This window comes from Cebidichthys violaceus, unplaced genomic scaffold (genome assembly GCF_023349555.1).
Source record: "Cebidichthys violaceus isolate CVI_PGR_0920_01 unplaced genomic scaffold, fCebVio1.0.p SCAF_85, whole genome shotgun sequence".
NCBI lineage: Eukaryota > Metazoa > Chordata > Actinopteri > Perciformes > Stichaeidae > Cebidichthys > Cebidichthys violaceus.
Window position 1 is genome coordinate 319,485 of NW_027176970.1, and position 65,516 is coordinate 385,000.

Consider the following 65,516-nt stretch of genomic DNA (forward strand, 5'->3'; position numbering starts at 1 on the left):
AAAGTCTGTAATTAACTCACTATATAGTAGTTTTCATTGTTTGTGGCGGAGATTGTCATTGCTACTCTGGATTTAAATTGTCTTTACATGCATGAGGGATTCACCGGAAGCAATGCAGCATGTAATCCAGTGTTACTGTTTTTAGTTTTTTCACTCTAACAAAGCCATATCAGAGTTTGCAAACCCAACATTTGCTGTTTCACATTAAAAGCATTCAACTAGCAAAACAGGTGTGGCTTTTATTGTGAAGCAGTCACAGAAAACCCAATGTATTTATCACCGCAGTTAGCGCTAAAGCTAATAACACTACTAACTATTAATACAATATGAGTTTGTTTGGCTGCACTGCAAACAGATACACCAGCTGCTCTTCTCTTGTATTTTTTGACACGTTTGCTCAGGCAGTGGTTGCTTTAGTAACAAACTGCACTTTCTGCTACCACAGTAACTATGGCTGCTAAAAAAAATCAACCAGGAATGAAATTATTACAACATTAAGGACAGACAGTAACAGATTTTTGTGTCAATACAACAGTGACGTGCGGTGAGGTTCGTGGCTGGTGAGGCACTGACACTACAAGCTTCAATCACCATTCAATTGGCAGCTTGCACATTGACTACTGGTTGTTTTTCATATCAGCATTATTTACACACACATAGGTAAGGTACATATTTGATTCCACCGGGAACGTTTCAGAAGCGGAGCGCTCGCGGGCACCACCCGCGAAAATCGTGAGATTCCGCGATAATCTGCGTAACAACCCCGGATGTATAAAGAGAACAACAAACACATAAAAGGTTACTTTACCTGTCCGACGTTGAATTGCTGTTGATTTGTTCATATTTCCTTGTTTTTTGAGACATTTTTAAGCTTGGAGATATAAACTTACATTTTTGTGGTCAAAGCAAAATATAAGAAGGAGAAGAGAAGTGTAGAAGAAGAGCAACGACAGAACAAGCATAAACCCGACCCGTGGGCTCTCGCTCGCCCTCTTCTTTGAGGCAGAGTAGTGTTTGCCCATCTGTGCTTTTTCACTGCGTTTTCTTTTTCACTGCGGTTTCTGGTAATGTATTTCACACACGTGAAATACATTACCTATTCTATGTAAAGAAAGGACATATAATAAAAGTGTCTACAAATATTACAGTGGTGACAAAATAATGAGAAAGCAAAAGACACGCGCTCAACCCAGTTAGTAAGGGATTGCGCAATCTGAGGTGAGGCACAGCTCGTCGCTGCCTCACCTCACTGTCTCCTCTGTTTGAACAGGACATGCGCTAATTCAGCGATTTTGATTATGAAAATGCTTGAAATGATTAGAATGATACAGAATTTACATTTATACCACAGATCAGTAGAGAAATATTAATATTTATTTTATATTAGCATTATTTGTTTTTTACTTGTCATGATGACAGGTGAAGCTCTGCCTCACCTGTCTCCCTTGACTGCACGTCCCTGGCTATTCCAGAGATTTAGTTGTGAGCTTCCATAAATTGGGGGATTGCAAGTAACACATTTAAAGAAGAATGGACAATATTGATACAGTAGATGCCGAAATATAATTCAGCCTTGAGTATGGACTCCAGCTCCAAAATCACCGCGGATCCTACATTTCCCATAAAGCAACTCAACAGCATATTTTATAAGACTCTCTGTACCTGATGGCTTTGTCAGCATTACTTTCTCAGAAGAAAGCTCCCCTCAGAGCCACGGGAGACATTATACAACTGTTTTCACTGGCTGAGTAGGACTCCCCATGACGAGTAAACTGACTTTGATGTGTCAAATCTCTGGAGAGCCCCTTCAATTCTCAAAGTCAGTAAGGTTACCTCAGGTTATTCCAGGACAGATTTGACATCATGCATCTATTAGTGGAGGAGGAGCAGACTTGCACTAATTGTGCCATTAAACAAACAAGTCTCTCTGCAGTGAAATCCCCAAAGGTGTGCTCTGCAAAGAGGGAAAGTGTTCCTAATGTCAGAGCATTCTTCAAGCTCTGTTATCAGTGATTTCATGTGGGCCACCTGTGTATTATGGAAGCCCCGCCCTCCACCTCCACAAGCACGCTTAAACGCACACACATCAAGGATAATGCCAGCCTTCACATACAGGGCAGGGTAACTACCGGTTACCTTGCCAGCCAGCCCAGCAAAGCCCATAATGAGAGTCTGCGTCGGTGGACGCAGTCGATCTCTCTTCAGCGATCCAGATGGGAGTTTACCGTTTATCGCTGCGTCATCATCTATTACCTAGTCATTATACGCCAGCAAGCTATTTTCATGATGCATGTTTTCACTGTGCACCTGTGAAAGTACATCCATCCCTCTACAAACATATAGGCATACTGCTGTTTTTAAGATCCCAAAAAAGCCCCAGAGCCAGATCTTAAAAAGACTTTAATGCTGTTGTCGGCTTTGGTGTAAGCATGTGTTTGCTCTCTGGAAACATGTAACGTTAATGAGTGACATTACGTGTAACTGGTGGAACGTAATAATTCACAGTCCTGAGCAGATAATGTCATGTAGAGTCAGGTTAACTGATTTAACAAGTTATATTATATAAGTTACATCATCAGTTAGTTTACAAATAATAAACAAATAATATTTTACTCATTGATCTCAGTACAAGTAAAGATGTGACACAAAGACACTAAAGTATTTCACCAGCTGGGCCCTGACTAGCTGATGATGATGTATCACTTCAGGAAAAGTAAATCCAAGCAACTGTTGCATAATAAATGAAACATATTTTTCCACTTGCTGGTGTTTGAAATCTTTCAGCTCCTGCTGGCAGTCCAGGCAGGTCTTTTGCTTTATTACTTTCTGAGAAACAACCCACAACGGAACCGTGAAAATGAATTGCTGGTAGTTCTTAACTGTAACCATGATTATCTAAGGTTGCTGGCTAGAATATATAGATCCTGTCATGGATGCAGACTTTCTGTAGAGGAAAGCTCAATGTCACACATATTGGTGTGTTTGATGTGAGACAGAACAGGTTGAAATTCAGACTGTGATCTCGACCATGCAGCTGGCAACACAGAAAGGTTCTTTCTATGTGAAATAAATGTCCTATTTTAGAGTTTGAAGGCACAACTCTTAATATAAAGCATATTTCCTGTTTTCTTTACAGTGACATAATTTTTCGAATATGAGTATCAAGGCCCCCTCTTACAAAATAAATAAAACCCGTCCTTGTTCAATTTAACACCCAAGGCTTTTGCTGCTACAGCCTTACCTGGTCTGGTAGGAACAGCTGGTAGCAGCTAATGTTAGCAAATGTTAACAAACTTTAGATTAGCACCTTCTGCAATCCTGTTATTGTCTCTTGTGACCAAAGTAGCTTTTGTTTAGCAAAAGCTTTAACTATCCTTTGAGTTGACCTTATAGTTGGTGTCTGAATATCTGAATATCAAATAATCAGTTATCTTTCACAACATAGATACGATTTTTTAATACAGCTGTAATGAAAATGTATTTGACCAAAATGTGAACTATTTTGTATGGAGGCTCATAATGCATCTTTAATGTGCAAGAAAAAACAACGATTTTAAGTTAAAAAGAAGAGTGGCCTTGTGAAAGTGCAATGATGTTATTCTCTGCATGACCTTTGACTTTCAACTCTGAAGCAAACACTTTAGAAAACTTCAAATGACCAAAAATTGCATAGTTGTACATTTAATCTATTCACCTAAAACTGAAGTTCAACAGATTTTTATAGTTTATTATTATTATAAGTAGTAGTAGTAATAGTAGTAGTAGTAGTAGTTTCATTGTTATTATTTTTAAGATTTAATGAATGATGATGAGCATATTCCATTTCTGTACTCCTGTGAGGGAGCTTCCCAGTGTTCATTCCACTAATGTAACCACCTCTGAATATGTGTAACGTGATTCCTGTCATTTCCCTCGTTCCTGACATTCCTGTCTGATGTTTTTAACTTTGGAATTCACCTTGTCATCTGTGTTTGGTATCCAGCCTGAATTGACCACTGCTCACTCAACTTCCTTCATCAAAGTCAAGGATAATTCACTCAAGTACTTTATTTAGTCTCCAAGATGATAAATCAAGAACAAATTCAAACTTTGATCCCAGTGTGTAATTTGCCATCAAAGGTCAAAGGATCGAGACTGGGGCTATCTGGAATAATTGCTGACAGCTTTGTAGTCTTCTTATTTATACATTTCTATAAAGATGGAGCAAGACACAAAAGGACGCCCTGTCATACAGTCTCACTTTCAACTGGTCCCTGCAGATTTGAAGTTGCGATTATTTAAACCAGACGGACATTTAAAGTGCGCTTTTTTGCTGTAGCGGGTTCTCCAGTGATGTGCTCAACTCTAAATCTCGTTTATGGCTTGACTTCACTTTGAGAAAATCCGTTCAGCCACGATGGCTCCAAGATTCCCTTTAACCATTTGAATTTCTCAACAGATGGAGCAGATAAGGCATCCTGGACTCTCACACACATTATATTTTTTTTTCTCTTCTACTTTTCCTCGTGATACTGATGGTGCACGTTATTCTTCCAGCCTTTCAAATTTTGATATTTCAAACCATCAACTTGATCGTATCAGAATGAAGGTAAATACCTGCAAAAGTGCCAATGAGTGATTCCATGAATGCTGAGGGGATTAGTTGCTGAAGAAATAGATCTGGCATTAAAGCCTAAGAATGCCTCAAATCATTTAGCCCTGTCAGTCATTTGGATATGCACAGGATCCAGAGGGATTGTGGCAAACAGCTGCTGAAAAGCCTCAGCAGAGACCTGATCTCTGTGCTGTGTACCCATCTGCATATCAGATAGCATCTTGTGCTTATTCTTGGCTGCAAATGGAAGCTTTTCAAAATGACACATCCTGAGGCAGGGCCTTTAGAGATAGCAGGTCAACCAGGGTAAACACCCTAAGACAAGGCATTCCTACAGTGTGCTGGGCTCATGCAATCAAGAAATGCCAGAACCTCAACAAATCAGCCATTTTTAACCAAGACATATTCGAAAACAGTCATATGATTGTATTTTTGAAAAAGTCAATGTCTCCACAAAGGAACTGTGTTTGGTTTGAATTACAGCCAAAGCCATACTGAGCTGAAACGTACACGCCTCACTGGGCTGGTTATTGTTGACCCACACACAGACGCACTAAAAGACAGCTTAAGTTTAAAGTCATGCTCTTTAGAGCAGTTGGGATCCCGCAGCATCCTAAGTCCCTCGCTTTGTCTACATGTCACCTCTCGCCTGCCAATGCTAAACAAAGCAGCACAAAAGCTCGATCCAGTCACAGTGTGTTAGAGGCTCAACAAGAAGCTCCACTAAATTGTGAGTTGTGAGCCACAACCTTTGCACAAGTGTGTGTTCAAAGCACATAATATTCATACATACATAGGCACTGGCATCCCTTCTGACATTATCACACACACACACACACACACACACACACACACACACACACACACACACACACACACACACACACACACACACACACACACACACACACTGTATTAATGTATAATGCTTGGCTGGCACAGTACCAGCATGTGCAATACACTCACATGAGGCATGCCTGAGCCTGAGCCTGGACTTAAATCACAGACAAGGCTGATGTGAGGTGAGGAATTTCAGCTCAAGTTACCTCGACACCAAAGCTGTATTCACACAGATGTTGATGTTTTGATATCATGAAAACCAGAGAACCACTGACATATTCTTTAATTCCTTAATTCTTGGATTAAACTCCATCCTGTTGGCAAACCATGTATCTAGCTTGTATAAGTCCTTTGTCGGCTGGTGTTAGTTTCTGAATTCTTTATTCTCTTTGTTAGGTTTCATGATCACAAAAAAATGACCAAAGTTTCATACCAAATTCTACCTCAGTGATAATGTGTGGACAAATGTCCTAAAATTGTGATCCAAGCCAAACCAGCCAGAACTAGAACAATAAAGGTTGCATCCTTGAACTTTTTATTTCCGTTTTGTCAGACTAACACTGTCCTGATTGATCTGTTGTTGGCTAGGTGTGTAGCTGCAGACAGAAGATATATAAAAGCAGGTCTTTGAAAGGAAAAGGAAATGTCAGACAAAAATGTTTCACCAAAGCAATGAATCCTGCCTCGCTGGGTCAGCCAGTGGAAATCAGCTGCTAGGAGAGAATAATGATAGACATTATAGCCTATTACACAGAGTCGACAGCATTGTAATAAAGTAAAGTAAAAGTTGTTTTTGGCAGGGTCGTGACTTACTAAATATTTGCAGGACGTGTCAGAATTTTCCACTTAACAACAAACACAGTCATGAATGGAAACGGTGGAGAATCATCTACAGTTGTGCAATATGTCAAAGGACGAATGCATCAATTATATATATGTATTCTCCTAACCTTACTCATATAAAAGATGCTGAGAGCCTTTCATGTAATAAATCAACTGTTTAAATAGCTGACTGAGTGGCATCATTTTAAGCTTATCTTTGTTTGTCCTGTTAGCCTGTGCCAACAATTTTATGGGTACATATATTTATTTTATGGGTATCTTTATCTTTAATTAATACAGTACTAGATGGTAAACTGTGTTAACAAATATCTACAGCAAGCTGCATGAGGAATCGCTCACTATTAGACGGCTTTAAGTTCATGTAGGTTTCTCATATCTGTGAAGCCCAGCAGATGTTTTCCTCAGTCCATGAGTCTCAGACCACAGCTATATAAAGACAGTATAATTACTGGACTGGTCTGAGCACAGTCTGCCATGCCCTTTCTCTGTCAGTCACACACACACACACACACACACACACACACACACACACACACACACACACACACAAACAAGCCACTCATATTTTAAGCACGTAGGCCTACATATGGCTCACAGAGTTCAATCAAGTTTGAGATTTTGGGAAACATGCAACAACACTTTCTTGCTGAGAGTTAGATAAGAAGGTTGCAATGCTCATGTCTGTACTGTATAGCTGAACGTACTGTCTGGACATGTCGGTGAAGAAACTAGCCTGGCTCTGTTCGAGGTAACAAAAGGCCTTGTTTGCCACCAGGGCAACTCTCTTCTAACTGTCAGCAAGAATATGAATAAGTGCATTTCCCAAAATTACAAACTATTCCTACTTATAATGTCTTTATTACAATTACATTTTTCAGTTTTTTTTGTTTTAGTTATTCTTGCTAATTTGGGAAATATTCAAATCATTTCAACGCATTGCATTAAATCAACTTTCAAACTTCCATTTACCGGTAAATATAATCAGTATGTTTTTGTAGCAAGACTGATTGTTCTAATCTTGAACTATTTCAAGCTGAGAAAACTCACTCTGCTGTTTTAAAAATTTAACAGTCTAATTTGAGGCCACTAGCTGCAGAGGAAAAGCTGCAGAGAGTTTTCCCACACTAGTGGTGTGCTGCGAAGGAACTTTTTTTATGTGTCACCTCAGCAGTTTTTGGTCGCCTCAAGGTGTTGTAAATTCATTCTCCCATTCTAAGGAGGATTACCGACCACACTTGACTTTGAAGCTCGAAAGATTTCCAAAACAAGGTTTGACTTCAAGGCTTCTCTGTGAGTTGAGGGGATTTTAATGAGGGGATTTTGACTGCAGTCATAGATGATCAGCTCCTGTAATCAGGCCATCTATCACACTTTTGTGCCTATAGTGCTTTACCGGCTCCTTTACCCTCACAGATATACTGCACAGAGCCTCAGGGGGGTTAATTCTACCTCACATACAGGAATGTGATGCATCCAAAGAGTCTAGCGGTGCACATACTAACATAGGGTGACACAGTGTTTCAATGATTATTGCTGTTGATCTCAGGTTCGATTCCATTTGATTATGGAGATTGCATGTTTCTACCCAGACAGTTTAGGCAAATCAAGTGGAGACTTTCAGCTCACCATTGACAAGAATGAATGAGTGACAGAAACATGTCTACAGTGTTTGCAGCTCTCCACCCAATAAATGCAGGGATATCCTAAAGGCCTAAAGAGGATGAAAAGAATAGAGTGCTGCAGGAATGAGTCCTAAAACCCGGAAATGAGTTAGCATTTTTGCACATCCGGTTCCCTCATCTTAAAGTCAATGGGCCTTTTGAATGTGTTTTTGGTTCAATGCCCTAAATCATGTCTGTGGTTTACACAAGCTTAAGAGATTTAAGTTTTGTTCTACAATATAAAATACGTCAGTAAATACAAGTCATAAAAAGGCAGTTGCTAACAAGTGGCTAAATGAGACACAGCCTCGTTGTGTATTCTCGCACTTATACGACTGTGGTGTAGTTTGTTTAGCAAAATGTTAGCTTTTTACCGCTGCCGATTGCATTCACGCTTCAAAAATCATGAAAATTCTGTTTATTTGGAAGGATTATCTTGCTGAACAAAACATATAAGTATAATAAACTTGTATTTTCCACAGAGCTTCTTTTCTGCAATATTCAAAAATCCAATGGCTTTTTGTCAAGGGAACCAGTGCGATGCTAACTTCCGGGGTTGGCCTACAGAAATAGGTTACGTCATTCCTGCAGCACTGTATAGTTCGACAGTTCTGATAATACAGTTATTTGATTTCTTGTCGAGAGTAAGATGATCAAAAGGCAACCCTAAATATGAAGCTACAACCAGCAGCCTGTGAGCTTAGCTTAGCTTAGCATAAAGACTGGTTCTTAGGGAAAACAGCTAGTACGACATATCATGTTAATTGCAGTACTATAGCTAGTTTCGTGACCTTTCGACCAAGCCAGGCTAGCTATTTCCCCTTTCCAGTCTTTATGCTAAGCTAAGCTAATCACCTGCTAGGTTTAGCTTCATATTTTGCAGACAGACAAGAGTGGTATCAGTCTTTTCATTTTACTTTTGGTAAAAAAGCAAATAAATGTTTTTCCCAAAATGTCCAACTCTTGCTTTAAGACAATAAATGAGCTCTTTGTTTCTACTCTCACTCCCTGTTAAACCTTTCCCTTAAACAACCTTCACCTTTAAACTTCGACTGAATCATTAAAGACTTGGAATTCATGTCAGCTGACAAACTGAGCTCTATATCCATTTCATGTGAGAACAAAGCAGTAGTCGCCTCAGGCCTGGCTTTCATTATGACATATTTTTGCCAAATGCACCACAACAGAGACATGAATAACACAGACAAGTTGGCACGCAGTGGTGCTTTGATTGACGTCACCTAATGATGCATATAGGTCCACGTGAAGCCCCGCAGTTAACACTAACTACTATCGTATCAGACCAGAAAATGGAGGACAGATGCTGACATGAGTGTGAATAATACCACCTGTGGTTTGAACATTTTCTTTCCTGTCTCTGTATTGTTTCAGTGGAGGATGACAATTTCCTTTAGTGTGTGACAGACAGTTTGAAACAGACAAGTAGAGAGATGTTATAGGATTAAAGAAAGATGGAAAGAGATTTTTGATTGCACTTGTAAACAACAAATTTTACTAATTTTAGCTATTTTTTATGTTTATGGAAAGGGAAATCACATAGGGTTAATTCATTCCTTAGACAACACAGAATAGGATAAAATGTGAAAACTGGTGGCGTCTCAAGAAGACTTCAGACTTCTACATTTAGTCCGAGAGGGTTTAGTGTGCATGAACAGGAAATTATTAAAAACATTACAATGCTGTAGGAATAATAATAATAATAATTAAAAAAGAGAATCAGAATCAGAATCAGAATCAGAACCATTTATTGCCAAGAAAGTTTTCACCTACAAGGAATTTGTCATGGCTGAATCACTCTCTATAAAATCAAATACAGAGAATGGTACTAAAAATGTTACAAATATACCAGCAAACTGAACTGAACTGGTGGATGGAAATGGATTGAAGTGGGAGAAAGATAGAGAGCAATAGACAGAGATGGAAAAATAAGAGAGAAGAGAGAAATTGAGCGTGAGAGAACGAGAGCACCAGAGACAGAGAGAGTGGGTACATTGTGCTGTGTAGTCGGATCAGGTCGTCTCGGTCAGAGCAGAGAGAGAAGCGCTGCTCAGATCAGCTCAGAGGCTGACAGCTCCCTGACAAGGGATTTAGAGGACTGTCTGTAAATAATAGGGGTTCAGACCTGGGGCACCTTGCTCCTTGACAAAGTGCTAATTTGTCATCTCTCTCTCTCTCTCTCTCTCTCTCTCTCTCTCTCTCTCTCTCTCTCTCTCTCGCCAACGATGCCTAAAATTCTCACAGGGTTTAGATAATTTTCGGTGTCATTTGCATCAGCAGACCACTGACTCGTGACTCAAGAGGTTCAGCATTACTGAAATAAAAGACATTTTCCATATGTTTTAACAGCAGGGTAAAGTGGAATTCTTATGACAATCATCTGCGTCATGTCAAAGAGAAACATTCAAATTTCCAGGAAAAAGAAAGGAAAGCAAAGTAGCAGACTTTGAGATAGATGACATCATGGATTCAAACTGAACATCTGCAGACCAGATGCAGACCCAGCCTTAAAATAGGTACTGTTGGTAGGAAGTAGGCCACCTGCGGGGTGTATTTATTTGCTTTGTGTAAATAATTTGTGTGCAGTTCACATAATTCATGTTATGGCTACAGCTGAGTGGCCTTAAGATACATATGGATGAGCTCAGATGAGATGAGATGCTAATGAAACGTTAGTGACACTTTGGGGCTTGATTTGAGTGAGACATTTACTAATCATCAATATGTAGATTGCAATCCAGTGCAATAAATACAATAAAGTACACAAAGATTTTAAAAAGTGGCATCTTTGGCTCAGATTTTACAGGTGTATCATGCATGGGGGGGGGCATCTAAACCAAATACATACATGTGCAAGACAATCAAGCCCACTGTGACAATGTGAGCTAAATGTTGAGATGTGCAGTCCAGTGTACACATTGAATTTGTTTGTCATTCCCATATATTCTGCACATTTTAAGACTTTTTGTGGAGGGAAATATGTAATTAAGCACTATAAAGTTTTTTAAATAATTTTTAATGTGTTTTTGCACTGAATGAAGAACTGTGGATTTTGGCACCCATCATTTTGCTTAATCGGGATCTCTCACGGCCAACATGGGGAGAAGAAATTAAAGCAATTTATAACTCTGCCATGTGAGTAACACGTGGGGACCTCTGCCTAGCCCTGAGTGTCATTAGGTTTCCAGACACGCCTTTTAACCACCGGGGCTGCCAGTGCTGAGGAGGAGGATCGGGTGAAGGTGGAGCGGAGGGAAAAGGAAGAAACCGTCCCCCTGTCAGAAGTATGCGGGGCTCGTCCTCTCAGACCTTACGTCAGCCCGGACGGTTTAACAAAGCTGTCAGCCCCGGTGCGAACGCAGACGGAGGTGCACGGAGCTGACAGCAACGGGACGAGGAGGATGTAGCTCACCTGCGGAGAGCGGCGTGTCGTGCGTTTAAGACGGGACTAATTCAGGAGTCAATGCATTTTCAGTTCATCACCAGTGATGAGTTGGCTCCTGGTGTGGATTCTAACTGCTGCCGGGATTCAACAGGTGGGATGGAGGATATATTTTTTTTGTTGTTGTACATTTTTAACGAGAAATCTGCATACTGAGCTCTCATCCGGGATGCGGAGGAGTTGTGAGGTTAACATTATTCTGAAAATGTGCATCTCTGTATTGTCCATTTATAGCCCAGAGTCAGTGTTCTGATTCAGGCTACACCATAAGAAGCTTTAAACTTCCCATACTGACATATAGTGTGTTTGTAGTACTTCACAGTAAGTTGTATTTGACTTTTAACAGTTTAATTTGAAAGCTTTTGCTACAAAGAATTTAAAGTATTTGTTTAATCCATATAAGGACTTTTGTGGTGGCATACTCAGTGGTAAGTTTATGGGAACCGTGTTGTTTGAGAAAAGTAAGTAAGCTTGATTGAATTTGCTAACCAAACTGAACCCATAATTCTCTTTACATGTTTCTGAAGAGACGTCGTTTTGTCATCTTCATCCCGGAGTTAAACTTGAGAAGCTGGCAGTGGCCACGGCTTCACTTCCCCTCGTTTGTTTTATTTTAGCGCCACCTCGTGGTTATATTGGAAACAACTTTTTTTTAACGGTTTAATTTATTTTTTTCCACAGTCCGCTATTATCTTTATCTATCAGTCTGTGGTTCAGATTTTAAATACTGTATACTGGAAAAAAAAAAAATAAAAACTGTGATTTATTACAAAAAATGCCGTTTTCCCTGTTTTGCCAGTTTTAAAGCCATTTAGCAAATGAAAGTAATTTATTTAGTAGTTTGTTTTACTTTATTTAAAAATTAGGCCATCATAATACATTATTTCATATGGGATATTATTGTTATCCTTTCAGCTGATAATGAAACGTAATTTATTAACCTAATAATGCATTGTTTTCCACATTTTTCTTACCAGCATTGTTTAACATGTTTGAAACAGTTTAAAGTTTCCTCCTTTAAATGTCACAAAATTTGTTGAGGGGGATTTTATGAAAACAATACCCCAGTGATAGTTTTTCTGTTTCCCCCTGGCCTTTTTGGAAAAAAAGTCTCCTTTTTCAAATGTTTTCCCACTTCACTGAGAAAGGGTTCGTCCATGCCTGGTGCACAGGTCAATGGTCATCTGGTCTGACAGGAGGAAACAGATCAAATCAGCTGAGGAAGGAGGATCATCAGTCCTTTTCACTTTTCAGAAAAGAAAAGACCTCTATCATTAACTGGCCATCACCAAAATATGGCAGCTATTGTAGAAAAACATTCAAAGAGATGATGATATTGAAGGGTTGTGTTACACCCAATTATTTACACCCTTTCCCCGACAGAGATTAAACACTTTAAAAATAAAATCATGCAGAATTTAGTCAGAAAAGATAACGATTTCATGTTGATGATTACATTAGGCTTACCCTATGTTTTCATAATTATCTTATGAAACTTCCACTCCATCTTTGTTAGCGTGATGGACAGCTTTTGAGCTGACTTTGTACCCCCCCCCCCTTCTCTGATAATTAGCCTGATAACTGTGGGCTGAATTAACTCTTCTGAAGAATGACTTAGTGGCCCGGCCCTGATTATAACTCATTCATCTGCATTAGCTTTCAGCACTGTGCACAGCAGTTATTGATATGACCATTATTCCATTGAAATGAAGATTAAGCTTGTTTCCTCACAAGGGGGTTCAATGTTTCTTAATAATTAAAGCTGTCATTTTATTATTACTTCATGTGAGTTAAGTGACAATTGACATACTCTGAATTTTTGCCAAAAAAGTTCCATATTAGTGTTAAGGATGTATAGTTTGGTCAACTTTTCTTTGTGTCTCTCTCAGTGAACGATGACCCAGAGACAATCTTCTGACATTCTTTTCAAGCACTCTGTGTTCTCAAAACAAGCAGAATTGAATTTGACCTCTCAAAAGGGACATGTTCTCATAAAAACAGATTTTGAATTTAAAAAAAGACTTGTGCATCCACTGTCCAAAACTAACTTCCAATTGTCAGGCTGTTAATGTGGCTCATGTGGCCTGTTTCAGTGAGAACATCTGCTTTTAAGAACCGCAGAGCTGTTTACTGTGTGATCTTGGCTTCACAGAGCAGCTTGTAAGAGTCAAAACTGGGGGGGGGGTGATTAAGTTTCATTGGCAGGATTTTTAACAGCTCAGCACAGTTGCAAATTTTAAATATGATTATGAAACACTTCCAGAGTGTTAAGTACAAACAATACTTTACTATGTCACTGCTTTAATGAGATTATCTCCACTGGGTTTTTCATTAATTTTTGTAGGCTTAATTGATTTATTGCTCAGCATGTTAGCAGGCCGCCATGTGATTCACCCGTGTAGGCAGTGAAACAGAAGTGTTAGTTAGGGCAGGATATGAAATAATTCAGGATTAAGGATATTAAGAATATTGCCTCACCACATGAACTTTTTTTGTAATAAAAGATGACATTTTGATTTTGCACAGACAGAGAAAGAGTAGCTGCTGTTTTACTTTGTGTGACCAAAGATAATACTGTATTTGAGGGTTCATTCATGATGTTGCATTCATTTGTTATGAGAAGCCAATGGTCATATTGTGAACAAAAACATAATATTTTTGTGAAATTGACTGGTTAAACTGCATTCATTTTAAGAAAGTTGCTATCTTTTAGGCTTAATTTAACCACTTTCCTCTCTCCAGGCCTACTCCCAGAACTCCACTGCCATGCCGCCTGCGACAGCCTTCACATCCCCAGCTGCGGACCTGTACAACCGCACACAGTACTGCAAGTGGCCCTGCGATTGCCCCAAGGTCCCCCCTACCTGTCCGCCGGGCGTGAGCCTCCTCATGGACGGCTGTGACTGCTGCAAGACCTGCGCCCGTCAGGTTGGCGAGGTGTGCAACGAGGCAGACACATGCGACTACCACAAGGGACTGTACTGTGACTACAGCTCGGACAAGCCTAGGTACGAAAAAGGAGTGTGTGCATGTAAGTGTCATTCACCGAAACCGACAAAACAAACAACAGATTTTACACAGCAGGTTTTAGTTTATTTATCTGATGTATTTTAGGCTCACTGTGTACACCATAGCATAGATTGCTAGTAACAAGATTGAAGGATATTTGTTGTAGAGCAGGTGTTTGCTGCCATATCAATGCCGGTTGTCCTAGCAACAACACAGATGTCACTTGACCAGAATACTGATGCAGTTTAAGGTTGTCTGCTGCATACAGGCTGCAGCATACAAGCCATTTGTTCACCTTTTCTGGTTTTGGTTTTCAGTTTCAGTAGTTCATATATTCATATTTCTCTGCAGAGCTCTGTTTGCTGCTGTCGATGGGATATCCTGCTGAGTGAAATCACTTCAATACAATGACAGTTGCATGTCCACAAATGTGAAGTGGTTTGTATTACAAACCGCAGTGGAAGTGACTTGTTGACATCATAATCCTGCATTCTATATGTTTGGGAATGTTTACACATGGGAAATGATATCCAACTCACTGACATGCAAAACATTATTAGTATCATATTATTCTTAATAAGTATTACTTGCACCAGAGTTAGTGCTAAATGTAATTTAGCCATTTGATTTTTCACACTAAAATAGAGAATGTTGAGTGCATTACAATATAGTCACTTTGAAAATTAATTTTACAATTTACCATTTGATTATTTACAGCATTGCTATTGTGTGATATCAGTCTGCAACAGAAAGTGTAAAACCACAAAGTAATTTATCTTATAAATTAATTTGGATCGTGAATGCTATGACATTAATATAGCTTCCAAGGCTTTGTAACATGCATTGCATCTCCGTATAATATGTGACTGCTTGTCATTTCTCACTGCCAGATATGGTGGGAACAGGCTGCGAGCATGATGGCGTGATCTACCGTAACGGGCAGAGCTTCAAGCCCAGCTGTAAATACCAGTGTGTGTGTGTGAACGGTGCCATCGGCTGTGTGGCGCTGTGCACAGAGTCCCAGCCTCCGAGGGTGTGGTGCCAAACCCCACGTCGGGTCAAAGTCAGGGGACAATGCTGTGAGCAATGGATCTGTGATGAACCCAAAAGAGGGCGCAAGACGGCGCCACGACATGCAGTAGAGGGTAGGACACCTCGGATATATGTACACACAAAGGGGGGTACCCTTTTACTTGGTGAAGTTAAGCTTTATCTTGCAAACTCAATTTTATTTTAAATTCCCATTAGCTCTGCCAAATCCCCTAATTCTTTCCAGCCCACTGAAATGCATCACAGTTCACAGTTGAGCTAAATCAAAGGGACTGCTTCAAGTATAGTAAGATAACACAAAAACTAGGTAATGCTAGTGGGGAATAAACTAGTGGGTTGTTGAAAATAAGCATTGTCATTGCTTTAAAAGCATGGTTATGTAAACTAATTCTTAGGTTCCGAAGGCTTTTTAAAGGACTGGAATCTGGAGAATATGATTGTAGATGCAGTTCTCTGAATAACTTCATATCTAGAGTTGAATATATTGTACATGTAAAAAGTTGTAAGAGGCCAGGGAACGCAAAGTATTCAAAATTGACTTTATATAGCTTCAATTCTTTGGCTATTTCTCATAATATATTGTTAATTTACATTTTGTAGAAGAAAGAATTAATATTGTTTTTCAATAACAGATGGATACGATTGGATTTGATTTGTAGCTGCAGCTGTGTTTATAATTGGCAGTACAAACATCTGTAGTTATGTGAGGACAGTTTGTAGTCCAGGAGGATCATGAGGTTTGGGTGTGTGTGTGTGTGCAGGGACAGACCAACCCTTTCCTGTGGAAGCCCTCACCCAGTTTCTGGATTATGTCAAGTTTAGTGTCTTTATTATTGTAGCAGTGCTGTGGAGGACCAATGTGAAAGAAGATATTTTTGTGTTGCATAAGGATAGGGATCATTACGAGGTAATTTAAATTAAAAACAGAGACAACAGTAGGTTCCTATGCTTCTCTTGGTAAACTATTACAAATATAGAAACTGTCCTTAACTGGTCCTCAAACTGACGCTCTGTGTTAAACTTTTTAAACTGTTTTCTGGGCTTTTGACTTTTCTTTGTTGTCAGTTTAAACATTTATGTTGATATCTTTATCCTTCAACATTATTGTATTCATTAGTTCTTTATCTAAATAGAACTAAGAGGTATCTGTGTAAAACACTAAGTGTAGCAGTTTGTAGACATGATCTATTCAACTCACTTCCAGCTTCCCCAGCTGAGACCAGGAGCTGGCACAAGAACTGCATTACCCAGACTACCTCATGGAGCCCCTGCTCAAAGAGCTGTGGTCGCGGCCTGTCCCTGAGGATCTCTAACGCCAACGAGGAGTGTGAGCTGGTCAAAGAGTCTCGCCTGTGCAACCTGCGGCCCTGTGAGGTCGACATCACCAAACACATCAAGGTAGTAATTCTGTGTAATATCTCAAGCAGTCAAACAATAATGTGCATGATTAAAAACTGGATATTCAAAATGTTCCTAAACTTTACACCTTTCTACTCCCCTCCTCCATCAGCCGGGAAAGAAGTGTCTGAACATCTACAGGGAAGAACTGCCCTCAAACTTCACCATCTCTGGCTGCACCAGCAGGAAGCAGTATAGGCCCAAATTCTGCGGCGTCTGCACAGACGAGCGCTGCTGCATCCCCTACAAGTCCAAAACCATTGACATAGAGTTTGAGTGTCCTAACGGGACAGGATTCACGTGGAAGATGCTGTGGGTCCAGGCTTGCTTCTGCAACCTCAGCTGCAGAAACCCCAACGACATCTTCGCCGAGCTGGAGAGTTACTATGATCACCCAGAAGTCATGAACTAACAGATGGCAATCCCGGTCTCTGACTGTGGGAGAATCCTGACTTACGCCTGGCTTCTTTTTCTTACGCAATGTTTTATATTTGTGATGCGTATGATTATGTGCAAGGTATTTTCTTACGGTCTTTTTTTCCTATTGGAAAAATCTGTAAATATGAAACACATATGTGTCTCCAGATTGGATTCATAAAGCATAATGTGCTTTTGAAGAATATTTGAAGCACTGCTTTGCAAATTAAAAAATATTCAGCCAGTGAGTGTGTTTAATAGTGAAGGCTTAATTTATTTATGTAGCTTTTTGCATATGAAATAACATATGTAATGTTCTTGACGTGCTTTCAAGAACAGTCGACATTGTCTGTCTTTAAACTCACAAGTCAACCTAGATGATTAGGCTTTACTCTAGAGGTTTTCCTTTATATTTCTTGAAATTTACTATAAGAAATGTTAAAAAGACAGAAATGGACTTGGAGGTGCCAAAGACAAAGCCTTATTTTAGGACTGCATGTCCAAATATTCAATGACAATCAGGTAAGATCAGTTACAAGTTTTTTTTTAATGTCATTTTTTTAATAAATACAAACTGTTATGTCACTTTAATGCTTTCCTAAAGCATTGGACGGTTGTATGTCACATCTTTACAAAGCTGTGTATGTGTTCTACAAAGCTAAATGTTGCTGTAGTGCAAGTAAAATAAGGGAGAAGAAGGTGTCGGGTAAGTTCTATGGCTATCCTCATGTTAAAATGTGAACCTATCACTTCACTCACCCAAAAATCCACAACCACATAGGAGCATCACGTCTAAAAAAAAAAAAAAAAAAAAAAAAAAAGAACTTTTCCATGGCACATCTTTGTTCCATTGTGCTCGATTGCATAGAAATCATTAAAAAAAAAATTCATGTCAGAAGCCATGATCCATTAATAAAACCATACAATGTTTTGATTCATGACAAAGCATACAGCCTCATTGGAATGTACTAAAAATGATCGTGTAATTCGCGTTAAGAGTGTGAACAGATGTATAATTGTTAAAAAAAAAAAAACATGTTTGTGAAAAAACTCAAAGGTAATAGATATTGGCATGGTGAAACATTATTTGCTGTATAAACATGATATACTTGAAGTCTGTCGATTCATTTTCAAAGTTACATTGCAATTTGTGAGAAAAACTATAATTTTTATTAATCCAAGTGCCATATTCCCTCTCCACATCTACAAATGTGCTCCCACGTACAAACAACATTTCAAACATGGAAAATAAATGATCAAACAATTACAATGAGAACAGAATACAGTCATTTACAGTCAGGTATATTTGAGAAAGCTGTGTCAATATGGTAAAAATGGGAAGCAGGAATGGAAATTAAAACGTTTTTTAATATGCATGAGATTATGAGAGATACATGTACAAACTGGTGTACTCTTCGCCACAGCGTTCTCCAACATTCTCTGCTTCGGTGTCCCAAGATGCTGCGGTGCCCCTAACTACACACTCACCCGACCGAGGAGCTCAGGAGCATTTTCTGTTCAGATGTGTGCGAGTCCCTCAGAATGACAAAACAGGCATACAGTTGACCCTGACCTCGTACTCAAAAGCATCGTATTTTCAAATTTGGGGCATCTCGCCTGCACTGAATAGTCTACAGGCGAGTGTCCATTGTGCGTTTTTACAATACCAGGTATGCCATCTTAGTGTCCTTCTCCACATCGGTGTGTATGTGCAGAGGAATGCGTGTGTCTGTGTGTCAGTTAGAGGCAGCGCAGCACAAGCCGAAGGGACCATGAGAGGTTTGGGTGCCTGGAGAGTGACGGGTCACTTAACAGGACACTTCGGTGGACTTGGGCACAGCTTGGTCCACATTGCTGTTGGCCGTGCCATCCATGGAGCCGCCTGTGTGTGAGCGGCCGCGCTGGTTTTCGGCCGTGCGGCTGCGGCTGCCCTCGTTGGTGTGCGAGCGAGAGCGGTTTCCCTCACTGGTGTGGGAGCGGGAGCGATTGCCCTCGAAGGAGGTGACGCTGGAGCCGGAGGCTGTGCGGGAGCGGACCAGGCGGGTCATGCTGGCAGAGGGCACTGAGGGGAGAGGATGATTTAGTAAATGCACTGTTTGATTTAAGATTATTCTAGTGCTACTGTGAAGAAACCAAGTACATTTAATTAATTAATTTCTGAGGTACTTGTACTTTACTTAAGTGTTTTGATTTTATGTTTTAAGAGGGAAATTATGTACGTTTTACTCCACTACATACTTCTGAACACAATAGTTACTGTGTAGTACTATTGAGCCTACAAAATGCAAACCACCCAACAGTATAAAAAATAATGAGAATCACTTCCACTTTTTGAGCAAAGCAACTTTTTTACTTGAGCAGTGCTACTTTTAATCTGCTACTTCTTCCACTGCTGTTCATTGCACACTCTGCAGTACAACAAACATTTGGAGTTGACCTTAGGTTGAAGTGATAACGTGAGTACATAGGTCATTTATTAACCCAACACAGGGGTGAAGAGGAGAATGTGGGTGAACTCTGCACACTCATGGCACCAGGAATTTTGAGTAGAGAAACATTGTAAATTTAACCTCAACATTCCTGTGAAATGCATGTCAATTAAGTAAAAATACTGCATGTATTGAATACGTACTGTATCCCATGCCCTGAATGAAGTACTTGAAAGCTTCTGTCAGTTTGGCAGGCTGCAGAGAGAAAAAAAAAAAACCAAAACAAAAAAAACACACAAGAAGGGAGATAATTAGTCCTCTTGTCATCAATTATCACACTTGGTTTACATAACATTGACAAACTCAATCTCTCATCCAGCAGCTCACTGCTCAGGGTCTGAGATATGACAGCTGCTATGAGCAGGTGCAGTGCAGGGTGGAGGATTACAACCAGACAACTGTGGTTCATTTCAGCCACTTGCTAATGCTCTTAAGTGCAACCTTCTTATGTCATCCACACGTCCACCTGACCCTTTCTACGGCGATTATCCAGCCCTGCACAGCCTGCTCTACAACATTAACAGTGTCTCGCAAAGCTTTTCTGTCACACAAACACAAACATACACACCTGTTCAACCTGAGGCATGCCTCCACAGTCAGACATCTGGAGAAAGGAGGGAAAACACAAAAGATTCCATTAGCATTTAGCATGTTGTTAATTCGCACAGCAGTGGACACACGCCATTACCCCCCATTGCACTCGACACGTCCCATTTCAACACGTCGAACACCTTGTCCCTGCTACCTCCAATCAGTGATCCTCTAGACCCTGAACAGTTAACCCTGATAAATGGTACCCATTTGAGTTCTAGCAGCCATTTGGTTTCAGCTGTGGATCATAAAAAAGGTTGCCGTGGGCCAACACAAGTAGGTCAGTACAGCAGATTGTGTCCTCAGAGGCGATATGCCACGCACGTCGCCTCTGAGGACACATTCAGCTTTCCTACCCCTGGTTAATATGTCACCAGGTAAATGCTGAGCCACTGGAATCTAATCAGCCGATGCGTTTCCATCAAGGCTATTATAATCTGAATGAGAATATAGGACAGGAGGTGGTCGAGGCGAGGGGAAGGGGGGGGGGGCGGAGAAACAGGTCTGCTTACCTTAAGCAGGGTAGTCTTTGTTGGGTCCAGCTTGGTGTTGCACTCAACCTGTGGGTTCAAATAAAGCATCTATTCAGTCAAGCGTCCTACAAGATTAGCAATCATATTTTGCAGGTTAAATATATAAGCTGCTCTGGCAAAATAATGTGAGATAAAATGTTAAATGTATTTGAACTTAAAAATAAGGATTTAATGCATCACTTATAAATCGCTGGCCATGGTTCATAAATGCTAGGAAATCTAATGCTATTTGGGGGATTTGGGGCACCACCCTGAGCCACCACCCAAACAGTCTTTCACCTTTAACGGATTAAAATTACTCTGCGTCACTTGATTTCTGATCCCAACTTTGTTGTTTCCTACGTCGTGTTATACAGTTGTCCATAAGCATTTAATCTTACATCTTGGGCTTTAACAGGTGACTGAACGGAATAGAAAAACATGTCCAGCACAAGTTTGCTGGGTTAACGGTGGTGGGAAATCGAGTCATTAACAATTAGCATTGGAGCTTTGTTTTTAACGGCGTGTGAACGACAGACAGAACGACATTGTGCCTCAACTCACCACAGCCTCCACAGCAGGAGAGTTGTCGCCAACCACCAGCAGTGAAGGGCACCTGGATAAGGGAGACACATACATAACAAATCAGCATTGGTGAAATAAATAAATAAATAAATATATATATATATATATATATATATATATATATATATAATACAATACAACATTGTGATTTGAATGATGATGACTTACTTGAGGGTTCTGATGTTGCCTCCTGGGATCGGCCTCTCAATTTCCAGATCCCTCCGACTGTAGAGACAGACATACATTACAGAAAATCTTCATATTTCTGTTCATAAATTAAGATTCTGCAACCTGTTGCATCTTTGGTCAAACTTTACTCAGTGTTTTTCTAGTCTACTGACTTTGATGCGTTTTATTTACCTTTCGTAGGACTTGACAAAGAGATGCAGGTTGAACTGGTTCATGTCATTCGTGATGTGGTGGCGGTATGTTCCGATCAGGTCATGGTTGTGGTAGATCTCCTCCTGAGGCAACCAAACACAAAATCTGTTTAAATCACTGAGACCTAAAGACATCTTCACACTGCTCAGTAACAAAAAAAAATGAAAAATGTGAATCTGTACCTTTCCAAAGAGGTGGGTGATGAGCATGTCAGGCATGGCATGGGTCCAGCCGCTGATCTGAAATCAGACATGAAAACATTTAGCTTTAATGCAGCGCTAATATTTTTGTTGGCAGTCCAACATTCTGCCAATGTTTTAGTCTTTATATGTGTATGTTTGAGCTATTAATGCTTGTTACCTTGTGTGCAGCCCAGTCCATCCATCCCTCAGCACATGGGTTGATGTTGATGAGCAACAGTCCCTCCACCATGTTCGGGTAGTCCAGCTAAAACACACGCACAGCATGATATTAGTGATTTATTACTGTAAAACACAATGCTGCATTTAGCTAAATATATGTGCAAAAAAAGGGTGCTCCCTCTTCAGACTGCCAATGTTTTGAGCTATTTGAAAATGTTGTGTGCGTTAGTCTCATGTTTTGGATTACTTAATTGTGTGGACAGATCTTGCGCGCACACACACACACACACACACACACACACACACACACACACACACACACACACACACACACACACACACACACACACACACACACACACACACACACACACACACACACACACACACACACACACACACACACACACACACACAAGGCTGCAGCAAGGAGTTAAAAGTTGTATCTCTGTCAGCCTTGTGTCAGCAGAGTGAGACTTCCTACTGTGCACAATGTTGGTGTTGAGCTGGAACATTCCTGATGCTTTTATGGCTCAGCAGGCTCAAGCAATAGGCAGCGTTATATTGCCAAAATCAGCATAAAGATAAAACACATTAGCTGCTGGCTCTGTTAATCCTAAAATGATTAAAACTCATAATTATTAAGTGTGATTGAGAGGGGAAGGGGCAAACGTACAGCGAATCTGGTCAGAATGTAGGCCCCGGCTCCAATGCCAATTCCTAAAACAGTCTTCAGCCTGCGGTCAAACACACAAGGATACTGTTAGAACAACAGGTTAGAAAAAATCCTAAATTTAAGTGTGAAGAGTCCGTGTGAAAACTGAAGCTCAACTTACCCAAAGTGCTTCAACACCAGTGGAAGGGTCTCAGAGAGTTGGTCCATAGAAGGGTACTCATATCTGGAAAACAAAAAGCGTATCATTTCAAATTAATGGTTAACAATTTCATAATAACCACTATCTAATCCTTGGTCTATATTGCTCTGTATTGTTGATATCAGCCTGTAACAGCCATCTGTTTTCATATCATGTTCAGCTCAGGAAGTGTTAACATGAAGCAAAGTCCCACCATCAAAGCAGAGATTAGGCTGAACGAGATAAACACCCGTCGCTGCAACACATTTGTCAAATTAGGTCGTCTTAAGTTCATCCGCAGGGATCTAACCGTCGAGTCAAAGATCACAGCCTGCGTGACATACATTAAGTGCTTGTGTGTGTGCGTGTGTGTTTGTGACTGCATGTTTGTCTGGCTCACCCAGTGGAAAAGGTGTTCGCTCCCTCATGCTGCCCGGGGGCGTCAACATGTAAGACGGCAAAGTGCTGCATGATCTCCGACATGTCCTCATGGTTGAAGAGCGTGTTCCAGCAGGTTTTTTCTGAAAAAAACAGTCCAAGGAAAGGGAGGGGGAGGTGGATAAGTGATGCTTGACTGGTAAGTAGAAATGACCTCAAGTAACTGAAGAACAAGACTTGTCTTGTACAACATGCAGATGCTGTGCCTCATCGTCTTACAATATTTGACACCATCACAAAAATCTATCAGTAAGAGTTTAGATACTGTAATTTAACAAACTTAACAATATAAAGTTATCTTGGTGAACCTAATCTGGTCCCACGTGGTACAGTAATTCAAAACACCCAAGGCTTCAGGCACAACAACAGATGTTTCACGAAGATTGAGCTGAATGGGTCGCCAGGCTTACGGTTCAGTCCAATGTCATGGAAGGTGAGGATGACTGGTCTGTCACCCTTGGGAACCCCCTTCATTGTACAGTGGATTCTTCCATAAGGAGTCTCCACATCAGTCTCCTACAGATGCAGACAAAAAAATGAACAAACTTAGCATAAAGTGTGAATAAAAACAATTAAACAACATTCCAAGTAAACCTATCAAGAGATTCATCTTGAAGCTACAAAGATGAGAATAATGGTGCACCTCAACATTATGTCCAGCAACAGAGGGCTATATCAAAACTGAATACATTTACCACCATTACATTGCACTGAAAATGCATCTGTTTAACACAAATATATGACCAGATTAACAACACAAGAACTTTATGTTCAATTATTCATTCACAAAATGTTTGCTTCATTTAGTTTTCAAAATATTCTTCATACCATTAAAATGTAATGAGTTTTTTTCTTTCAATTCTTAAATCGAGTCACCAAAAAAAAACTACAAAACTGCCAAAGATTTTCCACTTATTTAAATCCAGTCCTAATAACTATCACAAATATAAACTATTCTCTATCTGGCGCTGCCACCTGTTCTACAGCTCCAGCAGGGAGCATAATCCGTCAATGCACTTGAAACTACTCAGTCCAAACATTTCAATAAAGCCTTTCTCTACTCACACAGACTTCAATCTCAGCAACGATCATTTCCACATCAGAATCCTCCAGAACCATGTTTGCAGGAGTAAAGCTCTGCTCGCTACTGAAAAGATGCAGTTGCAGTGGCTCCCTGAGCTATAGATCCAAATGCTAATAAGCCTCTGAAGGATCCAAACGTTAGTAAGCCTCTGAAGTTGTTTAGTCCTGCTCTGAGAGCTTTATAGCCCCCCTACTTACCAGTTGGCCTAAGCTCCCGGCCTCCTATGACGCCTTGCAGGCTGGTCAAAACAAGCTAACTCTAGATGGAGAGATCCCTAAATTGGATCAACCAATGTCAGACAGAGGGGCATTGGCTACTGTGTTGACATGATGAGGACATACGAGTGTGTGATCAGTGGGAAAACATGCCGAACGAATTGGGGCAGGGAAGACATTCAGGAAAACATTTCCAAAATAATGGTTGAACTGAAGAACCTTAAACTAAAATCCTAAAATTTAACACAGCAGCAAAGGCTACAAAGAGCTTAACAAAGACTTTTAATGAAAGTCATAAACATTCACAAAAAAATACTCCATTAACAGTAAGTGATTGATTTAATAGGCTAATAACAATACTGACATAACACTATGTATTTCAATATAAAAGCTTAAAATCTGAATGCTGTTAATTCTCAAGATTTGTGTCTATAAGAAGAATTATATTCCAAAATGAGATATACACTCTTGAGGACAACTTCCTGTCTAAATGATATTGCTCTCATGAAAATAAAATGATGGTGAGAAGTGTTATTATAGGAGAACAATGCTTTTATGCAGCCATAGATTTATATAATTTCACTAAAATAGCATTTTAAAATCAGACTTTTTGAATGCAGATTAAATCCTAAAAAACGTCTGCCCTATTGTGACCTGACATTGTGGTCTACAAGATGACCTATTGGGTTGTTTTCAAACCAGTTTTGATTGCCCTGGAAGAACATCCAAGGAGGTATGTAACCTATTTAGCGGACGTAAAAACATCTAAGGATTCACCTCACCTCGCTCCACCCACCCTCCCCCTCTACAGTCAAACACGTGGGCTACACAGGCGATATAATCCTGCAACACGACCGTAAGTACATATGCATTTACTGTGAATATCAGGGGTAAACCCGCAATATTGTCACCTTCAACTAATCCTACATCACTAATTGTTGAAAAATTGGCAACCACAGAGATATAACACTTGCCCTGGATACTTCAGATCATCTCAACTGTCGGTGTGACAAAAAGTAAGTCAGACGGCTCAGTTGGAGCATTTTTAAAGAATCTTTACTTCATACTGAAACTGTACCTTTAAGATCAGCAACTTCCTCTACATCTTTTCTGACTGTGAGGGTCTGAGCGCTGTCCGAGGTGCTGAGAGGCCCCCCAGACTCAGCAGCACCCATATGCCAATCAAAATGTGTGTCAATGTGCTGGAGAGGCATGAGAAACGGTCGATGCACTGTAGCTGTGTTATCTGTCCAAAGTGCGTCTCATCACTCTCAGTACCCGACTGAATTAGCGAGGACCCAATAAGATTTCAGTCCTGATAAAATCACAGCAGATGAAAGGTCACCGCCATGATGGATGAGCCACTGCAACAACTATGTTGATTAGTGGCAAAGTATTTATTTTTATCCACCACTAGATGGTATCAAACAAGCTAAAATAATAAGATATAGAATAAACCTGTCTGTACATACAATCAGTATTTTGAGTCGACACAAGCTTCAAAACAATAAAGCTGAGTTTACAACTGGTGGGAATGATAAATGCTGGATCTTATTTCTTGGGTCTGCAAGCATACCTTGATAACGAGCTGCAGCACAGCCTCTCTCAAGCCCTGCAAGGAAAGAACAGAGTGATGAAAATATAAAACTAATGCAATTATATTGTAACATGCTATAATCTAATATTCTGAGGGCGCCATCCTGTCACTGAATGTATTTTCACATCCATGGGACCTCTGTCATATGAGGCACCGAGTATAATTTCAACTGCACAACTTTGTAGTTGTGGACAAAGGTCAGCAAACTACCTTCACAACTTGTGCTGCACAGAAACTTTTACACAAACCTACTTATGAATGAACCTACTTATTAAAATGAAATCTAATCTGGTGAAGAATATCAGAAATGTGAGATTTTAGCATTTTGCAGCGATCAGGGCGCTTCATGTCTTCACCCTGTGGCTGGCCATGATTGGAAAACTCTTAATGGTCCCATTTATTTCTGTTATTTAATTAGTATGATACTCAATAGTATCAATATTTGGTGCAGATCCAAATTCAGGTCCACAATTATGAATTGCTAATTGTGAGATCTTTTTTTTTAACTATTTTCTAATTAACAGCTACATGATTGCATGTCACTGTTTTTCTCTTGATGAAGATTTAACATTTCTATTACCAAGTGCCCTTTTCACCAAAATAATTAATTCACAAAATATCTTGCTTTGGTGGCTCAGATTTTGTTGACAGATTAATGTCAGAAATTAAAGGAGGGATATACAGTTAGTAATTTAAAATCACATTTGTGTATTCGTTTGTGAACAGAACCTGTGGTATAAAATGTGCACAAATTCTTTAAACGCTAAATCTGATTGAACCACCGATGTACTAACGAACCATACAAGCAACTTCGCCAGGTACAAATCATGCAAAGCTGAGCGACAGAGTACTAAAGCGTTTTTTTCTGAGAATTCTCCTCCATTCAGGGTACATACCGGCAGTTCTCTGTCAACCAGCAGGGGTTTGGACTCAACAACCTGGATGTCATCCATTTCAAAGAGCTGCAGAGCCTGGGTGTCAGAGAGATCAGAGTAGTTTGTGAGTGACTGGTTCAACCTGTGTTTGAGCCTTCAGGTTATATTGGATGATGTGTGGGAAAAAGGTTTAGTAAAATATCTGCCTTTCCCAAACTTCCCAAAGGCGTGTCCTTTTCAATAAGTCATAATGTTACTCAAACCTCTTTGAAAAAGGTGCGGCAAAAGGTTGGCGGGCTATAGTCGGCTGACTTGCAGACAATGACATGTTGCTTGAACTCTTGGGCGTGTTTTACACAAGGCTCAGAAAACGACACTACTACAGACCTGACTGCACTCACGTACACACAGGTGCACAGACAAAAGGAACATGCAGAGACTGGTGCTGTGATCTGCACCGACAAGCGGACCACATAACAAGACACACCTGTGAACCGCCCACAACAGAGACACGCAGATAGGATGATGGGGGGGGGGGTAGAATAAATATGACTTCTGAGTAATTATCACCTGTCTGAACATAAGATACTGTGCTGTGGGCCTAACAGTCTATGCTTTTCAAAGACTGAAGCAATGCCTCCCTGATAACAGTTTTAAGATTTGGGATATTTAAAAAAAAAACAAAGAACACAGTTATAGACAAACTCATAGACTTAAAGGGGCAGGGAGAAAAATAAAGGGGGAATGTGAAGAGAAGCCAGGCGTCAGATTGTGCTGTGGGTCATGATGCTGTGTTGGAGGAGAGGCAGGCTGAGGCTCTGCATGCAAATCAAATTAGCCAGTTAAAAGGCCTCTTTGTCCACTGTCTCCGGTGGCTCCTGAGAGCCAGGGGCCACACACACACACACACACACACACACACACACACACACACACACACACACACACACACACACACACACACACACACACACACACACACACACACACACACACACACACACACACACACACACACACACACACACACACACACACACTTCTGTCCCTTTTTTCTGTTTGTCTTGGTTTCGGCTTGGTTGCAGTTGCTATGTTTGCTCTTTCCACACTCATTCCATCCGTTTTGTGCGCTCTGTCTTTCCGTTGGTCTTTGTACACAGCCACAGTAGACAACTAATCAACATCCACCTACAGGACTGCAACGTGGCCATCAGAGGGAAGTGATCTTTTAGAGGAAGTTTTTCATTACATTTCAAATGTGGAGGTGACAGAACTCGCTCTGAACACACACATACATAAATACACACCCGCTCCTCTGACTGGGAGAACAGAGACCGGAGCCAGCCGGATCTCACAATAGCACAGAGGAAGAGGAGTATCAAACAACAGGTTCATTTTTCTGCAGAGGGATTCAGAAACATGGCCGCCGTCGCACTGCAAGCGCTTTGTTGAAGAGGACAAGAGATCAGCCCCCGTTGAGATTCCACAGCCATGTGAGAGAAGTCATGTTAATGACGTTGAAAAATGAAACTACTCAGGCCGTTTCAGATTAGAAAATAGGGGGGGGGGGGGAATCAGTGCATGCATCAACATAGGGGAATCCTCTAAGCCTATTTTCAAGCCTATTTGCAAACACCATCACCACCTGTTAGCAGGTTGGCAGCACAGAGAGAACCTGGCTGCGCAGCAGACTGAGACAACTAGGTCACCTGCTGTTTACATCAGCGGTGTTCCTCCAATTGTTTGCCTTGCTGAGCTAATGTTTCACCTGGCCAAGACGAAGGAAGGGAGGGAGGTGTTTTGGGGAGGGAGGTCCCAAGCACTAAAATATGAGTACTGCCATCTTGACACTTCTTACACGTCAAATGATTGCCATGAAAAAAAAAAAAAAACATCGCTACATTCAAAATATACATATAAATAATGAAGCGTTTTGTGTCGTTTCTCAGATTATCAGTAAAATGCAAACTACCTAGATACAATTTTTAAAAAGGGACGTGATGTTTTTGCAGTGTATCTTTTTCTCACAGGGATTTTATGTTGCTGTTGCTGCTGCTGCAGCAGGGGCTCTCTCTTTAAACTGGCTTCACTCCAAAACTGGTTTGGTGTCATTGGAAACAGTCAGACATTGTCTTCAACCGAGTCAAACCAGTTCTTACATGCATATTCTCTATTGAAACTGTGTGTGTGTGTGTGTGTGTGTGTGTGTGTGTGTGTGTGTGTGTGTGTGTGTGTGTGTGTGTGTGTGTGTGTGTGTGTGTGTGTGTGTGTGTTTTTTTAGAAAATGTCAGGCTGTGGGGAAGAAAACAAACTATTCACTGACACAGCTTTGGCCTGGCAGAAGTGAGACTGTGTTACGCAATCATGAACAGGAAACAGTGGGAGGATATAGGCCCAGGACGATCCAATGTGTAACCCAAGATCAGCTGCATAACAAAGAATACAAACTATATGCTTTTCTGTGAAATACTGGCTGGTAGAGTTTCACTACCTTTACATGGCTACATGCTCTTAACGGCCAAATGATAATCAATTACTGTTCCGAGCGTTGACTACAATCATAACTCTCAGGATTAGGTTTTACATGTTGATTCCTGAAAAACAGACTTGTTGAAAATCCAATGTTTTCACTTGAAAGTGAGATAATGTGGCTTGAGCTACAGAGTAAAACAACAACACTGATGCAGGCCTCTACATAACACATTAGTGCTTGTTTTGCCACAGTAAATCCAGAGAGAGATATGACACACTTCTTTAAGCCAGAACATCCAAGTTACAAAACCGTATGAGCGCAAACTCTTTCTCTGCTCGCTTGTGAGAGAAACATATGTACTGATTAGATTTGGACAGCGGGTCTCAATATTAGGGAGCCAGAATCAAGGCCAGGCCAGCCTTCCTCCATTGCCTCCATATAGTTTTAAATCCACGAGCCTGTGGCTTCCATCTGCAAAAACAATGATTGCTTCCCTAATCTTTGGGAACTCGCTTAATCTGTCAAATCCCTGGTTCTGAAATATCAGCACGGCGGCAGCAGGCCTGCCAGACTAAGCTGTCATAGACCTACATTTTCAGATTGTGAAAGATATCAAAATGTGCCACAGTAAGTTGGTGAGTGGGGGTCAGGCTGGTTTGAGGGGATCACACAGTCACCAGTACAAGCAGCTGTTTATTGTGAGATGTATCCTCCTGCATCACTAATACAAAAAAAAAAAAAATCCCCCAAAAAATCAGCAGTCCTTCCAAGATCGGGTTGATAATCTCTTAGACAAGACATTAGAATTAGCTGGAAAACTAAAACAGCCCTAAAGCAGGTCAGGATACGGTGTTGTTTTGGCAACAACCAATAGAGGAGATGCTTTATATTTTTAGCAGAGTGCAATTAATGCCTTAAGTTAATAAACATCATTTTTCATGTTTTGACTTCAGCACTATCCCCTCCCCCATGCCCACACCCTCATGCAGGTTTTTTGACTGTTTTCTTTATATCAAGGAAAACAAAGATAATTTGTTATGCAATTATGGCTCTCATAATATTTGCAACATTCGGCATAAAAGCGCCCTGCCTGTGTGTGTGTGTGTGTGTGTGTGTGTGTGTGTGTGTGTGTGTGTGTGTGTGTGTGTGTGTGTGTGTGTGTGTGTGTGTGTGTGTGTGTGTGTGTGCTTTCGGTGTCAATGAGTGAAAAGCATGTTGATCTTTGATCAAGTTCCTGCACCCGCACATGCTACGCACAAGTGCGCCCTGCTTTACTATACAACTGCATGCCACATCATTTTAGTATTCATTTTAGTAATTTATTTAAAGACATTAACATGCCCTCCCAAAAAGTGTATCCACAAAAAAATAATATGCACACAAATCTAAACACATTCTGAAATGCATGTTTTGCTCTGTGCGTTTCCTTTTCTTCAACTTGTGGTCGAATGAAATTGGCACAAATGAACTGAAACAGCATCTTTGTTTTATAAAATGCATTTCAGCGAAACAGGAACGTGTTCAGAAATGCTGCGAGACTAACAAACTCAGAGTCTAGTTTACTTATAAAATAACGAAAACATTGAAGAAAAGTCATGATTTGGAGCAGAAACGTACCTCTAGATTAAACTTGTGATTGTCCTGAGATGAACACTCCGGAGAGGAAAAAAAGTCCACAAAAAGTTGTTGCAAATTGTTGCAGAGACAGAAGCGTTGCTTTGTTTATAACGTGCGGCGCAAGGCGGATGTATGAGGGAATTTTATAAAGCCTTGGGGGCGTGCAGCCCGGCCCATTTTCCCCGCTGCTCTCTCTATTGGGCAACAGCAGCTGGGGGGATTGATAGCAGATTGACTCTTTCTAGCAGTTGCATGATGAAGAAGTTGATGACAGCGCCTCATTGGGTGAAAATACTCGAAGGTTGATCCCCGCTCCTTAAACTCTCACAGTGTTACCAAACTGCCACATTGACTTCTCAATGTTACTTTAAGGGCTTACTTTTTCTTTTATATTTAAAAAAAAAAAATGTATTATGGAGTTTGGTAGTTGTTGTTTCACATGAGTGCTGACAAAACAGTTTAACTGAAAGTAAGATGTGTCAAATTTCATTATTCTCCCCCCACTGTGTGCATCGCCACTGTGTCTGATGTGACACGTTTGATACTTTCATGGTTAGGTGGTAATTAGTTTGGTATAACAGAGCTTCTTCTCTCCACAATGAGCTGACAGGGTGTGGACAGGAATCTTGGCACGGCTGTTTGCCTCTTTTGTATCAGTGTAGGGCCTACTGTAAACTATAATTCACCACACTCTAACGGAGTCATAATGGTATTTCTACACTCTGGCAATCTACGCAGCTGATATTTTTTAAGATGGGTTTTAGCCATTGTCGGCTGCTCTATGAGGCTGAGGGGTTAGGAATGCAGCCCTGCAACCTTGATTTAAGGCCAAGAGAAGATAAGTCTGTACAAAGGGAAGCCCCTCCCTCTCCTTGGATGAAGCCACCTTTCCTTGATAGCACACTGCTATTGTCTATTCAAAGTTAGCTCGTCCTTCAGAAGAAATAATCAATGCCACAACAGAGATGGTTCGCTGTAGTGTGTGCTGCTGTACAGATGTTAGTTTTGAGGTGTGTGTAAATGTAGGCCTCAGCATATTCTAAGCAGGTTGTTTGTGATCCCAGATCCATTGGTTTCACTTGCTACACTTGTACTACAGTGTAGTGGAAATTTCCACACCTGCAAGAGGCCGACTGTTACACTTTGTATCTGCCAATATGTGCTTGTATTGGCAATGAGTGCGTGAAAGATCCTTGTCAAGACACAATGGCCGCACTGTGGGCTTGTAATGTGAGGCCCACGATAGGAACACATCGGACAATAGGCGCGTTTGAGGAGATAAATATAACCACTACGCTAATTTAACGCTCAGTCACTTTGTGCATTGCACTACATGGGGATCAATGCTAATGGATGGAAGTCAGAGACAGTCTTAGATATCTGATCGTTACTAGAAACACTACATACATCTGTGTGTGTGTGTGTGTGTGTGTCAACGAGTTTGTGCGTCTGACCCTACAGCTCCTTTCCAGCTATCATTGTGAAACGAAGATAGCATTTGGCTGTCAACTGTGATAGATTTTGTGCAGCATGTGGGTCACAGTGTCTCAATACCTGATAAAACCAGTGGACTTTTACCTGGCTGATAGCAGTTTGCAGTTTGTGGGAGCAAATGGCAGCCTTTATAAGGCATATTCAATAAAGCCAGAGTACCTCAGGTCCTCATAGCTTCACTCCTTCAAACATGATACTCTGCAGTTCCTGTCCTGTTAAAAAATACTTGTCTGAATTAAAATAAAATGTTTTATGTTTTAATACTATATTCTTTTTCATTCCTTCTCTTTACCATTTTAATCCTATATTTCTGTATTGATTGAATGCCCTTATTGTTGTGTAACCTCTCATTGATCTAATAGAACTACGCAAATAAAGCTATTAATATTCTTAGTAATATTATGCAGTGATTTCTTGGAGATAGGTGTTATGTAAAGGAAAAAAAAATCAATAGATGTGGTAAGGCCTGTCGTACCGTAAACAGAATGACAGAAGCATAACTTTTGAACATTGAAATCTTCAAGTAACATTACAGCAAATGGGATTCTGTTTTTGTTTTCTGTCTATTTCTCTTGTTATTAGGCCCATACTGTACATCCAGAGATAGCACTAGCTGAAACTGTCTCCTGCCCTCAGTATCTCCTCTCTCCCAGTCAGGGGTCACCCAGTTGAAGTGTGTTTGATCTCTAAGTTCATGACCACAATGTTTACGGCAAACAGAGCAGATAATAAAAAACAAACAGATTATGAAGCTCTGAAGTACAAATCTCATCCATTCCACCGACTACTGCTGAATCCTGTACAGCAAAAGTATTTACATTTAAAAAAATACTATTACGGGCTGTTTCCTGACATCTGCTTGCGCCTCAGCTTTATTCAATACACACACCCATCACAGAGTCTTTGTGTGGCCCTCCTCTAGATTAAACCAGTCATGACACCCACAGTGATACAACAGGCTTGTAACAGGAGCGTATGATTCAGACACACATGACATTAAATGTCTTGATAGGTCACGTAGTAAATGGTTTGTAAGGTGATGAGAACATGTGATCAATGCAGAAAGGTACTCCCACGTTGTATTTTCAGTGAGAAACAAGACAACAGTCTCTGTTGACCTCAGTGGTAAATCTTTACAAACCTTTTGTAAAATTAACATAGAAGTTGAAAAGTTCAACTTTCCAAAGCTACCTGTGGAGTCCAGATAAATCATTACATGCAGTTTGTGTGTTCTTGTAGCCAGCCACCACTCTCATGTCTGTATGATTAACAAGCCGGTTAGCTTAGCTTAGCATTATTTCTGTAAACAGGGGGAAACAGATAGCATGGCTCTCTCTTAAAGTTACAAAATCCACCAACCAGCATATTTGAAGCTCATTATTAACACGTCGTATCTCATTTGTTTAAGATGTACAAAAAAACAAAGTCCTCAGCCTCACATTTAACAGCCAGTACAAAACTTCTCATCTAACCTTCGCCAAGAGAGTAAAGAAGCATGTGTCCCAAAATGTAAAACTTTTTCTTTAGAAAATTATTCAAATATACATCACATTTTCTATCACATCTAATTTATTTATGCTTAGCTAACAGACGTAACTAAAAATAATGATTACTGTAAACCACAGCTGCATGTTGTGGTTTTCTATCTTAGAAAGAGATCTTTTTACAGCCAGCACCCAAGCATTTTATGCATTTATACAGCATGTAATTATTGCACCATATAATAGGCCACCATACAAACAAACCCTGTGGATTTTTATTGGGCTGTAAAGTGATTTTACCAGCATTGGCGGTGTCACCTCCTGCACGGTTCTGATGGGACGTTTCCCCAGCCTGGCCTATATTGAATATTGATTATCTTTATAAGGGGGAGTAACTGCTATGATAAGACTGTCCCGTTTTCTCTTGATGTTGATAAGGTTGTTACTGAGTGACTAACCAGGCTGTGGTTACTGATGTGTAACGGTCATCATTAAACAGTAAAGCCTTACTAACATTGTCTGTTTGGTCTGTGAGCTCATGGGGGCAAAGGTGAAACTAACCGGACACCAACAAAATGTGGTTAGGTCTTTCACTAAATATCTACTTTCTTCTAATGCAGGTAGTATAATGTAAACCATGATAAAGAAATGAAATCAGACTTGTTGTTTTGAAGACAGTTTGTGGTCACATTACCACAGGGACAGTCAGCTGACACATTCTCAAAGCAGTGAGACAAACAAGTCTGTAATTATTACTGTTCAAAAGACATGAACAACCTTCTGCCTGTTCTAAAAAAAAGAAAAAAAGAAGCAAAGGCACAAGACTGGTCATTAATTAAATGGTGTTCATTGGTGTTTTCACAATGTCTAACTGATTACGTGCAAATATTCATCGACAATGCAGTCAAGTGACAATCTGACATTTGCCTTTAATGTTTCTCCAAAATCCAGGAAATCATGAGGATAAAGTGGAATAGTCACCATCCTGCTATGCAGGGGATGGTGGTTGTATGAATGACCAGCATGCATCTGACTGAGCGTATTCTGTGTTTCATAAGAAGAGGAGACAAACAAACAGTGAGCTAACCTGATCCTCCCATGGCTACCGTCACTGTTCATAGCTCTAATATCTTTAAGACCAGCACCAATTTTAGACACAGTAAACATGCCAAGGCACAGTACTGATTACTCAAACAAAGCCAGAGCAGCACTCTCAGTTGGTGCCATGTGTAAATACTTTACTGTAGCTGTGCACTGACTTGGCATTGGTGCTTCCCAGTGAGTGTGACAACCCTCTCTGCCCTGTCTGCCTGTTGCTTGGTTGTTTGGCTGCTTTCCTTGCAGGTGTGAAGGTTGGTGTGGCAGAGGGTCGTCAGGCAGAGTGGAAACACCTGAGGCCATTAACAACACTGGCCCTGTGTGCCAGTGCACCCTGTAATAAAAGCCCTTATAGATGAAAATTGAATTTGGTTACACTGTCAACAAATTTATTATGTTGTTTCATTGTGCCTGTAACATATTGTCTATTTTTCCATGCATGTAGGAATCCTGACTACTTTCAAAGTTATTTTTCTGCATTTCCATTTGGCAGGAGCAACAGATTCCAGCAGCAGCTGGTCGGCCTGCGCGGATAAAGAAAGTTGGATCGCTTACTTAAGTAGTAGCTGCACCTAACAAGCCTCTGTTTTGGTTCCTGAGAAAAATATGTGAGGTCAGGATAACAGGGCGTTGGCTGGTGGGTCTACGACTGCACCGTGCTAGATTAAAATGTATCTGCAGATATATGAACTTGTGTTTGTATTCAACCTACAGCTTGATTCGGTTCCTATCAAGTTGATTGGAATCATTTGAGCCTAAAAGTGAAAGCAAAAACGTAAACGCGTGCCTGCTCCTGGACATATTAAAGGGGTCTGTGTCCTCTGACATATGAGGGGAAACTGTGAGCCCCTGCTGTGTCGCAGTGAGGACTGTGTTTTTACTCGTCCTCCACACAGGAAAATTAGTTGATGAATTGTGGAACAACAGGGTTTATATATAATCAGTGGACACAGCTGTTTGGACTGATGAGGTAAGGGTGAGGGGGAGTTCAATGAAAGAGATATAAGGAATGGTGGTATGTTGTGGACGAGGGGTCATTGATAGAAATATGAATTGACAAGGAGGGAGGGCCAAGGAGTCACACACAGTGGGAATAAACAGGGCTTATGGACTTAAACACTTGGAAACATATTAACGTATTTCCCAAGATGTGTAACTACTTCTTGAAAGGAAATCTGAGGGGTGATATAGGGCAGGTGGGGCTGGTGAGACTATTGCATGACTGCGTGTGTGTGTGTGTGTGTGTGTGTGTGTGTGTGTGTGTGTGTGTGTGTGTGTGTGTGTGTATGAAGGATGTTTTGACTGACCGCGTGTCCTCAAAGTTACAGATTCAGTCACGGCCAATGAAGACTAACAGTTGATTAACTCAGTACACCATGCTGCACTGGTCGAAAGGGTGAAAACTGCAGTGTTATTTCAAAATTTGTTTTGGGGAAAAGTTGGAGCTCTGTGATATTGCATTGCCTACTCCACTGTCTGTGTTCTTGTTAATAGGTAATTAGTTGGTGACCCAGATAGCCTAGCTGTTAATTATTCCTTATTAATCTTATAGTGAGGATAAGCAAACAATACCCTCTTCAAAAGCAAATAATATAATCCTACAATCACTGTTGTAAATCAAAGGTCACTGCCAGCCACTTGAGGATAAAACTAATAAAACGTACTGTAAAGGGAATAGGGTTGTAAATTATGATTGGTAAATGTAAAGGAGACTACAGTGATGTAAAATTCTGTTATATGAAGATATAAGACTAAATATTGTATACAGTATAATTAGGTTTTAAAGACTCCCAATGAATCATTGTGTGTAGATTGAAAAATTAATTTAACTGAACTTGAAACAGTTTTAGATCAACTCCCTAGAACTTTACAGAGCATGTACAGTAAACACCACAAGGGCCTATTCATTGTGTGTAATGTTGCCTTCAGGGACTGTTGTAAATACTGCTTCTGTGAAAATGAATGAGGTAGGAGAAGGACAGTGGTGAAGGAATGATTTTCACTAAAGAAAAAGTAACTAAAAACACTGTTAAAATACTCCATTATAAGTCAAAGCCCAGCATTTTAATGATTAAAAGTGAATGTATTAAAAGTAATACTAGTAAAATAAATGAGTCGTGGGAGTGTCATACTATAATATACTATCATTGCAAAGGCATAATAAAAGATGAACAGATTGTGAGGCGTTCAAAGGTCAAAGTTAATCAATTTCACTGACTATAGCTGAATCCTGTACATCTGAAGTATTTACATTTAATAAAATACTAATATGTGCTGTTTATTGACATCTGCTCGCTCTAACCTTTAACAGAATTAGAATCAGAAATACTATTGATCCCCGGTGGATAATTAGTATGGGATGTTACCTGCATTATTCAATACACACACCCATGCCAGGGTCTTTATGTGGCCCTCCTCTATAGGTTCAACCAGGCATGACAACCACAGTGATGCAACAGGCCTGTAACAGGAACTTGTGATTCAGAAGCATATGACATGAAAAGTATTGTCAGGTCAGGCAGGACAACAGTAATGTTGTGGCACTGAGAGTATCTGTTGACCTGAGTGGTAAATCCTTAAAAGGCTTTTTACTGTTGTACTTTTTATAAGTAAAAGTATTTAGGCTAAATTCCACTATTGGAAAAAATAGTAACGTTGATGGGCCAGATATAATGGACAATGAAGGGAATAGAGATCATAATACTAAACATAAAAACATATCCTACTGTTACATGATTCAGTTTAAAATGATATGCATTTAACACAATGAAATGTTAATTTTTATTCATGGCATAGACAAAGTAGTTTCGTGCAACTTTCAAAATAAAACAACAGCCACAACTAAAACAGCGTCATCCGCAAAAGATTTTATGCACGGTGCGTGAACGCCGCACAGCCCCGCAGGCTGAACGAACAGGCTGCAACGATGATACGGTAGTTTCAGGATGACAGCAGCTGCTGTGGGCGGTGCAGGGCGGGACCGGGACGAGGAAGACGAGCGCGACGTGACTGCCCCGATTGTTGTTTGTTGTGAACGGATGTCGACTGGTCCTTGTTTATCCTCTGACGTCAGAGTACCACTCCTTCAGGACACCTCCAGTACTTAGTCAGGACGTTACGACATGAGTACACGGAGTACAATGAGATTGTATTATCTGCTGTACTTTCAACAAAAAACAACACGCACGTTTACTCCTATAGGCAGCCAGCTGTATGATATTTCAGTGATACCTGGTTTTACATTGAACATATTTTATGGTATTTGTATTTCTCATGGTAAAGTAGCTAACATGTTAGAAGTAGCCAACAAATTGTAGGTACTTCTTAATATATCTTAATTATGTGTTAATTTACACTTCTACTCCACAATTCAGAAGAAAATATTATTTTACTCCAGTACATTCATCAGGCAACTATGTATTATATATATTAAATTACTCTAGTTTATTTTTATTTTTATTAAGTATCTGCTACAATAGTACAAAGTACGAAACATTCAGTAATAATGACAGTATTTTTTTTTCATTACTCTAGAAACTCCACTGTCAAATGGGAGGAAATGGAAGTTTGAGAGCTAATATTAGTGCATTTGTCCTCAGTGAAGCAGGTCCCTATGGTGTCTCCCGTTCTACATGTAAACAAGCTGCAGAAGGACTGTCTAGAGATTAGTCTGAAACCTACACACACACACACACACACACACACACACACACACACACACACACACACACACACACGTTCATGCAATGGAATAGTACACAATATGGTCAAACCTTATTTGAAAGGAGAGGAAAGGCATATTTTGGTTCAGGGATGAGGTCTAACTAAGGGTCTAATAAGGTTAAACTTTGGGTCAAGGATTTGTGAGACTAATTTACAAACAGTATAACATAAAAACAGACATACATACAGAGACCCTCGTACACAGGGTGAGGTCAGGAAATCGGAGACATCCAGAGCGATAATGGCCTGTATAGAAAATACAGAGAGATCAACTGCACAATGCAGCATTTAGGGGGATTAATGTTCTTGAACCAGTTTACTCAGCCAGTAAACATAAAGCAGCAACTGACATTAATCCTTAACAGTAGACAGACAGACAAGCTCCAGTGTCTCTGATTGTGCGAGTAATGGAAATATTGTCAGCTCAATTTCCTGGTATCATTTTCTCAAAACTTCTAAGTTAAATCTGGGACTTATTTCATTCAAAACAAGGCAGTTTCGGTGCCTGCCTAAGCCCTTTTCACACCAGAATAGGACTTAATAAAATAGCCTATGAGGCTTCCCTGGAGAATTAATGGCAATATGTAAATGACACAAAAGCACGAGGAATAAAGTAGAGGAATATGAGAAGCAGCGAAGAAAAGGAAAAAAGTGTTTTTTTGTCTCCTGTCCCTGAGTGTGTCACTCATCAATCACATGCTCAGCCGCTCCATCTGACTGCTAGACTCTACTCCCTGAGTGTAATCTCTGTTGACCACTCAGCGGAGGGAGGGGGGGGGGGGGGAAACGGAGGGCAGGAAGGTTGCGTTGCAATCTAGGTCGTCCACCAGTAATCCCACAGGGGGATAGTTGGGCACACAACGCCAAATGCTGAGCTCACCCAACTCCTCTTCCTTGCCCTCTACCAAGCCCCCCCCCCCCTCATGATGGACCTGAAGGCTGACAAGTAAGGAGATGAAATTAATAAAAATTAACATCTAAACTTGACCTAAGATCTTTTGAGTTATTTGCTTCATAAGTCGAACACAGAGACACTTCGCATTTCAAATTTGGAAGCACACCATATGAGGCCTTTTTACCACCAATGTGTTGTGGCGACGAGATTCAAAATGGTGGAGAGTTGGTGCCATTTATCATCTTGAAAAAAATAGATTGTGGGGGTTTATAGTTTAAATCCATCAAAGTTTAGCCTCAGACTACCAACCTAAAATGTATTTGTTTGATTTCTACTCCTGGAATAAGAAAAAAATGTAACAAAATGTTATGTGAACTTGTGTCTGATGTGCTGGACAACATAATTATTAAATGTACAGCGACTCGGTATATTCATCAGTTAGTTTTCTTCTTGTGTTTCTGGCTTTAAACAGCTCAGGTAATCCCACTATTCACAGTCTTCCATACCTCTTGCTACCAAGCCTGTTTGTGAAGTTTAAATGTTGACTGAGTGGGTCCTAAATGAATACCTGTCTTGCCTGTGTTCATGACTTCCCACTGACCTGACAAAGATGTGATGGAAAATGGCCTCCCATTCTATCATTTGAAAAAGGGTCAACACAGTATATAAAGAGTCACAGTGCAAACACATTTATATACATAGCTTTGGAATTCTTAATCAACTCTGACTCTGGGCATTTATATCAGGACAATCCTATACGGCTTAAAATTCTGCTTGCCTTCACAAACTTCCAATTAATCATCATGCAACTTCTACCTCCTATAGTAGTGTAGGAATTCTCAATGTGAATTGTAAAGGAAGTTCAGACGGACGAAGTAGGTTATGGTTCAGATGATGTACATTGCAGCGCAGATGCACTGCAAATAGAAAAGCAAATAGCTTTCATCCATTACATATTTGCTCACCTCAACCTTGCCACGGTGGTCAGTCAACTCGGTATAATGTCAAGGATTAAATAGAGACTGCAGCTGCAGGAATCAGGGTTTGAAGTTCAAATTAAACAACTTCACCCATTTGCATGGTTTGTAGTTTTTAGTATAGTCTATTAACACCCTAAACATGACATGACGTAAACTTTCAGGTGAGTTTAGGAGGAATACATAAGTATAATTTTAAATAACCTAATATGCTCACCAGGATGCAGGAGAAAAAAAACTTTAATCATCCGTTTGATACAAGGGTGTGCGTTTCAAGATAAACTTCAAAATACTATGCCGCCCTCATTTGGTCAGATAACGTCAAAAACCCAAAGAAACAATGTACAAAAAAAAAAAAATGTACAAAATAACCCAGAAGCCATAATACACATAGCTTATCAAGTAGAGCTTCGGGTGATTTCTACCAACAAAATACAGCCACAAATAAAAGAAACATACCACACAAAGAAACACACATGAGACCATTCATGGGCCTTGTGTGATTTAAAAGTGTGCCTGTGTTTTTGAGTGTACGGCCCACTCAAAAATGTATAACATAAAAAGTGCAACTCAGAAATAGAAAGATTAGTTTTACATACGGAACCGGAGAGCATCATGGGTAAATGTGGGTACAGAGTAAGTGATGTAACGGCTTTGTGTGCTGGTGAAATAAGGAGAAGCCCTGGCTCTTGTGTAGACAGGGAATGAGGACTGAGTGCACACATTCACCCTGTTGATGGGCTGAGCAGCTCCATTAGCAGTGAGTCCGTGGTGTGTGCTGCCCCCTGTTGAGCAGATGGGGGAACTTCCAGCTGAAGCTTGAAGGAGGAGAGGCTCCTCAGAGTCCCATCTGAAGCTCCTCTTTGTCCCAACTCGTCTGTGTGTGGACGGAGGCTGCTGCTCCACTCTGACCGGCACAGTGGACAGAGGAGAAGCTCTGGAGGCCTGAGCAGAGGGACTGTCTCTCTTCAGGAGGGATTCAATGGAGAAAGGACTGCTGAACTTCACCTCACATCTGAGCTGAACATCTCTGCAGGCTGCAGGTTCAGGAGAGTGGAGAGGTGAGCAGTGCTCTGATGATCTGCTCGGGTTCTCCGTTTCCACTTTGGAGGCCAACTCAGGGAAGAGCTGCAGGATTCCTTTGAAGTGACGTCGCACCATCTTTGCTGTGATCTGACTGGGGTCCAGTTTCCAGTAGTTTCTCTTACTGTCCAGTGAATCAGGAAGCACTGGAATCTGAAATATACAGAACAGGGTTATAGAGACAGAGGGTAAGCTGTTTAATAAAATAATTAAAATGTTAATTTGAAATATCAACAGTTTGGGAATGAAAGCTTACCTTGACAAAACATTTGTTGGTTGATAAACAAACTTTGATCCTGTTCTCAACAAATTTTCTTTTGTCTTCAGAGGCTAATGGTGTCAGTCTGTCCATCAACTAAAAAACATCAGGTGGAAATTGAGTTTTTGGAATGACAATCTGTGTTTCATACCACAGTATTCTTGAACATTCATTGTAAAATATCTAGACTCTTTCTTACCTGACTAAAAGAGAGCATCTTGCCTGGAGCGCCTTGGAGGATGACAGCGATCTTAGCCAGGGAGGTGGTGCTCTTCCTGAACAGATCTCCCTGAGAGCTGCTGGCTGGAGCAAAGAGAGGCAGCTGAGCTCCAAACTTCTTCGTCCTTTTCGGCATCTTGTTTGTTGGAGAATCAGAGGAGTCAGGTCCCACACACAGAGTAGTGTGATCACAACCTCAGTGAGAGCACTAGTGGACCTGAAGTGGTCAGGTCTGGATATACAGTAAGTCATGAGAATCAAAAAACACAGGACATAATGTTTGTCTCCAACAATAAAATATTAAAGGGTGTGCACTGCAGGTTAATGAAGACCTTTTGATAAGTAGATGAGCCGTTACTGCTGGAGGTGGAGCCAGTGATCACAGTAACATCCATTTCCAAAAGACCATCAGCATGTATGTGTGTTCTGAGAGCCTGAGCTGCCTCTTCCCCCATTAGCAGTTAAATTGTCAGACTCTATATCTAAACTTCAAATAAGGTAATAGAAGTCTAACATTGCATACACACTATTTGAAACTTGTATCTATTAGGAGATCATATACTAAAATATACATTTAATATATTAATATGTTTTGTCCAAAGCAATGAGGAAATGAAGGAACAATCAAAGCCACTTTAAATCTATGACAAATATACAGTATTGTCAACTTTTAAAGACATTATCTAAACAAATTCTAAAAACACATTTAAAATGATTGACATTGAATAACTTCTCAGCTTTAGATGGTATTGTAGTAGTTCACATTTGAATAATTTAAACGTGAACTCACACTAATGGTTTTGGTAAGATGTGCAGCACTCACATTGACGTTGTTTTCAGTGGAGCAACAGGCAAACTCCAGCTGATTGATTCTCAACTATCTGCAGGTGTGTTCTGTATCTGCAACGCTGTGGCCTTTTTAACATCAGTAATTAGAACATAAACTTGAAACTACAAGGTTCCCTCTCACATTTGGTCTTAAATTGCTATAAGAGACAACATAAAGGTGAGTTTGTTCAGCTTTTCAAAGACTGATAATCCACAACACACAGCTGAGTGACACCGACATTCCAATGAGCAATCTAATCACATTCCAGCAGTTTGCACATCCCTCATCACTGCTTCCCACATAATGACACAGGTAATTTACATCAGTGATCCCCATTCAGATGTATCAACACATTAGCTGAGCTGAAAGGTCTAAAAACAAGTTTAGAGGTGGGCTCTAATGGAGGGCTGAGTCTGCAGGTTTCCATTTTGACCAATTACAAGACCACCTGATTTCTCTTGTCTTTGATTGAAACTGTGTTACTCAGCTGCTCTGGGGTCTGGGTTACAATACTGAACCTGGACCAGTCCAGATTTTAGCGAGTTCCAGGTTTTACTGATGAATGAAAATGTAACCACTACTTCAGGAATGATAATAGACATTGACTGACCCAGATTGCACGGGTAATTCACAGGCGAGGCCCACACCATCAAATGAGATGTAAAGAAAGTGTTTATTGAATATGAAGCATATGAGTGGTGACTGGCGGATAGGAATGGCTGCAGTGTGGCCCCCAGGGGACCAGTGAGAGGCCTTATAGAGAGAAGAGATGCTATATTTACTTCCCAGCTTGATTCTGATTATTCAGTTTGTTTTAAGATTAATTTATTCATCTAGTAAACTGTATTTTCTTTAGCCAGGGACATTTTATTTCTAGAGCAATAAAGTCAGTGGTTTTTTTTTATCAATACAGATCATCATTTTATGTTGGCAAATATAGTGTATGTCTAATATAAGCGCAGTGAACAATTACTTTTAAATCAATTTAGTGTAAAAATGAACGGATTGCATTGTTATCTTGAAACTGAAAACTCACACTGTGTACTTTAAAAGATGTTTACTGTGTGTTTGTGGAAAAACTCCAGTTGTTGTTCGGTCAGTCAAACTGAATGTGAATGAAGCACAGATGAGGTGCAAACCACTGGAATGTGCACCAAAGACTTCCATCCCACTCACAACCATCACGTTTGATGTATTCAGCCATTAAACTGTTACATTCCAGTACTTATTACAGCCTTTGTCTGTGAGAGTAATGTACTTATTTGTGAAGGGGCACAGTAGTTTAATCCACTAAATGTGTGTTCTTTCAATCATCTCTGTACACAACATTAGAGAAAGACAAAATGTTGCTTGATAAACAAAAAGCTTGGTCTATGAAATAAAGCGTTTGATGATTGTAGTGGAGTTTTTTTGTTTAGTAAAAATAGCAATATTAGACTGTGTAAAAAGCCAATAAATAATGACCAAAACCAGCACCTACAGTCTAAACTTCATTGGACCCCCAGCTTATTCAAAAACTGTCACGATTTTGGAATATATAAGTGTTTTCTTGGCAAATTCTTGGAGTGCATTACATCTTTAAAAATCTACTTTAAAATCTATCTTTATGGAGAAGACAATGGAGCAGAAGCGCTGCTGGATCTTTCTCAATGCTTCATGGGTACTGTGCTTAATTAATATTATTAATGAAGGATTCAATGCATGGGTGGAATTATCCAATGCACACTGTAAGGTTTGTGCAAAGTTAAAATGCCTTTATTGTACATGGCAAAATGTATTTAAAATGACCAACAAAGGTCCTCATCAGGGTCATTGTCAGCATCAGCTTGCACAAACCTTTACTGTGTTACAGTAATCAGAAGAGTGGGACAGTGGGTATCTATCATTGAGCAAGCCTATTGGTCCAAAACTAGGAAGTAAAACATCATCAAATACAGAGGAAAAAACAACAAGTCGACTGGCAACAACCTCCTCAAGATGAGTGCAGCCCTGACTGACCGGGACACTGTAATGGACTGAATCAAAAACAGATCAGCACCTTGATGTGACGCTGGTTTGAATATCAGTATATTACACCTATTTTACACCAATTCAATGTTTTCTGTTTGAAGAAACTGCAAGACAATGTATGACTTATTTCTAAATAGATTGTAAGATAAACTTACATTAACTTTGTGTTATTTAATTGTTTAGGGAGTAGTTGATATTGTGAACAAAGTACATGCTGATGAACGTAAAAAAATATACTTTTTTTGTGATCACTGGCTCCACCTCCAGCAGTAACGGCTCATCTACTTATCAAAAGGTCCTCATTAAGCTGCAGTGCACACCCTCTAATGTCTTATTGTCCTAACAGGACTTATATCCAGACCTGACCACTTCAGGTCCACTAGTGCTCTCACTGAGGTTGTGATCACACTACTCTGTGTGTGGGACCTGACTCCTCTGATTCTCCAACAAACAAGATGCCGAAAAGGACGAAGAAGTTTGGAGCTCAGCTGCCTCTCTTTGCTCCAGCCAGCAGCTCTCAGGGAGATCTGTTCAGGAAGAGCACCACCTCCCTGGCTAAGATCGCTGTCATCCTCCAAGGCGCTCCAGGCAAGATGCTCACTTTTAGTCAGGTAAGAAAGAGTCTAGATATTTTACAATGAATGTTCAAGAATACTGTGGTATGAAACACAGATTGTCATTCCAAAAACTTAATTTCCACCTGATGTTTTTTAGTTGATGGACAGACTGACACCATTAGTCTCTGAAGACAAAAGAAAGTCTGTTGAGAACAACATCAGAGTTTGTTTATCAACCAACAAATGTTTTGTCAAGGTAAGCTTTCATTCCCAAACTGTTGATATTTCAAATTAACATTTTAATTATTTTATTAAACAGCTTACCCTCTGTCTCTATAACCCTGTTCTGTATATTTCAGATTCCAGTGCTTCCTGATTCACTGGACAGTAAGAGAAACTACTGGAAACTGGACCCCAGTCAGATCACAGCAAAGATGGTGCGACGTCACTTCAAAGGAATCCTGCAGCTCTTCCCTGAGTTGGCCTCCAAAGTGGAAACGGAGAACCCGAGCAGACCATCAGAGCACTGCTCACCTCTCCACTCTCCTGAACCTGCAGCCTGCAGAGATGTTCAGCTCAGATGTGAGGTGAAGTTCAGCAGTCCTTTCTCCATTGAATCCCTCCTGAAGAGAGACAGTCCCTCTGCTCAGGCCTCCAGAGCTTCTCCTCTGTCCACTGTGCCGGTCAGAGTGGAGCAGCAGCCTCCGTCCACACACAGACGAGTTGGGACAAAGAGGAGCTTCAGATGGGACTCTGAGGAGCCTCTCCTCCTTCAAGCTTCAGCTGGAAGTTCCCCCATCTGCTCAACAGGGGGCAGCACACACCACGGACTCACTGCTAATGGAGCTGCTCAGCCCATCAACAGGGTGAATGTGTGCACTCAGTCCTCATTCCCTGTCTACACAAGAGCCAGGGCTGCTCCTTATTTCACCAGCACACAAAGCCGTTACATCACTTACTCTGTACCCACATTTACCCATGATGCTCTCTGTTTCTGGCTGTAAAGTGTTTGGTACCTGACATACCAGCTTTCTGCAGCACTTTTTTAAATAAAATGTAAAAAAAAGATTTTTGTGTTGTTGTTTTTTCCCCAGTAGGTGTGCAACATAGCATGCAAACAAACCAAAACTTAATTAAAACACTAAGAGACGCCAATGAATCATTCACTGCCAAGGAAAACAACAATAAAATGCAGTCACAGGTGAAAATGTTCATTGTCTTCAACGGGTGTAAAAAATATTATGAATTCTTGGTGGAAAAATCTAAACAATTGTATTATCTAGCAACCGTCCAGTGTACTTGGCAGCAGGTTTTTATCACTGGTCACATTTGCAGAATTTTAAAGGCTGAATAAGTTAAATCTAAAAATGTTGTACATTTAATACAACACAAAAGAACACTATAGCAAGTATTTTGCCTTTATTTGTGTCCAAAACTATACACATTCAGCAGGCCAAAGCAAGCATTTTAGACTGAACAGAGTGTCAAAGTGGAAATGTTTGCACTACATTCCAGGTAATTTTTGGTTTTAAGGAAACGTAATACATATTTAGTGGATACAAAACCAGTTTGTCCCTCCACAGAGAAATTACCATCAGAGACATCAACTGTAATAAGGTGAAAAACACTTGAATGTGGGTGATTCCGACAAGAACGATGCTGCTTTTAAATTGAAAGCTTATGGCAACATTTGAGTGATTTTCACCTCATCAGAGCTCCACTGTGTTATTCAGTGGGGTGACCAGACACACAGTAAACATGTATGACATTGTGTTGAGTGGATTCATGTACTCAAATACAGGGCTTGAAAACTATTTTGAACTACTTCATACATATACTCCACTCCATCTCAGAGGGAAATATTGGACACAACTACAGTTATCTGACCACTATAAGTACTGGATACTTAACAGATGAAAGTTTTACATAAAACAGCTTGTGATCGGTTTGTGAGAGATGGTTCTTATTTTCTTTTTGCTTCTTTATTCTCTAAAGACAAATTGACCAAACAGTCACAGGCTGTGGTGAAGACAACAGATGTGTGTCGTTTCAGAACAGAAGCCCCAAGTCTGTCAAAATAATATTTAATTTATGTTTTAGGACCTTCGTGACAGTTTACTGTGCATGCTGACTCACTGACTCACTGTCACAGTCTCACTGTTACTGGAGCACTTGAATAGAACAGAGCCATCGTTAATGTTATTAGTAACTACTGTGCTTTTCCACTATGACAAGTTAAAATGTGTGCTGTTAACAAGGCCTAATCCTCTTGATGACTAATATTACTAATCTTATTGAAAACAACAAACAGCTTCAATTCAATTTACTTTTTTATTATAAAACATTTTATAAAACAACACAGTGCTGCAGAAAGCTGGTACGTCAGGTACCAAACACTTTACAGCCAGAAACAGAGAGCATCATGGGTAAATGTGGGTACAGAGTAAGTGATGTAACGGCTTTGTGTGCCGGTGAAATAAGGAGCAGCCCTGGCTCTTGTGTAGACAGGGAATGAGGACTGAGTGCACACATTCACCCTGTTGATGGGCTGAGCAGCTCCATTAGCAGTGAGTCCGTGGTGTGTGCTGCCCCCTGTTGAGCAGATGGGGGAACTTCCAGCTGAAGCTTGAAGGAGGAGAGGCTCCTCAGAGTCCCATCTGAAGCTCCTCTTTGTCCCAACTCGTCTGTGTGTGGACGGAGGCTGCTGCTCCACTCTGATCGGCACAGTGGACAGAGGAGAAGCTCTGGAGGCCTGAGCAGAGGGACTGTCTCTCTTCAGGAGGGATTCAATGGAGAAAGGACTGCTGAACTTCACCTCACATCTGAGCTGAACATCTCTGCAGGCTGCAGGTTCAGGAGAGTGGAGAGGTGAGCAGTGCTCTGATGATCTGCTCGGGTTCTCCGTTTCCACTTTGGAGGCCAACTCAGGGAAGAGCTGCAGGATTCCTTTGAAGTGACGTCGCACCATCTTTGCTGTGATCTGACTGGGGTCCAGTTTCCAGTAGTTTCTCTTACTGTCCAGTGAATCAGGAAGCACTGGAATCTGAAATATACAGAACAGGGTTATAGAGACAGAGGGTAAGCTGTTTAATAAAATAATTAAAATGTTAATTTGAAATATCAACAGTTTGGGAATGAAAGCTTACCTTGACAAAACATTTGTTGGTTGATAAACAAACTCTGATGTTGTTCTCAACAGACTTTCTTTTGTCTTCAGAGACTAATGGTGTCAGTCTGTCCATCAACTAAAAAACATCAGGTGGAAATTAAGTTTTTGGAATGACAATCTGTGTTTCATACCACAGTATTCTTGAACATTCATTGTAAAATATCTAGACTCTTTCTTACCTGACTAAAAGTGAGCATCTTGCCTGGAGCGCCTTGGAGGATGACAGCGATCTTAGCCAGGGAGGTGGTGCTCTTCCTGAACAGATCTCCCTGAGAGCTGCTGGCTGGAGCAAAGAGAGGCAGCTGAGCTCCAAACTTCTTCGTCCTTTTCGGCATCTTGTTTGTTGGAGAATCAGAGGAGTCAGGTCCCACACACAGAGTAGTGTGATCACAACCTCAGTGAGAGCACTAGTGGACCTGAAGTGGTCAGGTCTGGATATAAGTCCTGTTAGGACAATAAGACATTAGAGGGTGTGCACTGCAGCTTAATGAGGACCTTTTGATAAGTAGATGAGCCGTTACTGCTGGAGGTGGAGCCAGTGATCACAAAAAAAGTATATTTTTTTACGTTCATCAGCATGTACTTTGTTCACAATATCAACTACTCCCTAAACAATTAAATAACACAAAGTTAATGTAAGTTTATCTTACAATCTATTTAGAAATAAGTCATACATTGTCTTGCAGTTTCTTCAAACAGAAAACATTGAATTGGTGCAAAAAGGTGTAATTTACCCGTGTGCTCTGCAGCTTAATGGGGACCTTTTGTTACTTTAATGAGGTGTAAATATTGGGGCAGGACCAGCGGACCACTGACCAAAGTTCTTTAACTATGCAAATAAAATGTCTACTTTTTTGGAGGCCAATTTAATTATCTAAAGAATTTGATTTGTGTATAAGTTCCACCCACTTTACTGATATTAGCACAATTATTTAGTATTATTTCAGTACATTCAAACTAATATGACTTATTACATGAGTAAAGAGAGAAAATAGTTCTCTAAGAAATATTCTTCTCTGTTCCTATTTCATGCAATGAACATCCATGGAGTTAAGGCTGTTATAATTTATTGAATTCTGCTGGTGTGAAGGTTGGCCCACTATGTGTCATTTAAATCTTTAGATATATGACTCAAATACAAACAGTTACACTCACAAAACTATTGAACATCCGGGAGACACATTGGACACTATCTATTATCATGCACACAACCCTACCTGAGAATGCAGACCTCGTTCACCCATGAAAAGACCTCATTAACATGGAGTACACACTTTCTCGCCTTTAATGCCTAATTCACCTTAAAGGCCTGCAATGATGGATCCCTTGCAAAGAAGCTGTGAGAATCTGCACTTTAACCGATCTTTTTGTGTGTTTTTGTGTTAAACCTTTTTAAGGACATGGAATAATTATTCTTTTAACTGGGACATGTAACTGAAACACTATTTTATATATAATATACCGGAGTATACAGTAGTACATTAAAAATGTTAGGGCAAAAAATATCCCTTCACTCAAAAGAAAGCTCTTCTTGCTATTGCAATAAGTGATGCTCTCAGTCAAGTCACAACTTCCACTATAGTGTGAAATGAACATTGAGTTGCTCTCATAAACCACTTCAAACTTTTTCTTCACGTCTCAACTCTTATACAAACACTGATAATATTGTTGAAGCTGTGTAGCCATGACTCTTGCTCCTCACCGTCTCGAGTTGTAGCAATCTGAATATTAAATTTCATCTTCACTTATATTAGTGTCGGCTAAATATCAAACATGCAAGTTCATACAATGTCTGGGTATATTATTGTAATTGCCCACCTGATATTTTACCTTGAATAAATGTGAAAGCTCCTTTAGAGCTTGGAAAAGCTTTGGGCCCGCCCCTTAGAGACAGTATTTGAAGTGCTTTAAAATGCTCTCCATCCATTAAACACACCAAATACCTTCAGGCTGCTAATATTTGATTGAGAGGATAGTGACTTTAAGTTGAGTGGCAACCATTTTAACTTGGCGTAATAAGAAATACTTGAATGCATGTAAACATTAGTTTCCCCTTCATACTTGTAAAAGCTTAAAAACACAGGCCTGTCTATCAAACAATCACATGTAAGGACAGAAGACAGAGGGCAGACTATATGAAATAAAATGCCATTTTATTGTTCAGCCGTGTCATAACCTCGTCTCCAAAATAAGCACAGCAGGACTACAACTGGTTCATCAACCTAGCTACCCTTGATAGCACATAAAACTGGGTTTTATTAGACCACCAATGATAGCGTTAAAGACTTTTCTATCAGACATCCAATGATAGCATACAAAATAGTTGTTAACCTACCAGTGATACTGTATATAAAACACTCGTCTCTAGATTTATCCCCAACCCACCCTCAATTTCTCCCATCTCCCTCTTTAGAACATTTGTGACACTGACATATTGTATGCTTAAACAAGCACATATTAAGAATGCATAATTCTCCATTTTTGAGATTATAAAAAAAAAAAAAAACTACACAATGTTACACTTTAAGTCAGAGTACATTTCAACTGATTATTAGTGTTCTACACATTCGGCCAAAAACCAAAGGAACATTGTATAATATCACTATAACTTAACACTACATGTAATATACGTTTAAAAAAAAAAAAAAAAAAAAATTACAAATGATTAGCATTAAAGAGAAAATGAAGATGGCTAGTGCGAAGGCAAGCTGGGTCAGTACCATAACAGAGAATGAGTAATACAAAAAGAAATAAAAAAATAGAATAAGAAAAATAGAAACAAAAAAACTGATAAGAATACAGGCAAGGCTAAAACATGTGTTTCAAACTTTTAAGATCCATCTCATGTGCACTCATCCATATAGGTAACCTGCTCCATTGTGTGACTCCACGTCTCTCTGATACTTTAACCCCTTCTTTTCCTCCCACTTCAACTTGCTTTAACATTCCAATGGCAACCATCTTCTTTTTCTTGTGTGTGGCACATCCCATGACCTCTTATTCCTCTCTTTACCTTCAACCACTCTACAGGCCAATCATAATGCTGCTTCAGACAATACAGGCCAATCACAATGGAGGTTCTATCCGAATACAACTGCAAAAGAGCACAGGACACAGTTTGTAATTAGTGTGCTGCTATTTATATCAAATATTGCAAGTTATGTTTCCTCTGGAAGTCTGTCTCACCAATCCTACAGGTCTGTGTCAAACCAGGCCAGCTGGTTGCTGTCCATCAGGTCTTGGGTGTGGCCAAGGTCTGGCAACGGATCAGTGTGGTGGCCCAGGTCGGGCAGAGTGTCAGTATGGTAGTCAGCACCTTCCATCATGGGGTCCAAAAGAGAGTCCTGGCCGTAGGCTGCTGGGTAGGCCCGGTAGGCTCCATCTGGAGAGACAAAAAAAAATAAAACATTAAATCAGTGAAAAGGATATATTTTGTTGTATTCTAAACAAATGCCTAGTGATCAGCTGTCATCACTGGGTGGCATTAAACAACATATCGGAGGCAAGAGGAGGTATAATTAAGTCTCATATTCCATAAAATATTTGGGATTTTTATTAAGTTGTGGGTTGAAGAGACTAAAGCTTCTATGCAGAAATCATTTTGCAACACACACAACAATCAATAACATATTATTCAATCAATAACAAAAGATAAAGCAAAAGGATGATGAAATAAGAGGCGAGGAACAGAGTGGGGATTTCATTAAAAGATAATAGAGGCACTTACCATCCTGCCTGTAAGCCAGGGGGTCTCCCTGAGCTCCCATATCCAGTCCCAGGTCTCCAGTCTGTAAAAGGCAAAAGAGTCATGAGTAAAGTCTGACATAAGGCAGTCTATGTAGGAGAGTGGAGATCTTACAAAATCGATATAGTGTTCACTATAAAATACTGATATTGCTGAGTTTATATATTTGCGTGCGTGTGCATTTATACACATGCGTGTACCTCGTTCCAGGCCATGGGCTCAGTTCGGAACAAAGAGCTGGTCAGCTCCACTGACAGACGTTTCTTGTAGTCCTGGGGCTTGTCCTCAGACATGCGGAACAGGACAGCTGCAGCATAGGTCGCTACAGGAGGCAACACACGGCAACACAAGTCAAGCACACGTGGTCTACACAAGTACACAGACAAATCAAAAATGTGTGCACGTATACTCACCAACGCCCTCGTTACGGGAGTGCAGCAGCTCAGTGAGGGGCGCAGTGGCTCCTTCAGCTTCAATCGCCTCGGCAGCTTCCTTGTCCTGAGCCAGTTCACACAGCACACCTGCTGCCACACGCTGGATGTTCTCCACCGGAGAATACAGCAACTACAGACAGTGAATAGCAGAGAGAAAGATTAGATGTTTGATAAAAGGCAAAAGAGAGTTGTTGACATGCATGTAGTGGAGAACAGTTCCTAATTAACAGATTTGGTATTTCAAAAACTAAACCATTTAGTTGCTAAAAGTTATAAACAAAGAAATGTAAGATTGGGGTTATTGTTTTACCTGGACAAAGAGTGGAATGGTGTTTAGCCCTCTGATGACAATTCTGTTGTGCACGTCCCGGGCCAGGATGTGCAGCGCTCCTGTGCAGCCTTCCACTATCTCCTCCATACGCACACCCTCCTGTGCGTGGTGGGAGTGGGAAAGACGGAAGTCAAATACGTAAAAACCCTAAATGTTCAAATAAAAGAAAGCTTAAAGGCTTTTTTGGCTTGGTTACACACCACAAACTGCTGCTGGTTGCCTCCCATGCTGGTGCGCCTCTGGGTGTCCTGGTGAGCCCTGACGAGCAGTTGGACCAGTCGGGGGATGGCCCCCTGCTCCCGCAGAGCGCTGTGGTTGGCTGGGCATAGAGCCAGGTTGCGGATCAGACCAACTGTAGCCTGGATGGGGGAGGGGGAATTAAATCATGTCAATCAATGATGTCAGGATATGAAATGTTTATCTAAAAGAATGTGTAGGTGCAGAGAAACTGAGATGGCTAGTGACCTTGATTAGTGGCCAGTGGGATGGAGGGTGCAGTAGTTTGACCACCACAGGCAGGCCATAATGAAGGCGCACAGCATTCTGGGCCATCTCAGCATCCTGGTGGCGGGAAGTCAGGTGACGCAGGGCACAGACGGCTGGCTCTGTGATGTCTTCTCTGTCGCCGGCCCGAAGCACGGTTCGCACCAGAGCCTCAATGCCTCCAACCTAGCACGTCATAGGATCAGTCAGTGGATGGCATGTTGTTAAAATAACACAGAAGACAAAGAATAAACAATCTACAACCCACAGAGATGCATAGTTACAGACTAATGTGTGTATACTACGCACCTGGCAGACCATGAGTTTGTTACTATAGTTGTTGCAGGTCAGGTTGGAGAGGATGCCAGCAGCACATGTCACTACATTGATGTCATCACTGCCCAGCAGCTGGACCAGGGTGCCCAGAAGACCCTCCATTCCCTCCTGGAGAGAGCAGAGGACGTGAGAAAACAAATGAGGGGTGAGGAATGAAGCCGAACTATCCTATTAACATTTAATCTGGGGCTCATTAGCATTTGTGACTACAGAGTGTGTTGTACCTGTTTAGTTGCAGCATCCGAAAGATTTCTCAGAGTCCAGAGGCAGTTCTGGACCAGACGCTGGCTTGGGTCTGTCAGGTGAAGCCCCAAGGCCTGCATGCCTCCTACACACACACACACACACACACACACACACACACACACACACACACACCAATTTCCCCATAGTAGCAAACCAGAAACTGTAGACCAGGACATTCATGCATTTTTTTTCTCTCCATTGTATGGTTTCCATTTTCTGTACATACCAGCCTCTACGATAGCAGGTTTGTTGCTTGAGCAAACAGAGAGCACCTTGAGCACTCTGCTTGTGGTCCACAGCAGTTTCTCATATGTGAAGGTCCTCATGATGTTGACCAGGGCCTGAGGACCACCACTGGCCAGAATGATTAGCTAAAACAAATACAGGTTTATGTTTAGATGTGCTACGAACTGCTGCCAGCCAAGTGGCATCAGCAGACACGTTAGGGGCATTTGAACCCGAATAGAAGGAATGACTATGTTTATCTTCCAATACCTTGCTTTCCTGGTTTCCATATGCAAGGATCTGCAGGCAGTCAGTAGTGATTGCCAGGAACTTGACATTGGTGTTAGACAACAGGGCCACCATCTTCTGGAGTCCTCCAGCCAGGCGCACCGCCATCTTTGCCCCTTCCTGGTGCAACAACAGATTGTGCAGCGTGGTGATGGCGTAGAACAACACACTGTCCACTGGCGAGCTGAAAAAATAAATAAAAAATTAAACATACCGACAACATTTTGTAGTCTTATAAAACCGGGCTTTCACCACCCACTGTCAAGCAACTGTTCCATTCTCCATTTGATGTGTGGTAATAGGATCCCAGGTGCAAATTCAAACACACACATGTGACATCCAACAGGTTGGAACTTGCCAGCCAACTCAGTGTTGTGGCTGTATGTTCTGGCTTTTCATGGGGATTACAAAGAGAAAAGTTGGACAGGAGGACATTTTAACCGCTTCAAATGGATGGCGTTGGAGAGTATTCTTTGAGAATGTAGCTAGTGGGTGATGATTTTGAGAAAGTTATTTTAGAGGGTAGCCACTATTTGACAGTGATATTCTCACAGCCAAGCAAAGTGATGAGTCAGTTTAGATTTAACATTGTTAGTCTACTTGCTAGTTAGTTGAGCTGATGGTTGGTGAATCAGACTAATGCTTAGTGAAAGCTATACCGTTAACACCATTTGTCTTCTTTTGCACATGACTCATATATGCGTAATCATGATTGATAGGCTCTTAGCTGTTGCAGCAGAGCACATTGATGTTTTTTTAACCTTTTCCTGTCTTCACCAGTAACAGAGTTAGAGTAAGAAAATGAACACATTTTATTTTTGGCATTGTCTTAAAAAGGCCTTTGTGATTAACAGAACACTGCTGTTTGCTGGACACATCTGAGCCTAAAACAAACATGTCATGCCAATTAGTGGCCAATGGGACAAACTCAAAAGTCAAAGTCTGTAAAATGGTAATCGAGCGCACAGTAGTTGCCATTCATTGATACGGTGCTAAAAAGAAACAACACAAACCACTTTAAGGCAGCTTCTTTGCATTCCTGTTGCTCGTTATAGACCATTTGGATGTGTGGACACTGATACGGCACATATGCTGTGAAGAGCACCACAATTCCTCCAGTTTCTTACCCGAGCATCTTGACCAGGGCGGGAATGCCTCCAGACTTGAAGATTGCAAGCAGCCCCTCACGGTGATGGGAAAGGTTGTGCAAGGTGCCAGCAGAGCAGCGAGCCGTCTCCACGTCGCCGGTGTTCTGCATGGCACGAACAACGGCCGAAACCATTTGCGGCGAGCGCATCAGGGCGTGACGCGAAGCCTCCTTCTTTGACAACTGATGCACCATTACAGCAGCTTTATTCACGACAACCTAGAACAGAGAAGATTGTCATTAGGGACGCATATTTTAGAACAGGATGTAAAATACATTACCAATACCTTACATGACGCCACATGTTACCCAGCAGGCACCATTTCGCCTTTTGAGTCTTTTCATGTGACAATTCACATACCTGGTCCTCATCATTAAGCAGTTTGGTAAGCTCAGGGATGGCACGAGTGGCCAGCTCAGCATCATCTTGATAGTTAATGAGGTTGACCACAGCATGCTTCAGCATCTGAGAGGGCTCTGCCAGGCGCTGCACTGCTGTGGGGTGGGCAGCATCCAGCTGGGTAGGTGGGATCTGGATGCCCTCCTCCAAGGTCTCTGGGAACATTGCAGCACGCACACGCTGGGCCCGGGTCATGGCATAGCCCTCCATGTCTGAAAGTAATGCGAGATGGCGATGAATATCGTGACAATATCAATCAGATATACCATATCTGCCGTAGCAGCTATCATGATATATGCAGTATCTCGTATACCTGTAGGCTCAGGAGTGAAGGGCTGGTTGAACTCCCAGTCATAGAGAGATGGATCATCCTCTTCAGCATCAGGGTTTCCCTTGCCACTCAGAGATGGTGCTGTGGTTGTTACTCCAGACTGAATGCCTGAATCCAGGTAGGACTGCTGCTGCCACTGGCTCACTGCAGCCTTGCTGTCGCCCATTGCCATGTCCAACTCCATCAGATCAGCTACACAAAAGGGAGAAATTGGGTGAAACACAGGGTATGACTGAGTAAGGGCTATCTATACCTTACTTTGACTTAGTTTCCTGTTTTAAGCAATTACTTGTTAAAGTAATGTGAAAGGTTTTCGTAATTTTGTAGGTAATTTAACATTTGTAATCTTGAGTTAGTGCAACAGAGTTGTAAAAATGAAGGAGGTTAGTTCACACTATTTCTGTTGAGGCAAACAGGGAAAAAAGGGAACAACAAGCAAAGAAAAAGCTTGTGCTCCTCCATGCCCGATGCCCTCACGTACTGATCGTAATGTAAAAGTATGTAAAAATAGAATTCCTCTTTTAATTCCCAAGTTTTTTCTTGGAGAAGAAACTCCGATGCAACACAAGACTATATAAATGTATTGGGATACTGTGACATGTGCTCGTCTAGCTCCCATTTTTCCAACTTCGAGTGCCACAAGGTTTACGGTATTTCATGTAATTATCTACAGAGATGCTCTTGTGTTAACTCTTATGTACTAAAAAAATATTTTTTTAAAAAAAAGAGCTCTAATCACATCAACATGGAAATACTTCATGTGAAAGTTTTTCATACTTACACTGGGTAGCCATTGTTCTTGCCTGCCCTCAGCCCACACAGCAGATATGTCTGCGTAAAAGGAAACAAGTGCACAGGGGGGAAAATAAGACAACTCGCACACTCAACCTTGAGTTCTTGTTTGCTATAGCCAAACCTAATCGTAATGTTTATGCGTTTCTTCCTACGTGGTCTCAATAATAAGTCCGCTGTCTTCCGCGCTAGCGTTACCTGTACCAGCTCCCTGTGATTCAGACGCTTGTTTGTCTTGCTAACGTATAGTTAGGAGGGGAAATGCCAAGTCTCCACCTCCAGCCGAGAGAGAGAGCAAAGTGGTGGGTATTTCCAGGCCAGCACGAACACAATTCACCATTCAGCGGCAAAGAACATCAAAGGCATATTTCTCCCCCTCCCCCTACTACCACGGCCAAGTTCCGACCTCGCAGCTTGGGTTTCCAACGAGAGAAACTACCCGCAATCACTTCCATGACTCCTCCTCTCGTGGGGTGTCTCAGTAGGAGCGGAGCAAGCTACCTATTCAAAACTAAAATCCCATCTAACTGTACATGTTACATCGACCAATAAACACATTTAAAAATGACATGATACGATTCAAGACAGGAGCGCTAGCGTGTATTGGCCACCAATGCTATAGCTAACAGGTTGGCTAGTTTACCTTGAGAGCTCGCTAAGCTAACGTGCGTAGCTAACCGCTAGTTAGCTAACATAAACAAACACAGTTTAGGGCTTCACTCACAAAGCATAAATTGTACCGACTTGTCATGAGAAGCAACCGATATTCTAAGTCATCGTCGCTACAAATCGGTTCATTACACAAATCGTGACTTTCAAGTGAACCCTTCAATTTTTTTAGTTCTGGTTTGATTAGCTTAGCTAACCAGGACGTATGAAAAGTAGATCCAAAGCGCCACCGTACAAAACCTGCTGTGCTGCCAGCCAAATCAGAAAACCCCACCGGAGCCCCCTCCCTGGCCAAAGATGATTTTCCTTTGGTGAGGCAAACATTGACGCGCGGTGAATACGTTATACAATAGCTGTAGTAAACACACTGTCTTTACCAGAGTCAAGCGGCTCCTCCGTGGTTCTTGTCAGGGAATTTTTGTCCTTTCTCTTGGCTGGAAATAGGAAAAGGGCTGCTAGGTGAACCACCCGTAGAAGTCCGAACCACACCCGCTGTTGCTCCGCCGAAGATGTTGCTTCCGCCTGATCGCACATCAAGATGGCGAGGGGGGATATACAGTATTCTGCCGCACTCGGAAAAATAGAGCGCCATTTTAAATAAAAGTTTTAGCATAGAAACTGTTATTTTACAGCTGTTGGTAGATATTGATACCATGTAATGTTAAAAGGAAGTCGGCCCTTTGAGTTTTTACATTTTTGAATCACTTAAATGAAAGATGTGCGATAGGGGAGGGCGAGGAGCATTCATTGGAATGGAATGTGATTCATGAGCTGCTGTGATGTGATAGATGGAGTTAATTAACATGCAGTTAACTCAGAGACACAAACATTTTCCCTTAACAGAGCTATATCATTCATCCATATATCTTATTCAATGATAAGATATGAAATGTGCTCTCTCTCTCATCCACCTTTCTCATACTTTTACTTCACAGTTAAACCAAAGGACTTATTTTGCAAATAATAAACTGCAGTGGTTAAATGGAGAGGAACAGTCAGATATAGACCACATGATTAAACCATATAGGAAGTTGTAAAATACGATAATTGAATCTCAGTTTTTGATAGAAAGCCATAATCCAATCCCATTAAACACAATCTTAAAAACTAATCATTGATTGTGGGGGGGACCTGCAATGGCCACAATAACATGATCTGCTGTGGATTGAATGGCATTGGATCCTTTGTCTCTATAATTGCTTTTGTGGTGACATGAACTGCAAAACTTCAAGCCATCACTAACTGATTGAAGGCGGACAGTAAAACATAGACATACTTGGGTATATGTAGGCTACATGTGGCATTAAAAGGGTAAAACACATTGCCTATGTTTATTCTTGAAATTGTATAAAATTCCTTATGTATGCATCTCCATTTTAGGCACTTATTCACAGACTAGCTGTAATGAAATTGCAATGCTTGTTGCAATTGAAAACTTGTTTTGACCTATTTTTATAGCTGTATGAAAAGATTATTTGTTGCTATTAAATGAAAAAAAACAAAAGAGAAAGTGTCACACATAGTAGAGGGCATGTTCATGTGTCTGATGCATGCCATGGAGTAGAAAAGGTCACAGTCCAAAGTGTCATAGGGAAGCATATCAGTATCAGTGATACCGCATGAAATACAAAAAGGAAACTTACAATTTATGTTATATCACAATCAGTTGGAATATTTTCTATTTATATCATCGTTCAAACAGTGACAGAAATGTGTTGTAGGGTGAGAAAAATATTCAGTCACACACCTGCAAGGGGTATGAATAATATCAGAGTGAGGAAGAGAAATAACACAGACCACATGCTACCAGAGCGAATGGAAGTGTGACGTGATGACAGTTATTTCAGCGAATGCTTATGGATTTTCATTAGTTTCTGCTTCTTTTGTCAGTATGTGGGACCAACATCAAACCCTCAGGATAAAACTAAATTAAGCTCATCCACTGTCTCCAGCTGTGGCAGAGAGAGAAGCAAGTCTATTTCATTTACCCAAGTCATGAAAAAAATGCTGCAGAGTAAATACAAAAGATAATAGAAAGCCTGACTGTATGTCTGAAAAGACACCGTCAGAAAATTACAGTCCACCAGGAACATCTGGCAATGACTGTAACACAAACACTTTCTAACACATATTTGTTATCCATCAGGCAAAATTAGTCTCTGATATTCCTTGCAATCAGTCATGCAAGTTTATTTCCAGTCTTCTAATGATATGAATTGAAGTGAGCTGTACATAAACAGTACTCTTATAAAGATATCAAGAGGAATTATTCTGATACAAGACACTGGAGGATTGTGTAAATATACTGAATGTGAGGAGAAGAGGAATGACTGATAAAATAAAAACAAAGAGAAGCCAGGTGGATGAATCCGAATAAATACACCTTTTATTTGACTGATTAACAGATCTGATTATACAAACGCCAACACAGAGCTCTGAAATAACAGGACCAATCAGCGAGACAATGACTGTACATTCTTGGTGTGACCCTCCGTCGTTCTGACTCCCTTGCCCACCCGCCCACCACCCCGCCCGCAGTAACTATGGAACTGAATCACTAGTGCTTCTTTCTGTACAAGTAAAGCTCAGCTACCCACCTACCCTCTACCACCCTCCCTTTTCAGTGCACTGTCTGTTATCTACAGGTTTGAGCAGTATCTACCACGAGGGGAAGTTTGGCCAATCGTAGAACTGGGTTGGCATGATGGACCTGGGTACCCTCTACACAGGACTAATGCTTGAGTTTGAACTTTGATCTGAAGTATTTTTTTTGTTGTTGTCATGTTTGGCTTGAGTAGTCTATCAAGACGGTGCTGCTGTCATAATAGTGTATGCACTGTTTTAAGAGCTTGTAGTGTAAGAGCATAGTAATGTTTTTGCCTTTTGGTTGTAATGCAAACAGCCCAAAGTCTCTCGACATACAGGTCTAAATTGAATAACTTCCTTTCCTTCTCTCCATCGGCCTCACCATCTCTCTCTCTCTCTCTCTCTCTCTCTCTCTCTCTCTCTCTCTCACACACACACACACACACATATTCACACACAAATACTGGTATGTACGTCCCTTCATCTTAAAAAACATGACTGTTTGCAATTTTGTTTCAGGCATTTTTTGTTATTGTTGTTGTTCTCAGTCTCTTCCTCTGGCCAAGTGTGACTTGCCCCACATACATTAAACACACAATCATCCCTATGATAAACCAAAATGCAGTTTCTTCAACATGCACCCTGCAGCAGTTCCTACAGTAAAAACACCAACTGTACCATCTCAAGAAATGGATGGATAAAACTCCTTCTTATTCATTCCTGCAATCAATCTTTTTCAACCCACCTCTCACTTCCTCTCATCCCGACCTCCACACCCCCAACTGGTCCCCCCCATACCCATTTACTCTCATGTAACAGACAGTCTTGTATGTAACAGTGACAAATGCTCGCCCTCAGCGCAACAGCCAGGTGGAGAGGAGAGAGGAGGGGAAGGAGAACAAGGTGCTGGAAAAGCATTAAGGGAAGAGAGAGTGAGTTATTCTCCTTAGGGAGAAAGTGAAAGACGATGGAGAGGAAAAAGTTGTGCGCCTACATCCCTCTTTCTCCCCGCATCTCTGTAATGGAGTGGAGGGAGAAAGAACAACGGAGGTGGAAGGTGACTGAGGTGGAGTGGGGAGAAGGAGAGGCAGGGTGAAGTGTGTTGGTCTTCATGTGTCCTGGCCGTCGGCGGCAGGGGTGTCGTTGGCATTGGGCAAGTCCGAGTCCGTCTCCCTGCTGGATATGCGGTCCAGCTCTGCCTGTACATCGCTCAGGCCCAGCTTCGAACCTGCATCAAGAGTGGGTAGACGCATATGAATTGGTGCTATTTACCAGCAAACATTTTAGCGATGCAATAAATGACACAGTATTGAGTGGTTAAGTCGCAATGCAATGAGCACAAAGGCAATTACACATGGTTAAAATAAGACCTGGGTGAAATATTGATTTGGTGTTGTTAATTAGGCTATTTTTCCCAATCTAATACTAACATTTCAGAAGACTCGACTAGTTTCAGCAATCTCATCTCATTTGAGAAGGAAAGAAGAGCTGCAAGGCCAGTATGATAATACTGTGATAGAGAGGTGGTAAAATAGTTCGACTTCACCTCATCAATTGGATTAGTTTTTATAAATAGTTATTAATGTAATTCCTATAATGTCTAGATAGCATGAAATAAATTGGTTACATTCAAATTCATTGCAATTAAGTTGATTTTATATTGTAATAATAAAAATTAGATCTTACTCATCTTGTACAAACAATAGTTCTTATTGCACTAAATATGTCAAATATTCCTTTAAAATTGTCTTTAATGCAAAAGGCAAATGTTATGACAGGTCTGCAATTTTTTTCAGCTGTATGTCTCATATGGTAGTACAAATGTGATCTACTGTATCTATTCTTGTAGTTACCTAGTTTGAAACAAGACTTATTTACTGTAATATTGAGCATGTCTGACAGTTGCATTGTTAACAATACAAAAATATGGTTTCAACTGAAAACCGTACATCATTTCACAGAGAATAACTGAATATTGGGTATACCATATATAGCATATGGCTAATATGTTGAAAAGTATCAAGCTATATATTTTTCCCATATCGCCCAGTCTTAGTTAGAATCATGTGCAATGTCTGTGGCAGATATTAGTGATGAGAAATGCAACGCAGCATGCAAAAAAATAAAATGTAAAGGATCAAAATGGTGACAGGGCACTAGGAGGAGAAACATTAGGGATGCAATTGTCATTAAATCATCAGTCAATCAAATGATCCTGACATGACTGGTACTTTTTCCCCGCCCCGACCAAATTTGTGAAAAGAAAAGAGTGCAGCTCTGATTTTTTACATAGTTCTGGATGTTGCCACTAATATGAAATTAAATCACCTATTCTGTTACAAATCACAACTGAAACACTTATGTTTCATTGGTGATAAAATTATTCCTAACAACAAAATTTAGGCATTTGGTGCAAAAGTAATTCATTAGCCATGAGATCATCTCCTGAACCAACATTTTTTTTCACATAATCTAGTAATCATAATAAACAATTTAAAAAGGGAAATTGTGGCGATTTTCAACCTTCTTTGTATCGTTGCACTGTGGGTGGTGTGTCCAAATGAATGATGTTCCGCGTCATTTTTGCGGACTATTGCCAGTGGGTGAATGGGGAGCGTCGGGCGGCGGTAACACAGAGCATCGTTCATTTGAACATACCGCCCACAATGCAACGAGACAAAGACAGTTGAAAGTCTGCAAAGTTTTCCTTTAACATAATTTACAGCCCACAGTAAAGTCCATGTGTTTTTGTACAAGAAGAACATGGGTGATACAGGAAGCTTGAGCCTGGCAATGTTCCTCCTCGGTTGCTGGAGAAAGTTGAAGGCTCATGGGGAAGCGAAAGGGTCAAAGGAAATATAGGGATGCTTCTGAGAATGAACAATGGCATACACAAGCAATAATAAAGGAGGAATATCTCTCTCACACACACCTTAACGTGGCCAACATCCTCTGACTAGTGCACACACACACACACACACACACACACACACTATGAGTGATGTTAACAGTGAGATTGCACAACACAGTTAGGAATGAAAAGACAGTCACACAGAGCTACAGACAGGCATAAAGATGATGGGTGTTTGCGTGGACTTAAGACCCTTTAATGATTTAATGATGTGTTGGGTTCATGTCTGGAGCAGAGGACAGGAGAGTTAAAGAGGTGAGAAAATGAAGGATGGCAGATGGGCGGTGGAAACCAAAAAGAAGCTAAGTAATGAGGGGTAACTGAAAATGGCATTAAACGATAATGCTGAATGATAAACGTTTGCATAAATTAGCACTTTTTCTCTATCCAGCAACACCAGAGCTATTTAACAGCCTCGTGTGTATTCTCACCTGACTTGCGTACTGTTCCTGGAGTGTTGTTACCGCCGCCTGGCGTCCCGGGTCCCCCTGTACCAGCTTTCTTTGTCAGTAGACTGTTGAAGAAGTTGGCCAACACACCTTCACTGGTCTGACCTGCAGCATACAGAGACCAGAGTTTAAACACAACACAAACACACACACATGAAGACATGCACTGCAGTGATGCAATGCATGACATACCCGACTGTGGCATTGCGTTTGCTACGTTGGCCGCTGCTGAGCGATTACTCGTCCTGGGTGAGCCGGTGGGTGCTCGACTGGTGGTGTCCTGTGAATGACGACAGATTGTTTCACACATTTGGACAGCTTTTCTTTATCTTATGAGCCAAAAAAAAAAAAAAAAAAAAAAAGTAGCACTCACCACTGGTCGCCCTGCTGTCACAGCGGGCTGTTTGGCGAGCAGCGACTGCAAATTAGAGCACAATATGCACACTCACTCCAATTAGTATTTAATTAACATATCAGGACCCTCAAGTGAGATTTTATTTATTGAGTACAGACAAGCAGCTAAACAACTGGCATTAACACAACTGAAATGTTTTCTGACCTGGAGTTTTACCAGAAATACTTGGTCATCTTCTGCCTGAATCTCCTTTTCATGTACAATCTGGTGACAAGCAAGAAAACATAAAGAGTTGAAAAAAAAGACCAGTCCTTCCTTATAGCTCTACAACATATATTAAACTAGATTGGATAAAACTTTCAGGATTCTTGCAGGGAACTTGCTTAGCGCGTTGGCTGTGAAAATTATGCAGACGGTAATGATACATGATATTACAGTGGTAATCAATCTGTTGCACTGTAAGCTTAGCTTGCCTCAGAGGATCTTTCAAACTTTGCTGTTTTTAGTAGGAGCTGTACCTTTCTGACTGGCGGTTTGACTATTACTTCCTCAAAGCTGTCGTCTGCTTTTACTGTCTGGAAGTTTTCATGCAGAATGGCAATCTTCTTCTCATTGTCCCAACCTGATGGACTGAGAGAGGGCAGAGGAA

General features: G+C 40.8%; 7 protein-coding genes across 8 annotated transcripts in view; 2 read left to right on the forward strand and 5 right to left on the reverse strand.

Annotated features, from left to right (window-relative positions):
* Nucleotides 1-11,191: 11,191 nt before the first annotated feature.
* On the forward strand, nt 11,192-18,096 carry ccn4a (cellular communication network factor 4a). Its single transcript, XM_068702524.1, has 5 exons — nt 11,192-11,492; nt 14,141-14,429; nt 15,298-15,552; nt 16,662-16,855; nt 16,968-18,096. The coding sequence occupies exons 1-5, from the start codon at nt 11,445-11,447 to the stop codon at nt 17,265-17,267; spliced, it is 1,086 nt and encodes a 361-aa protein (XP_068558625.1). The 5' UTR covers nt 11,192-11,444; the 3' UTR covers nt 17,268-18,096.
* Nucleotides 17,801-31,477, reverse strand: ndrg1a (N-myc downstream regulated 1a). The gene is made up of 16 exons (XM_068702523.1): nt 31,346-31,477; nt 27,277-27,351; nt 26,360-26,395; nt 23,895-24,000; nt 23,447-23,567; nt 23,029-23,091; nt 22,869-22,929; nt 22,191-22,277; nt 22,013-22,069; nt 21,810-21,913; nt 21,618-21,674; nt 21,429-21,480; nt 20,865-20,912; nt 20,330-20,365; nt 19,905-19,956; nt 17,801-19,334 (listed from the first exon to the last, which is right to left on the reverse strand). Exons 2-16 carry the CDS (start codon nt 27,331-27,333, stop codon nt 19,081-19,083), a joined length of 1,191 nt encoding a protein of 396 aa, XP_068558624.1. The 5' UTR covers nt 27,334-27,351; nt 31,346-31,477; the 3' UTR covers nt 17,801-19,080.
* A 9,922-nt stretch (nt 31,478-41,399) lies between these two features.
* LOC137866566 (forkhead box protein I3-A-like) lies at nt 41,400-43,489 on the reverse strand. Its single transcript, XM_068702555.1, has 4 exons — nt 43,398-43,489; nt 42,555-42,710; nt 42,353-42,451; nt 41,400-42,249 (listed from the first exon to the last, which is right to left on the reverse strand). The coding sequence occupies exons 2-4, from the start codon at nt 42,708-42,710 to the stop codon at nt 41,605-41,607; spliced, it is 900 nt and encodes a 299-aa protein (XP_068558656.1). The 5' UTR covers nt 43,398-43,489; the 3' UTR covers nt 41,400-41,604.
* Nucleotides 43,490-45,868: 2,379 nt separating this feature from the next.
* On the forward strand, nt 45,869-46,974 carry LOC137866529 (forkhead box protein I3-A-like). The gene is made up of 3 exons (XM_068702508.1): nt 45,869-46,024; nt 46,128-46,226; nt 46,330-46,974. The coding sequence occupies exons 1-3, from the start codon at nt 45,869-45,871 to the stop codon at nt 46,972-46,974; spliced, it is 900 nt and encodes a 299-aa protein (XP_068558609.1).
* A 1,394-nt stretch (nt 46,975-48,368) lies between these two features.
* LOC137866530 (forkhead box protein I3-A-like) lies at nt 48,369-49,474 on the reverse strand. Its single transcript, XM_068702509.1, has 3 exons — nt 49,319-49,474; nt 49,117-49,215; nt 48,369-49,013 (listed from the first exon to the last, which is right to left on the reverse strand). Exons 1-3 carry the CDS (start codon nt 49,472-49,474, stop codon nt 48,369-48,371), a joined length of 900 nt encoding a protein of 299 aa, XP_068558610.1.
* A 1,801-nt stretch (nt 49,475-51,275) lies between these two features.
* Nucleotides 51,276-59,081, reverse strand: LOC137866520 (catenin beta-1-like). Its single transcript, XM_068702479.1, has 17 exons — nt 58,944-59,081; nt 57,887-57,936; nt 57,088-57,297; nt 56,736-56,986; nt 56,355-56,593; nt 55,210-55,411; nt 54,941-55,085; nt 54,693-54,796; nt 54,442-54,576; nt 54,115-54,318; nt 53,850-54,008; nt 53,629-53,748; nt 53,298-53,448; nt 53,085-53,206; nt 52,867-52,927; nt 52,326-52,521; nt 51,276-52,233 (listed from the first exon to the last, which is right to left on the reverse strand). The coding sequence occupies exons 2-16, from the start codon at nt 57,897-57,899 to the stop codon at nt 52,331-52,333; spliced, it is 2,307 nt and encodes a 768-aa protein (XP_068558580.1). The 5' UTR covers nt 57,900-57,936; nt 58,944-59,081; the 3' UTR covers nt 51,276-52,233; nt 52,326-52,330.
* Nucleotides 59,082-60,926: 1,845 nt separating this feature from the next.
* The window catches only part of dync1li1 (dynein, cytoplasmic 1, light intermediate chain 1), a 9,136-nt gene continuing 4,546 nt past the window's right edge, over nt 60,927-65,516 (reverse strand). Inside the window, exons 8-13 of one of the 2 annotated variants that reach the window (XM_068702532.1) lie at nt 65,386-65,497; nt 65,072-65,131; nt 64,886-64,930; nt 64,705-64,792; nt 64,495-64,617; nt 60,927-62,380 (exon numbers count right to left, since the gene is read on the reverse strand). In XM_068702532.1, coding sequence (XP_068558633.1) covers nt 62,262-62,380; nt 64,495-64,617; nt 64,705-64,792; nt 64,886-64,930; nt 65,072-65,131; nt 65,386-65,497 — 547 coding nt within the window. In that variant the 3' untranslated portion in view covers nt 60,927-62,261. Of the gene's footprint in view, nt 62,381-64,494; nt 64,793-64,885; nt 64,931-65,071; nt 65,132-65,385; nt 65,498-65,516 lie in introns of both variants that reach the window. The other variant, XM_068702531.1, reaches the window with a different exon arrangement.

Bases quoted from the DNA above. Each gene is read 5' to 3' on its own strand.
- LOC137866530 (XM_068702509.1), bottom strand. From the start codon at position 49,474: ATGCCGAAAAGGACGAAGAAGTTTGGAGCTCAGCTGCCTCTCTTTGCT. The intron at 49,216-49,318 runs GTAAGAAAGAGT...GATGTTTTTTAG, and splicing joins AGATGCTCACTTTTAGTCAG to TTGATGGACAGACTGACACC. The intron at 49,014-49,116 runs GTAAGCTTTCAT...TGTATATTTCAG, and splicing joins CCAACAAATGTTTTGTCAAG to ATTCCAGTGCTTCCTGATTC.
- ndrg1a (XM_068702523.1), bottom strand. From the start codon at position 27,333: ATGGATGACATCCAGGTTGTTGAGTCCAAACCCCTGCTGGTTGACAGA. The intron at 23,092-23,446 runs GTGAGCCAGACA...TTTGTTTTCCAG, and splicing joins GCGAACACCTTTTCCACTGG to ATATGAGTACCCTTCTATGG. The intron at 19,335-19,904 runs GTACGTATTCAA...CTCTCCCCTCAG, and splicing joins CATTCAGGGCATGGGATACA to TGCCCTCTGCCAGCATGACC.
- LOC137866529 (XM_068702508.1), top strand. From the start codon at position 45,869: ATGCCGAAAAGGACGAAGAAGTTTGGAGCTCAGCTGCCTCTCTTTGCT. The intron at 46,025-46,127 runs GTAAGAAAGAGT...GATGTTTTTTAG, and splicing joins AGATGCTCACTTTTAGTCAG to TTGATGGACAGACTGACACC. The intron at 46,227-46,329 runs GTAAGCTTTCAT...TGTATATTTCAG, and splicing joins CCAACAAATGTTTTGTCAAG to ATTCCAGTGCTTCCTGATTC.
- LOC137866520 (XM_068702479.1), bottom strand. The intron at 54,319-54,441 runs GTGCGTAGTATA...ATGACGTGCTAG, and splicing joins ACAAACTCATGGTCTGCCAG to GTTGGAGGCATTGAGGCTCT. The intron at 52,522-52,866 runs GTAAGTGCCTCT...TTGTCTCTCCAG, and splicing joins CCTGGCTTACAGGCAGGATG to ATGGAGCCTACCGGGCCTAC.
- LOC137866566 (XM_068702555.1), bottom strand. From the start codon at position 42,710: ATGCCGAAAAGGACGAAGAAGTTTGGAGCTCAGCTGCCTCTCTTTGCT. The intron at 42,452-42,554 runs GTAAGAAAGAGT...GATGTTTTTTAG, and splicing joins AGATGCTCTCTTTTAGTCAG to TTGATGGACAGACTGACACC. The intron at 42,250-42,352 runs GTAAGCTTTCAT...TGTATATTTCAG, and splicing joins CCAACAAATGTTTTGTCAAG to ATTCCAGTGCTTCCTGATTC.
- ccn4a (XM_068702524.1), top strand. From the start codon at position 11,445: ATGAGTTGGCTCCTGGTGTGGATTCTAACTGCTGCCGGGATTCAACAG. The intron at 11,493-14,140 runs GTGGGATGGAGG...TCCTCTCTCCAG, and splicing joins CTGCTGCCGGGATTCAACAG to GCCTACTCCCAGAACTCCAC. The intron at 16,856-16,967 runs GTAGTAATTCTG...CTCCTCCATCAG, and splicing joins ACATCACCAAACACATCAAG to CCGGGAAAGAAGTGTCTGAA.